This window comes from Varroa destructor, unplaced genomic scaffold (assembly GCF_002443255.2).
Source record: "Varroa destructor unplaced genomic scaffold, Vdes_3.0 BEIS01000004.1, whole genome shotgun sequence".
NCBI classification, from domain to species: domain Eukaryota; kingdom Metazoa; phylum Arthropoda; class Arachnida; order Mesostigmata; family Varroidae; genus Varroa; species Varroa destructor.
In genome coordinates, this window is record NW_019211457.1 from 47085316 (window position 1) to 47146263 (window position 60948).

The 60948-nt window shown below is 39.4% G+C and overlaps 4 protein-coding genes across 10 annotated transcripts in view; 2 read left to right on the forward strand and 2 right to left on the reverse strand.

Moving 5' to 3' along the window:
- Positions 1–3462, forward strand: part of LOC111250427 (serine/threonine-protein kinase PAK 2-like) — a 38713-nt gene extending 35251 nt beyond the window's left edge. For 6 of the 7 annotated variants that reach the window (XM_022805675.2, XM_022805672.2, XM_086987999.1 and 3 more), the window contains one exon: positions 1–3462. This exon is cut by the window's left edge and continues 408 nt beyond it. The gene's annotated coding sequence lies outside the window, so the exon portion shown is untranslated. The other variant, XM_022805674.2, reaches the window with a different exon arrangement.
- Positions 3463–16028: 12566 nt separating this feature from the next.
- Dh31 (diuretic hormone class 2) lies at positions 16029–19943 on the reverse strand. Its single transcript, XM_022804362.2, has 2 exons — positions 19451–19943; positions 16029–18385 (listed from the first exon to the last, which is right to left on the reverse strand). Exons 1-2 carry the CDS (start codon positions 19570–19572, stop codon positions 18244–18246), a joined length of 264 nt encoding a protein of 87 aa, XP_022660097.2. The 5' UTR covers positions 19573–19943; the 3' UTR covers positions 16029–18243.
- Positions 19944–27532: 7589 nt separating this feature from the next.
- On the reverse strand, positions 27533–55552 carry LOC111249374 (heat shock 70 kDa protein 14-like). Its single transcript, XM_022803165.2, has 10 exons — positions 55409–55552; positions 54252–54332; positions 53473–53716; positions 51996–52191; positions 43949–44110; positions 40252–40513; positions 38416–38550; positions 36612–36710; positions 31278–31466; positions 27533–27818 (listed from the first exon to the last, which is right to left on the reverse strand). Exons 1-10 carry the CDS (start codon positions 55478–55480, stop codon positions 27741–27743), a joined length of 1518 nt encoding a protein of 505 aa, XP_022658900.1. The 5' UTR covers positions 55481–55552; the 3' UTR covers positions 27533–27740.
- Positions 55553–55733: 181 nt separating this feature from the next.
- CycA (cyclin A) lies at positions 55734–60164 on the forward strand. Its single transcript, XM_022804681.2, has 2 exons — positions 55734–56626; positions 58159–60164. The coding sequence occupies exons 1-2, from the start codon at positions 55902–55904 to the stop codon at positions 58736–58738; spliced, it is 1305 nt and encodes a 434-aa protein (XP_022660416.1). The 5' UTR covers positions 55734–55901; the 3' UTR covers positions 58739–60164.
- The last annotated feature ends 784 nt before the right edge of the window (positions 60165–60948 follow it).

The window sequence follows — 60948 nt, forward strand, 5'->3', positions numbered from 1 at the left end:
AGGATGAAGTTTAGGGAGGTTAACATGTGACGTCGAAAAGATATGTACATAGTTAGAATGAACACAAAATAGAAGGAACAAAACAAGAGGTGACCTTGTAAGAAGGAGTTACTAGGACAAGATGGTGCACGCCTCAGTTTGCAGGAAAAGATTCATTTATCTTCCGGAATCTTTCCCTTCCGTGATAGCAGAAGAAAAACGAAAACAATGACGGCGAGGAGGAGAAGGAGAGAGGAGAGAGAGCGTAGCACGGGGAACAAACATTCGGATTAGCTGGTGTGCATTACGTGATTGCGACATTCACGGTCTGGACGTTTTGGGACGATAGACACTAAATTTCGGGAAACCTGATTGAGGCTTATAGGAGTTGCTCAGATGTGAGACAACTACGCTCTGACAACCGGCTGAAATTTCCAACTCACGCATTCGGTACACATACTTGATCGACCTCGGCCGATTCGGGATGTTAGGCTGGATAACGGTGGGAAGCTAATCAGGGGTAAGGAGAATTTAGCTATTATTTAAATTACTAATCCATGAACTCACCCATTATAATAGAACGACAACAATAGTAGTTAAGAAGTAGTAATGCTATGAATAATACTAATAAGAATAATATAAATATGCATAATACCATGTACACTTAGTGTCATGTTGACGTTGAAATACATATACTCTCTCATAATACTGCGCTGTTATAATGGCACGAGTATTACCACGCACACACACACAAATCGTAGGCGAATAAGCAAACACAAAATAGACTACGACCCATTTGACATGTTGAAGGCCATTAGGCCGCTGTAATAAACATAATTTTATTCTAGTAGTATTTAGTCTGAACAGTAATGCTAAAAGAGCGTAAACCGTTGACGAATTTTAATCAGTTAAAAAGTAAGCTTGTGATGCTGGTATAAATGGTGATTAATAACAATAACAGTAGTAGCAGACGACTATAAACAGATTCAAGGGATGTCCCCGAGATGGCGTTGTGGGTAGCATGTTTACCTGCTAAAGATATTGGATGGCCTGGGTTCGAATTCGAGCGTAGGTCACCTCGTTTCCTGCTGGCAGTACTTGAAACATTTAGTTTTCTAGTGAGACTAGATTTCTGAAAACCACAGAGGCCCAGAAATAAATGGAAACTTGCATATCTAGAGAAAATCTAAAGAAAAGCATAGAAAAACATGATATACGCAGGCAAAACGACATACAGTTTAATATATTCAAGCACATTGATATATATCGAATTGAATCGCAAAAAAAAACGGTCGTAGTGTTGATTGATTCGTAGTTAGTCAAACGCATCCAATGGTTCGCAGTGAAACTGGAGCAGCGAAATGATCTAGCGCTGCGATGGATGACTGAAATTATCAATTTCACCATGCTGTTAGCATGTTGCTTATTCTGCCAGGGCAGGTGGTCAGTGGACCTGTATAATACAATTCTCCTCAGTTTTACCTCTTAATCAATAATCGACGAATATACCTTGCATTTTTATTCGAAGGGAATGAATCATACTTTGTTTTTATTCTCTAGCCATACCATTTACGGTATCGAATTTTAGCGGACAAGCTTTTTTGGGGACCACCTCTTTTAAGTGCAACTGCCAATTTAATAGCTTTGTGATGCAATAGCTTCAAATTGTTTGCACTAAATTGCAATAAGCTTGTCTAGTTCGGTATCGATTCTGCGCCCCAAAGGCGCCATACTAAAAAAAAAAATAATAGACAAAGCTCCGCACTGACTTTGGTAGCAATAGGTTTAGTTGTTTCAGAGTTCAGTAACAGAACAGACCTGGAGACAGGGAGACACACGGAAACACAAGTACAGCAATAGATTTGTACATACGCATTTAAACACGTCTATAGACAGGCAGATTGGATACTAAAGAGATAAAAAATAAGAAAGCCTGCTCCGAATCTAACATAGAAGGAGAAGTTTGTTACAAAATTTACGAATGATGGCTGAATCGATTAAAACTATACGAACGATATAAACAAAAGTTAATAATAATAAACAAAAACCAATCAAACGATAAGCTCGAAAAACGAATTCATCTACCCAAACACAAGAGTTATGAAGCATGATATAATACGAATTGACTTATTGTTGCAGCTTTGCTACAGTAGAAATGACGAATGTATGATCTATCTTATATGAAAATTACGACGGGATAATCTGAGATCGATATTCCACTGTGGCCAGTTTCCTTTGTCGCTCTGGACGCTTGACACGTTGCAATCGACGTGCGATCCAATCGTGGCGGTGGAGGCTATTATAGTGGAAAACGTGTGATTCAAATTAGGATGGATTCCAGTTGAAATAGTAATCTATTAGATAGAGATTGCTGTGTTTGTTTTATCTTGAAGAGAAATCATTTTTGTAAAAAGAACGGCCTAAAAACTCCATACGGAATACTACATTATTAAGGGGGTGTTGAAAGCCGCTGATGGTAACGGAACGTGATGTAGCTAGGGTGAAAGACGGGCTTGGTCGATGAAAACGAGGACAGCTAATAAGGATAAACAGGAGAAAGGACTGACGTCGGTTCTATAGGGAAGGGCTGTATGTGTACCTGTATGACGTGTGATGAGAACGATGATTACGATCCTGATGGCGAACTTAGAAGATACGGAATGAGCATGGTAAGCTGGCCGATGAACTAGTCCGGTTTAAATGCTGGGACAGAGAAAGAATTAACAAGTAAATATGACAGAACAAGCTAGATAAAGGGTGGAAATAATTAACGACGGGAGAAGAAATGGTATTGATTGCGAACGATACATAAAATGAATAATAGAACGCAGTACGGACGCGTAAAAAATTGATGACTGATGATCTGGTCGATAGACCGATGACGACTGCTGGTACACAGTCTCCAGTGTAATGTAATAATGAAGTAATGATAAAATATATATATATATATATATATATATATTAATGAAAGATAACAATAATAATTATTATTTTAAGATGCTAAACACTAAGAGCGAACGAATGGGTTTATGAAGGTGACACCTCAAAACTCACAAAAACAGAACACACAAAAATATAGAAAAACGGGAGGAAGTTGATTATGATGAAACGTATTTGCCGAACTTAGTGACGAAGCGGCAAAGAATTAACGATGTGGTCCTCTTTCTCGAGAAATGGCTCACAGATGGAACAACCGTCGAGAGATTGAGGAGAATTGAATTGCTGGAAAAGAGTAACAGAAAATAAATGTAAATGATTCAATGCTCCTTATGATTGTAAAGGTTTATTATGTTTTTATCTATTCACTGTGCCTTGCCTCATTTTGCTTGTACCTTGCGTGACAGACTTCTTATATCTATGCATAGAAAATGGCACGAAACCGTAGGAGCCACGGAAAACTTTTGTAGGTTTCCTTCAAATGCTTCCAGTTATAAAGTGATTAAATAATAAATAATACTTAAAAGACGCGGCGTTAAGCTTTGATTTTTTTACGCGTAATGTTTTACATAGTATTTTATTTTTGTTATCTGTTTATCATGTCCGTATTTTAAATTTTCGATTCAGTTCGATCGTTTTCCTAAGATCAATTCTTACCCCTTTTTTTCTCGCAATAATTTAATAGGTTTCGATTTGTCGTCTTATGTTCGTGCGCTTTTTTTTTGCTTCACATATGCTTTAATTTATAAAAGATGAACATACATAGTTGTTTTTGATATAAAAAAATATAGGTAAAAAGATAGACTTTAAGATTCGACGTGGAAGCTTCAAGTTTAACATACGTCTAGCTTTTGTTTAATAAAGTGGCGATCGGTTCTAGGGATGACGACGTCCAACTTAATAGTCCTGTTTTATCAATAAGTATCTCGAACCTCTTTTCCATCGGTCGAGAGAGGCTGATGATCATGGGCCCATTGAACGCAGCCAGCTTCTCGAAGAGCTTCATAAGACGTCAGCACCATGTAATTACCTCCGGTCTTTCTAAAATCACTTGCTCAGTGCGATCCAGCATGAATGAACTTTATGATTTCCTGTACATGTATATCTTATATTTGAGGCAAAATCTAGGCGTATTTTTTTCATAGTAGTTTATTGTAGATAATAGATTATAAATTAAACCGGAAACGCCGCGATGAGTCCAATTAGGACCAGTAAACAGTGTAACCAATGAATAACGAGAATTTCTAATGCTTCGTGGTCTTTTTTTACAGAACCAATTTTGTCGTTTTCAACACTTTTGTTGTTAACACCAGTCTCTATACAAGATACATTATTTCAGATCCATACTGATAAATATGACTTGTATCTAAACCGTACTTTATACGCAAAAAGCATATTTTAAGCAGCGGATAGATTGCTTAAATCTATAATCCAGGGTAAGTTTAAGTGTCATTTAAAGTTGCCGTCAAATGTAACTTCATCTTGGCGCCAGAGATATTTATTTCTAGCAGTAGTCAATACCAATACAAAAGCTGTTTCAGCAACACAATGCTCAATGCAGTATTTATGTTCGCACCTTCATAGATTTCTCCGTCACTGTCTGTACTATAATTGAAATTGTTGATAAACAGTGACACTCTTCGGGAATCACCGATGTTTCATATCCTGTCTTCACTGTATTTACTATTAACATTCATTGAAGCCCCATAACAATCTGTATGATTCCTTTACTTAATGGCACCTGTCGACACGACTTAACCCAGCATCTGTGTTTGACTACAATATACAAAGGTTTTTTCCTTGAAAAAAAAAATAGATCTTACTACATTTTACAGGCGGATACGCATATCGAACTTAATTGTTGCGTCGTAACGTTTCTTGTGACTAGAAGTTCCAAAAGAACCAAATCTGTTGTATATAAGTATTTAGATGTCTAATATCATTCTAAAGTTAGGTGGGATTACTGAATGATAGTTCGCAAATTTGTGATGCTTTCAGGTCAGTTACGCTGCATCAACTTTATTTAGATATGTTACATATGTACCCATTCTGGGTAAGTTGCGATACTGTACCCATGAACTGTTTCGTTCAACGTGCGCCGACCTCAAAATATAGCATTCGTATCTACAAGAGCAAATCTATTATCGGCTTTAAGCGGCTATATACAATCAACTACTAAAGTCATTTTGTTTATATCTTAAGATTAGCTCGAAGTTCTCTATATTACCGCGGAGTTGCAGCTTTCCCTAAAAAAATGAGGAGACCTTTATCGTTCTTACAGGGTCACATATACGGATACTGCGCAACTCAATTGACGCATGAAAAATTGCTTAACAACATAACAGGGGAAAATTAAAGGGGAAATATGACAAAGCCTACAACAAGAGCTCGAGACGAAGGCCCATTGTGGTTGGTAAGATTGTAGTGAGCAGGAGAAACAAACAGCTTTAGCTCGATACCGAGACCTTGTTAACACATGTGTCACCTATACAATCAATGAAGGTCGATTGCATCGTCTCGCTGTCGAAGTTTTAGACCGACTGAATGAGAATCCTGAGGAAACCCACCATAAGGTGGGCTGGTATGATTTACCGTGTGCACTTCCTTATCAAAGAGATCGATGCCCTAGACAATTTCCTATAACAAGGTGTGAATAAGTTTCAAGTCCCTATCTTCAATCGTTTTTTATTGGGACAAATGACAATGCTATAAATATGTAAGTAGTCGTGTATTTTTCAACTAGGTATTAGATTGTTACACTTCTGTTTGCGTGAACCCCCCATATATGAAATATAACGGCAAGAAGACAGGCGTTTTTTGCGATGCTGGAACTATCGAACATGAACACTTGCTCTAACGCAGTATCTTGTAATAAACAGAGTTTTAGATACTTACGTATAGTACAGATAGCGCCGGTATTATATTATTTCTCATTATTAATATATTTTAAAACAACAATTAATGATAATATGTCCAGGACGTTTCGAAGTATAATTTAAGGCTGCTTGATATTTCAAGATAGGTCTCGAGGTGTTTGACTGTACCAATGGCATCGCGAAGAAGATCATTGTGGCTGTCTATGTAGGCTGCATTGGGTAGAGCTTATTCTTCCGGAATAAAAAATTACTATTTGTAAAAATCGATGCATAAGCGAATGCACAAGTATTGGTTAGGTTCGATTAGCCCAGGCAAGACTTGCAACGAAACTTTGAAGTTGTTAACAATTTGCGTTCAGATATAAGGCCTGTTGACGCCGTGTCCTACTGTGGCTTTCATTAGAGATAGATTCCGCCACTCAGTTCGAATCCGCTTCTTTCTAGAAATTGTCGCCCACCGATCTTCATGAGCTACGCTGACGTACCGGCTGTGCAGTCGATATTTGAAAAATATCATAAAAATATTAAGAAATATAAAATGGCAAATGAATAAACAAACAACGTAATACATTTTAAGCCGTATTAATTGTAACAATATTAATAATGGGGGGCAGTGGATTAAATTGCTTGGCAGGACGGCCTAGTCTTATTAGCAAGCTCTACGAGAGAATCAAGCTATAGAAACGTCTAAACCGGTATTAGATAGCCACAATGGCAAACGCCGTTAAGGTATCGTGATAACAAACCCAAGAACGATGACGACAGCGTACGTTAACTGCTAGCATTGGTAGACGTTACGCTATACTTTGAATTCGTTATGTGAGCATATAGTGTTCTATAAAGTGTTAGATGGAGCTAGCGGAAACAGGACATGTTGGTAGTCAGGATCTAACTTGACACTTAGATGAGTGCACACTCGCTGCTTAAAGCCGAAAACCTTTCGGCGGGCCCGGAAGCCTGACATCCGAAACATCTGATGAGGTAAGCGCCCCGAAATAAAGCAGCCGTGCGACATCGTTTCTGCACGACAAAATTTCACTCCGGGAGCTGTCTACGTATAAGGAAATACTGCAAATCATAATACTTACACAAGTACTAGGAAATAAAATTTAACTTTCTTAATCAGGGTCGCGTGTAATCCCTAATCCCTATCTTGAGCTAAAAATTGGCTTTCAGTATTTCGTGCTTTTCAGTAGGACATCATTTTGGATCAATGAATTGATGGTGACGTTTGCTGGAACGTCGTCGGGTGAAATAAAGTTTTTATCCGTACAACTAGCCCTTTTTGTGTGTCGGCGTAAACATTTGCACGGTCGACCACAATGTGTGGGATCGGCATGCATGTGCGTAATTTCATATAAACAGATAGTAGTGCTCTGTAATAGACACTGTGGGACTTCCGCCAACTTGCAGGGATAGTGTATTATCATCGTAACGACCAATTGTGTGTCTAACATTAACGTAACATTTATGAGGTAATAACCGGCTTAGCTTTTACCAGGCCTTCCTTAACCGATAGTGTCATTAGTGTGCGCGCACCGAAACACATCTATATAGAAGGCAAACTGAATTAAGTTGAACAATGAGCGCTACACTGCTATGACAACATGGCTAATTCCAATCTTTCCTATCTCGCCTGTACAAGATTAGCTTACGTCAGCTTACCAAATCAACCTAATGTCAGGTTTCCAGAGCTGCCAAAGCCAACGATTGAATGTGCTCGCCTTGAGCCTTCACTAACTTACTGTTCACAATAAATCTAGATATCAACTATGGCTAAGTTTGCCGAAAGCCAGTGATCCAGATATTACGCTTCGTGACATAACATTGCAATAGGAGAAAAGACCTGAATCTGACAAACTTTTCGACGGCCTTTTTACGCGTGGGTCTTCTATTATTATATGAGAATTGTGAAGAGCATCGACTGTACCTTCAGCAGAAGCTTCGCTGCGACGATCGTCAACGGCAACGCGAACTCGATCATCGGCCAGCTGAAGTGCGCACGCCAACCGCGGGAACTGCCAAGTAATAACTACTCCAAAATGCTCAACGCTTTTCCACGAATAGGGACTCTACTACTGCGTAGCTTCTCTAGGTAAAAGCACATCGGGTCGACCTGGACAACTGTGATTTAGTCTACTTTGCAGCTGGTACATTAATATCCTATAAACTATAACATAATCGAAAACGATAATTAAGATGATTTGCAAAGCGTTGAGGTGCATCGTAAAGCCTACTACTGCCTTCATTCCCAATAACGGCAATTTCCGTACGATTTTTGCCACTGGTTACTTATGCCACACAAAAATTAGAATACACGATTGAAGTTTGGTGAAGCGCTTTATTTGCGCACAATCGATGAAAATACCCTATCCATAAAAATCACTTTTCTTATTATCAGAGGCCAAAACGGCTTTCATATCGTCCCGAAGTCCTCAGCAAACCAAATGTCCGAGAACGAACAGCAACATAAAAAGCAATCACTCCGACCGGGATATCCTTTTAATTAAATCCCCTGGTAACTCTTCTCATTTTTTCAAACATTAGTCTGTAGCCAAGCAAAAAAAGCACTATCTACCACATAGCCAAAAAAATGCCTGCTTCTGAGGCTTTATAGGATAAAAATAAGTACCAAGCTATTGTCTGCCAAAAAAATACGCCTAAAAGTAGGACGTTCATAACATACGAAGTTATACAAATTAAACAACAGTCAACTTGAGGCGAATGATGATCTCTTTGTTTGTTATAGAACCATAGTTGTCCTTAACTGCAACAAGCTTAGGTTCATCAACTACAACCAGACAAGCATGGAATCGCTGCCTTACATCGAAGGTCCAACAAGACGCTCACACTAAGATCTGCTATCTGGATTCTCTAACCAAGGTATTTGTCTGAGACTGCGATTAGCAATGCATGAGAGAACTATCTTAGGACAGAAAGACAAGTCTGGCTGGCATACATTTTTGCCGCACAGGTAGGCTCAAACATATTTAACTTGGCTGTCTAGATAGGGCTTGCCCTTCAGGAGTTAACCAGCTTTGCCTGACAGATAACACTTTCGTCTACGCAGCTATAAAGGCTGGCATCTTGGCGCGAGCACTTGTTGGATATGAGGGCAGCGATGTTAGTGAGTTCTCTCTTAAGGATCTAACAAAAATTGTTATAATTGTTTTTTGTCAAATGTTTTACATATTATATGATGGTATTAACATACATTTAAAATTATGTACGTTACGATAGATCCTAATAGCACTTCTGTAAAAAAAAAAGCGCTTGGAATTAGTGAAGGTGAACTTTCAGATTACATTACTTAAAACCATTTTTTGCTTAAAATTGATGTCATTACCTTATAGAGTAATTCGCACTACCACAATAAAAGTTCTTATGCTATTTTTCTGCCTGCTTTTCGTTCTGCTTCCCTTCAGCTTCGATTTTTACGTCCGACATTGCCGCTACACGTTTCATTAGACAGCTGGCCCCCAGCACGAAACGAATTGTGTGATAGTGCTCGGATTCGAACACTTTGGTCAGCCTATGAGTATTGAGTTTTACGATTGACTCTTATCCTTATGCGGGAAGATGTTTATTTAGGGACAATCATCGTATAAGTTCGAAGAAGGCCGGAAGAATTGTTGGATTTTTTCCTAGAATTGGAACTTAATCTTGCGAATGCTGAAGGCTAGCTACAAGGTGTGTACGAAATTCGCAAACGTGAAAGAATCCGAGTATCATTACGAATTAATAACTCCCTAGTGAGTCCTGAGAATTGTATATTTTCGCAAAGTCGGAAAGTTCAGCAACAAAGATAAATATATGTGTATACAACACTTGCCTTTCCATGCCGGGCAGATTAACGGACAGAACCGCAGACATATTTTGTTGGAGACTCAGCCGCTAATATGCAATGATCAATAAAAAAACAAAAGTTGAGCACCGAGCTGAAAGTCTACCCATGATCTGCAAACCACATCTGCGCTTTAATTATTTCGCTTCTCCTTGGCAAGTTTAAGGGGCGCCTCGCGGGACGACGTCAAATCTCTGAAGGATGAGCTCTGCAGTTGGCTCGTACGTTGTATATCAGCTCCAGCAAGTAGAGCTCGTGTGCCTCTGTACACAACTACCACGTGAAGCAACGGATTCTATCTCCTTCCTAGTAAAATTATATCGATATTATAAATCTGCAATGATAATAACACCCGTGCATCGTAACCACAGCAGTGAAATAGTATCTAGGAACTATTACATTGACCACAGATCACCATCGCTTTAAACGTCTTCTTTTCCTCCACTCAAACGTAAACATTTTCTTTGTCTACTAAGATAGCAAAATATCAACCCCAAGATGATATATTAGGATGAATACAGTACCATTACTTTTAACAATGATAAGTTTTGTCCTAATAAACAAACAGTAAAATAACCATTGCCTATAGGAATGATAGATATAAAAATTACTATAGCGTATTATACTATCATTAGCGTATCTTCACCGTGGGTTGATTAAGTCAAATGCCAAATATTACTTCTTCATATACCGCTAATTCATAGTGAGTTAACTGAGCAGCTTGAAATTTGTAAAATTGGCCTACAGCTTTATCAAAACTAGTTTGGCAGGAGTTAGCAGGTTATGTTTTAACCCACTAGGAAGTGATTTAGAAAAAATGATGGGTTCCATTTTTACACATTTACAGCTTATTTTTATACGCTTACGGCTTACTGAGGCTAATGAATAATCATGTAAAACCGCATTTTCGCATAAATTACATTTACATGTGCATAATAAATTACTGGAACATATGCCCGAAGTCTCCGATGTTGTCCTTCCATAAGGTACATGGTCCGCAGGACCGGTGCCAATCAGCGACGAATCACTTCTTTAATAATCCTTCCGATGCGAAATGCGCCACGACCTTTTGGTATCTGTTGACCCGCCCCCACCCCCAACGTGCCTTGGAGCTGGGGTTAGGTGGATCACGCCAGCACTGAACTGCAAGCATAATATTCCCAACTATTTAGATAGCAAGCACTTTTTGTAACTGTTGCTTTTCTTCGGCAAACTTGTTTGACGGCGGCGAGTCAGCGAGCCCAATGTCTAAACAACACAAGTATTTCCGTGTCTATCGCAGATAGGTGTTCTGGGCCTAATGAAAAGTCCGATTTAATTGCCTGTTGAAATTATACAGTGATGCAAAACATCTACGAAACATGCTTTAAAAAAACCCATAGACTATTTAGATTGACTGTAACCATGTAGGCGTCACCGTTATTATTAGTTGGCGGACGTCATGCGCGTGATGGAAAGATTTACGCTTTAAGTTTCCTTTGGGCGAAAATCCAATTAAAAAATAATAAAAATCAAAGTAACTAGTGATAACTGTTGCTATGATTATTCCTATTATAGACAGCGTATATAGCAATAGATACGTTCGCTTCGCCTTTGTATATACATGAGTATAGTACAGTTATGGTTGTATTAGAATACTTGGCGATCTCGGTACCCCCAGCTCGCAGTCCAAGATTAACTTATAGATAATCAAACAATAAATTCGTATTGATTTACTCATAACATACAAACAAGCATGTTTTTCTTTGTATTTCTGTTAACATTATTTTACACTCCTAGCTCGTTAGAAGTTTACGCCCTATAGCAGTGCGACGTAGTTGCCATTTGGTTAACTTTTAGCTGTGCTTTGTACGACTGGAAAGAGAAGTTAAACTTGAGTTCCTTCACAGGGGTAACATACAGCCTGCCTTTGAAGTTAGCTCGTTTCATTAACTTCATCATTTCCAACCTTTTCTCATAAACCGTAAAAATCAGTTTGTGTCTACTAAAAACTAGTTGTGGTCCCCCGCTGACAGGCGTCTCTCAAAAAAGCTATAATTTTGGCGTTCTCATAAACGACAAAATAATAGCTTCCCTTATAATATCTCAAGGTCTACTCAAATAGAAGATTCATTTTCTCGCACAGTTCTGTTATTGAGTTAAGAATGGCTACTGTTCTTTTTATATATTTTGACGTAACGTTTCAGTATTTACGGCGTGCACAACTATTGATCAGTAACTTTCATTTACTACCACATAAATAACAATCGCTGGCATCAATGTGCAATTCTCTGACCGTGGCTTCAGAAGTGTTTCTGGTGTCATCTACGTCAGTGGCTTTTGTCAACAATAATTGCTTCCAGGGTTAAGCTGTCGATGGAGTCTCAGAACTATGCAAGGTTCTATTTGGAAACGGTATGCAGAGTATGACGCTACAGAGGCTAGATACTAGATAAAATAATAATAATATCATGTACAATAATAGAAGATACAATGTTAACGAAGCCACTTTGGGAAGTTCTCTACCTGGGAAGGTACTACAATCCATTGGATCATTGATGTATCGTCTTGGTTACTTACGAACCAGGTAATCAAGTAAAAGTTACGAACTAACTTTCACTGTTATTATGGGTCAATTCAAAATCTGCTTGCCAAACTTTCCTCCGTTATTTTGCAAGCAATTATATAACAATATAATTCGCTTGATTCTTTGGTTATCATGTATATTTCTCAACTTTATCTCTAAAAGCTATGCTTGCCCTATGTTTGCAGTCTACTAGAATTCCGCTTCGAAGCTTATCCTTAATTATTGGACAAAACTAGTTTATATCACTATACCAGGGACGCGTTCTTCAGTATGAGCGTATTTTTTTGAATTCAGATTTTGCTATTTCCAATTTCGGCTGGAGTTGTACTATGATGTTTCAAAAATACATATGTACCTTCCCACCACCTTTTTTTTAGTTGGTACAAAAGCTATTGCTAATCTGTAAACGCTCACACATAGACAACTAGTAACGGAATGATGTTCTCCAATCGCTGCGGTACAGGATTTAGTCCCGGTAACGTGCGTACCTACTTAAGTAAATGATGGTTTAGGTTCGAAACCGGGCTTATACACACTTCATTTTGTACTGGCAGCCAACCGTCTAAACTAATGCTTAACAGCAGCACGAAACTTAAAACTTGGAACATTTATTTATATACAGAAACTCAGAGAAGTACCGATGTCTTATAAACAATGAGACGTCCTTGAATCGGGTGCTCCCCGTAAAGGTGGTCTTAGTTTAGATAGTCACTGTATGTATGCTGTACAAATAGACATCTGAGACTATGAGAACGCTCGATTGCATCCTAAGACGATCGTTGAACCTGATCGCCTTCTAGTTAAGCAATACGTCAATCACATTAAGCGTAACGCGAATTTTCCCATCGAACAAGCAGCAATGCTGGACTTCACCGGTATCGTTTATTATAAGTAATCATTATATTGGCATTATAAGGGCATAGGCTTGTTAATTGCATCGGTTCAGTTTTCAGAATTTTGACATGTTAGTTGCTGTATAAACGAAAAAAATCTGCCATGCGAAAAAAAGACATATCACGCCGCTGAGCAATCCGTCGTCATTTTTCTTGGGAGCGGGACCAGGAAAGTATGGCGTCGTCCTTTCTAAAAAAACAGGCACGAAGTTGGCAAAAGACGGTTATTTGATGGACGAATACAAATCTCGTATTCCCTTACGCATATTTATTCGGTGTTTTATTACCTAAAAGTAAACTGAAAATGTGCAGCTATTGAATCTGCAGATCTATTCACGTGTTGTTTCCAACCGCTGATGCAGCCTTCTACACTCAATAATAAAAAAATAGACTGTTACTCCAAGCAAGTTAGTCCTATTCACCTATTCTATTCATGAAACCGGTACTGTAAGCTTACTTAATATTAAATAGTCCTCGATAACCTAGGCTTAAAACAATTCATATCCTGTTGAGATCAATCGCTTGGAAAAAATATGTTAAGGCGTCGCTGCGCTGTGAGTTCGATACAACCTCAAATACTGAGGGCAGTGTTTTAACGCAATCTATGCTTTTATATAATAATAAAATCATACAATAAATAATAAAATAGCTAATAATAATGACAAAAGGGTCGCCCTGACATGAATGCGCATTATAAGGTCCTGCGGACGTTTATAGATAGGTGGAAGCAGGACGATCAAATTGCTACCTTTTTACACAATCGAGTCATAGAAGTCGTAATCATAGACGGATCTCAGCATTGTGATTATGTGCCCCAGTTCCGCTCGGTGATTGCAAATGTATCTACGAAACATGGTACAATGATTAATACGGGTCGACTGCGAAGAATTCAAGTTAAGTGTATGACACGAGCAACTTTTAGTGGTAGCGATAGTAAACACACCCAATACGAAATGCATTAAGGTGTTAACACTTCTGCAAAATTCTCAAATAACACGAAAATTTTTTCATGCCTTTTGGAAAATGCTGATAACTAGGGTTCGTATGTCGTAGCATAAAATCGAAAATTTCGAGACAATTTCGAAAAATTTAGTGTTGCGGTTGCAGCCAAATTGTCAAACGAGCAATAGATAAGTTAGTCATATCTGCTAAATATAGTAGAATAATGGCGTCTCATTCTTAGCAAACGATTTGAATAATATAGAGTTTCTTGTTATAATAAACTTGCTACTACCAAATACAGACTAACATCAAAGCTAACAGACAGATACAACATTTACTCTGCGCTTAATACTGTACATGCGTAACACTACTAGGTAAATAATAAGCTCACGAACGCACCATTACTGATGTGCCTAAAACTCTAGACATTCTATCTTTAAAGTTAAATTACTGCCCGTTTATATCACGTTACTATCAATCATATTGTAACGGTTGAAGCCGTCAAGTTGCCGCAAGTTCTAAACCGCTACTGGCTATCAAATGAAAGTTCAATGAAGCGAATCGTGTTGACAGCTAAATAACAACTGTAAACCATAGAATAATTACGAGCCTTCCATCACAGTCTGTCCGGCTGTTAATAGTCAACGCAATGTCGCGAACTTCAGAGCACGGTTCGTTTCTCCCTTCAATTACACTTCCCGTCTCATTGACGGGACTCGAACCGGCCACTCTCACAGTTTAGTCATTGCATTTTAGAATATTGAAAATATCCTTGCAATAGCTAACAGCGCACAATTTTTTCCTCTAAATAACTGAAAATTAATTTTTCCTAAGGGTAAGGCGACCTTTTACGGCCTACTTCATAATTTACTCCACCCAAAAACCATAAGGCTACACTTGTTCCATCCCCATACATACAAGTATGTGGCCTAACGTTGTTTACTTCAACTTTTATGGATCAGCGACTTGATATTCACAGAAAACCTCTTCATTTCACGCTAAGCTAGAGGGTGCGTGCGTGTCTCTTTATATGGAAGAAGAAGGCTAGATGCAAGAACCGTTAAGCTGATAATACGTGCTAACTATGTTAAAGCCCAAAGCTGCCTTATCGATTTGCTCTGTCATTTTAGTGCTTCAAGCGTTCGTGTACGGGCGTGTACGCACGTGGAACCAGAATTGTTCGTGAAGAATGCTGTGATTTGACGTATCGATGCTGTGATTTTCATTGTTTGGAAAACGGCTTTGATTCGCTTGATCGGCCCGTACAAAGGCGTGTTGTCGACCTTAGAGGCTGTATTCCGTAGGGGCGGGCGGGGGGGAGGGAATACGTCGTCCTTAGTAATGCCTCGTCATAGCCGAAGACACCGCAGAGTCAACAGGCTCTAATTGGACATCGATAATGAACCTTAAAGATCCAATTTCAACGGCGATTTATACGATTCGTTTACCTACTGGACCGTAGTTACCTGAGCGAACGTTGTTTACGCTGCGGTTAGAATGCTAGTATACCATTCTGCCGCAATGCGGCGCTGCCGGTTAGCCGAAGTCTCAGACGAAGCGATCTACGTCACTTACGCAGCCTCGACGTTTATTAAATCTAATGTACTTATTAAGTGTATCTGTTTACGGTCGAAAGGCCTATTTTTGTGCAGTTGTTTTTAGAAGTAGGTTTTCCATGATCCTGTACTTGTGTTATTATTGGTTTGCTTGCTGTTGTGTAAAACGAAGCACCTACATGTTGTGCCTTTATAACAATGGTAAATCGTTGATTCGGGAGAATGGAGCGGCAATCATCGTGCCTATAAAAGCATAGCCTCGTCTTCGGCCCAGTGCGAGAAATGTCAGTGGTCAATCTGAAACAAGTCACGAAGCATCTGTCCAGTAAATATGTGTGTGTAGTATTCTGCTACTTAGCCTTCGTATTTGTAACTATCCTATACCATTATGTCGAACTAATTGTCTATAACAAAGTTAAAGGACTTGCCCATATCTGCAAACAAGTATCGTCTTTTATTTTTGCCGAATTTGGGTTTGATTCACCGTATATTTTTGTAAATATTTGTCTTCATGCTGAAACGTATTCGCTTGTTCGACGTTATGCGACCGACCGCATTTTCGCTTGAGTTGTCCGTTGCAAGTCGTTCCTCTTCGTGAAAACTATTGATGTTCCTCTAGGAGTCCCCAGCTACGAAGTGATATCGCGTTCTTTTGCTCTCCGATACCATTGCTTGATTCGCTCGTTCAGCTCTTTTTACTAGTTGGCCTGTAGTTTTAATGTCAGTTAGTCTCCCTAGATTTAGTTCTGTCATTGCTGATGATACCATAACAGATTGATTGCTACCTCATGACAAGTTGAAACACGTGAGTGAACTCGAGTTCATTCATTCAATTCAGCTGATGTCGTACAGTTTATAATGGTGCTTGCAGTAATAACAATAGGTTTTTTTGTTTTTTGCTCGGATTTTTTCATCTGCTATTTTTTTTTGTTTCGCTTGTATCGTTCTATAGTAAATGTTGGTTGCTATTTATATAAATTACACAATCTCTTTGTTATCTTTCTATCTTTTCCCGTCGTTGCAGTTTTGGTTATGTCAACTGTTTCTGATTTTCCATCGTGTAGTGTTCTGAAGCAAATCCTTAGCTTCCTGTCTTTTTGCTGCTTTTATAGCCTTTGTGGAGCGTGTATTGTTTGACATCCCTACCATGCTCCGTCTAACGAAACGCAGCAAATGACATCCCTTCCATTTTCCCACATCATTTCGTTTGTTCTTCGTTTTTGCGTGTATCGTCATAAACAGCCGCTGATGACATCATTTTCGTTTGGTTTCTTTCTGTACTTATCTGTTAACTATCTGCACCGAACATGTTGCGTTGTAGATATTTGTTGTCTATCTATTGGTCGGCTGGTTGTGTTTGGCTCGCTTATGACGGCTACACATTCAGCAATTCTTCAGCTAATTCCAACACATCAGCTATGTTCGTCAGCGACAAAAAAGTTTTCACAGGGATATGCCTCTTGGACTCGCGATTTTCGACAGTCTGTATACCTATTATCTGGAGATATCAATAGTATTACTGCTGGTGAGCAAGGTCTCTCACTGCGCAAGTGTCCACCTATCCCCTAGAAACTGCATTCGATCTGCGGTCTCTTACTTCTAGTGAATGCTAGAGAATCTTGTTTATAAATACCAATCATTAGCAAATTGGTCGGTAGCATTTTGCCTGATGCGCCGGTAGCTATCTGATAAAATAGTATCGTAATACAGTAGATTGTAACCAGATCCTGTGCGGGACAAGTACAATAGATCGATATATGACTTCAGGGGTTACATTCTGGTATGGGCAGGTCACTAAAGGTCTATCTGAGGTTTCGGGTGCTGTCAGCGCATCTTGAAATTATATTGCTGTTACCTAACGTAGATGAGCATATGTTATCGGGTCGCTATGACAACATGCCGTAAAGTCTCGCTGATCGATATGTAATCCTTTCTTGTGGATGTTGTTCATTAACATTATCGGAGGTCCTTGGATCTTTGCTCCTCAGTCTATATATGTTTCTTGTAGTGTTCTTCAACAGCCAGTATTTGTCCTTTAATCTGCATGTCTCTTCTCCAACAGTTGATGTCTTCATAACCGCGCCTGTACCCGTGTCTGTACACGATTCTGCCTGTGTATCAGCCAGCCTCTTTACTATTGTTTAGCTTAACTGATTACCACCCCACCTACCCATTTCAAGTTCCAACGACGTGCTAACAATCGTTATCGTAAAAGTTCTCTACTTGTGGGGTGAGTATTGATTTGTTTCGACTTTGTGTCTCTTGTTTGTCGACAGTTTAATCTACTTGGGCGTTGACCAAATCCTCCGCAACCGTCGCCCGATTTCGTTTGTTCCTTTAACAATTTCTACGTGCATTCTTTCTCGGGACCAAAATGTAGGACGATGGCCAAACGCCTGACTCACGTCAGCTTTCGGTGCACTAGCGTCTTTCATAACGATCGTGTGCTTTTCTTGGAAGCGTGCACCAGATGGCGTCAGGCTATAGCCCGTTAACAAGGAGGTTTTTACTAGTTAACAGAGGTGATACTAATAATCGTAATGGGTACAGGATAATTAATAAACGTGTAGTACATTATTCAGGTCCGTGGGAAGTAAATTTTCCTGGTGGGGTGTTGCCTGCTGCAAGCAATTGGCTTCTAATCAAAGATCTACCTCCGACCGGGGCCATAGGGATCGTTGGCGTACTTGAGACCGAGACGCGCCTTGGCAGCGTCCACGCCCGACATGCCGCGCGCCAGCCCGAAGTCCAACATTCCGTTCGACCGCTTATCGCCAAGCATCAACTCCACGCTATGGCAGAGAAGTATCGGCGAAGCGAGACGTGAGTGAGAAAACAAATCTACTATCTAATCTACTATCTACTAATCTATGGAAATTTTTTTTGCTTTTCCTTAACAATTGAAGAATCTGTTCTTCGTCTGCGTACATCTTGTTAGTTATAAGAAGAAAATATACGTAAGAAGTTCCCAACCGTCGTTTCGCACTGTTAAGAGACGTATGTGTGCGTCTAAAGAAATCCTCTACCTGCGAAGATCAATTTTCTTTAATTTCCTTGGGTAAGTTGAGTATGTACCTCAAAGATCATGAGTATCTATCTCAAAGGTTTGCCTCCTTTAAGGATAGATGTCAAAAACCATTGAGATAAATAGCAACAGCTAACTGCTTAATCTTAACATGGCTGTTTATTTATGTCATGTTATCCCTTTTTGCTTTACTATTCTCCATCTGAGCCATCATTTCGAAAACGGATACATTCTTTAAAGTGGTAACAGGCAACCGAAAATTCTAAACCATGGTCTGAGGAAAATGATCCTAATGTGCAGCCGTATAACAACTTCATAGCGTGTTTTACTTATGTGTCTAATTTCATGCACCCCTGATGCACTAAATAGATCCACGCCCTGAGATAATGCCGAATTTGCAAACAGTTGAATCTCGATATAATACTGATATACCAGAAGAGTGAGTTGCTAACTGTTACCAATGATACTTAACTGGTTGATTACATCAACGACAAAACCAGTACAAAAGATAATGGCCCCCATGATCCGACTAGTACACTCGCATTCCCTTTGTTGAATGGCCTACCCCGACTCTATTAGCCTTCTGATGTCCAACTTACCGAAACCTATAATATACTAAATGTCAAGTGAAGTCTTTTCTTCACAACTGGATCATGACAATTTGAAAGGTAATGCACCATCAGTAGCTGGACGTTTAACTATTGAAATATATCTGAGCATAATTAATAATCTGCATTATTTTTCAATTGTCACAACTATAAGCGAATGCAAGCTATCGATTGATATTCATACTAAAATATGGTAGGTTACAGACATTAGGAATTTCTCTTACCTGGGAGGATGCTGCATGAAGTAATAGTACTGAAGAGCCTCGTCGCTACGCGGTGCTGGTGAAGTGAAACATCCGGCAAAAGCCAAAAGAAATACAACGACAACTACTTGAATCTGAGTCATCTCGACGAAGTCCACAACGGCTGGAAAGAAGACTGTCAGACCCTGCTTGGTACAGTTAATCAGTACCAAACTTTCTCGTTCAACTTCTGAATTTACACCAGCCAACCACTTGCGTTCGTATACTGACACCAAGCTGTGTTATGTACCTTCTAAGGCTGGGTCTATTCTTTCCGATCTACCTGTCTGCCTGCCTTCTCTCTAGTTGAAAATTGCTGGTATTGGTTCCCACGTAGTCGCTCAGAAATTCGATCGCAAGTTCCCGTCTCTGTGGTCTAGTCGCTGGTTTTATCTCGGACCTCTTCTCCTCGCGTAGGAGGCTCCGCCAAAGGGAGAGGGCATTCGAGGGATATTGCTGGGGCAGGACTACTCTGGGGCCGCAGCAGCTCAAGGCTTGCATTTAGCAGAACCTACTGTTTCCTTGGACCTGATGGTTAAGACTGATAATAGTCTGCCTCGAGCTAATCGAAACATGAAATACATATTTAATAGATCGAGATAGAAAATTAATAGAGATAAAAAATCAGTGATATTTAACCGAACTTGTTACTAGGTGATATATAATCAACACAATGTGCATGTTTTACGCATAATAGCTAAATTAAGCGCTTGGCTTGCTTGATGCAGGCCACGACGTTTGCGGGAGTAGTAACGTGGGCTGTTTATGTCAATTCGCTGATTTGGTGGCTATCTCAGCGTGTTAAGGGTGATATGACATGTCCCTTGTTTATCGCTGACACGGCCAGTAACTCGTAAGGACGTCGCGATTTACAAACGTATATCTATAACGGCAATGACGCCTAGTTGAGTTTAAGGAGGACCAGTCAAACATGCATTGGAGCTATTGGTATCATAGCTGAAAGAGATAGTTCGCTCAGGCAACTACCTTCGAAGCGGAGAAATCTTCCCAAAATAAACAACCTGCCATACGTTTACAGCATCTTACATGAGGTACATCAATGATAATTGCTAATGGACTGATTGCCGGACGTCAATCCATCCAGCCGGATGCAATGTCCTCCGTAATGGAGTGTCGCAAAGTCCTCAGCTTACGCCTGGCACAAAGGGTTCTGCTAAGCCTTAGCTCGGGTAAATGGAGAGCGCACGTGTTGTGTGCACGCGTCTGTCGCTCTCCGTAAAAATTAGGTGGCAGAATCGAATGACTTAGGCGTGGGTCCGGCAGAGGGAATAGTTCACGCAACACGCCATGCATCCCCGTGCGATAACTTTAACTTCAAGAATAATTAAGCATCTTATAACACAGCATTTACTTCAAAGTGGACAAATGAATGGGGAAAAGTATTGGAGTTAGTGCTGCGTTGCCAAGCAAAGTGACAATGAAAATGACTCCCTTCTTTGCCTCTAGAGGCATATTTTGTAATAAAGTAGCAAAAAAAAACTAAAAATTGGAATTTCACATGTGTAACGCCCCAGAAGCTCCAATAACTCACGCGCACTACGGCTATAGTCTGCGAATTAATTTGCGATACGTCCTCAAATAATAGGAGATTATTATTCTGAAATCAACCGGGAGATCATGAAGCAAGTAAAAACCTGCTGTTGATTTCGTTATTGGTAGAAATTAATGATTTTCCGCCAGTTTTCAATTTCCCTCGTGCGTCTTCCCTATGCCATCTTTCTTGCCGACTTATGAACCGTAAAAATCATAATAAAATAGAAATACCTATGTACTAGCGTTGACAGTACCTGGATTTACCTATGGTTGTAGCGGCTGGCCGTTCTTATCTTATTGTATCGTAAATAATAGTTTCGATTGTTTCACGCCCGGTACTTCGCTTAAACACCACCTTAAGTAGCTAATCTTTTTCATAATAAAAAGTTTAAGTAAATCTAGATCCGTTTTCGAAGGCCACCTCGCATGTACACAAGTTAAGAAAGCAAGCAACCAGCTTACCGCTGCACTACTACGAAAACGTTTTTACTGTATTTTAACGAACTACGTTGTATGTTAGTACCACGTATAGTAGGATATAATGTAACCTTTGGTTAGCGTAGTACATTTTATTATGAACTCTACTCACTTTTGCTTTCAGGATATGAGCCTTGTTTCTCGCGATCGAAATCGAGTATGCCACAGAATATATTATATATGTTATGGTATGGAGTATATATATTCTGTGTGAGCTTATACAAAACGTTGTGCAAGAGATGAAGGAATCGTTAACTGCGAGAGCGATTCAAATGAAAAAAGTTCTTCAAAGCCAAAATTGTTCTTACATGTTAGTGGATGAATTGAGCCGTAATGTAAACAACTTAGCTTCCGCCAACAATGAAAATTAAGTGAGGCTATCTTATTTAAGTTCATATTGAGATTTCGGACTGTCGAGCTACTAATTTGTTTCTTACTAAAGAATAAATTAAGCTGAACATTAACTATCTATATAACAGTCAGAAGAAAAATAGGAGGAGAAACGAACGTTTTTGCACTGTGCGATGTAATTCCTGCGCTGCTCGAATCTGTTACCGCTGAAATGACGAGGATGATTTGTACCTTAATTCAGAGATATCGGCAGTATTTTTATTTTCTAGAAGCTGGCTATAAGACCCTAGTTGACCATCTATCCACTATTTACTAAGTTTTGAGTTAACTGTTTCAGATACTTTAGTTTATAAACTTAGTTCTATTCTAGGTGTTTAGCCCCCTGCGTGCTATCATTGTATTTAGGGGCTTTTCGTATGTATAACAAGTCAAAGTTCTGCAGCGTCAGACATGCAAGTGTTTATCCGAATTGAAGCTAGACATTTTAAAGCTTTGGCTTATAGAGCAATCACATTATCAAATTTCTAAATGGCTCATCTTGATGGCGTGAACCTGCTTTAAATAATAAGTATAAAAGCTATTGGCGCTGATCAGACTCCACTGCGTAGAAATCTAACGTAAAAAGTCCCTAGGTTTGCACTGAGGATCGAACCTGATATTACGGTTTAGAATCAGACGCCTCTCAGTAACCCAATTTTTCCGTTAACTTTGCCTTTTGCTCAACGTCCAACCCCAAAGTAATTCGTCTAAATATTTTACAGACTCCATTCATCCACCCATTCATCATGTCAAACGACTGATTTTTTTTAGCTAATCTGTGTATTTATCTCAACGAATTTCCCTATAGCAGCTCAACACGGATTTCGTAAAAAAAGTTGGCATGCTTACATTTAACATCTATTTAGGAAAATTCAAATAATAAGGTTGATTTTACTTGTTTGTTAGTGAATGTAGCTCATTAGTCGTAAAAAAAATTTCTTTAGCTTTCAACACTTTTGGAAAAAAGCACAGAGGCGATCAAAGTAAAGGAGTCCCAGTAGGCGTGAAGTTCCGCGACTTCAATACCTTTTAAGTGAATACCACTTTCGGTTTTGTGACAAAACGCATGACATGATCAACTTTTTGACATTTCTATAAACATAATTTTTTAGGTTCTATTTTTCTAGTCCCTGTTCTGTGGACGATGATCATAAAATGTTCACAAAAGCTCCGTTCAATATCAAGCCCTGGTTGACAAAGTTGACTGGCAGGCCGTAACAGTGTCTGCTCACCTAGCTAGAGTTAAAAGAACGTCGAAATAGATTCATTCTTATATATTCTCATAAGGACCTGTAACTTAACAAAGGCGACCTTAAGGCCGGTGATGCACTTATGTGAGCTGATGCCGCGAAACTGAGCGGCAAAGTATATACGTTTCAAAAAACAATGAATGTAATGAAAAAAATCTTTGATAATGCGCTACTTGTGCGCTAATTGGATTAATTATAATAAGGTTTTTTTGCCAGATACCGAAATTTTCCTTATGTAGCCATTAGGTTAAACGCACTTACTGATAAACGCATCTAAAGGTCTCATTAAACGTTCGGCTGTCGGAGAAAACACGTCCTGCTACAAGTATCTCTGTGAACTAGGAACGCGTTATACGGAACCAATATAGTCGGAAGATTAGAACTTGACTCATATAATACCAGCATGAATATCAGTAGGGTATCAAAACAACCGAATTCAGGAACAGGACCCTGAAATAATTGGCGAAAGACTTTGATGTATGCTAACCAAAATTAAGTTAAGAATAAAAACATATATATGTATAGAAAACATTCAATACAATCTTATAAAATGAGACTTGTACGTAGCGGTGATTCTCTAAGTATGTGCGATAGTCACCACGAAAAGAAATAGCTCTCGTATCGTTTTCTTGCTATGAGTATTGCTTAAATATTCAGTCTAGCTTTGGCGTTTTCTAGAAACTCCCTGCCTTTAATTGGGCCTGGATTCGGCACGAACGTTGGATAGATTATGCCTGGTTTAACATACATATGAAGCATGTTTTACATAGAAAGGGCTTTCATCAAAAAAAGTCGATAGAATGCACATAGAACATCGTGAAGCACAATGTATGCTGTATACTGTGGGTAATTTAAGCACGTAGACGTAATGACATCAAAATCTTTAATTGCATTCTGGAATTTATAATTTATGCCATCTTTATAAGACACGATAATTAAGTAACTCGAACCTTGTCGCTATTACTTCCATCCCTAAGCTTCCTCCTTTCGACATTCGCTGCGTGAATAATTTAGAATTAGTATTTCATGCCGCATGCACCAAGTTGCATAGCCCTACAAGGAATGGTATAGCAAAATGATGATCTTCTTTCTGAGCTAGGCACCAAACGAAAATTGATGTTTGGTAGTCTTGATTTTTTGTAAATAGAGAATAATCCTTTATCTGAATACTGTTATATCAGCAGATCTGTAAATTTAATTTTTTCTTCATGATACAGAAGCATATGCAGGACGCTGGCGTGTGATTTCAACAAATCACCTATTATTAAGCATTCGGTGTACTCAGGCTACTCCGGAGCGCGAATGTTTACCTATTGTACTGCCTACTCACCTCAGCCAACCGTAATTTTATAAACGATATTATAGCCTTTCAAATATTTGCGCGTATATTAACTATCGTGTTTTAACTGTATTAGCAGTCATTGGTATGTTTGTATTTCAACTTGTTGGAAATTATTAAAAACAGTTGCCTCACTTATTTATGATAGTGAATAAAATGTTAGCGACATTTTCTAACAAACTCAAAAGTATATTGAAAGGCCCGCGCAAATTTGGAACATTCAGCCTTATGTAGCACCCAAAACGATTCGACATCTCATAACATCTGCGTAAGAGCCTATGCAGCGAACTAGAGGGAGGCACAGTAATAATGGGTCATGTAAACCTCAATAGCGGCATACAGCATACGAGACAACAACGGCATTACGTCTAAACGTCCTTAAGCTACTGAAGCGACAGGAGATCATACACCAAAGCGATGAAAAGCGTCGTACGCCCAATCAAATCCCTCGTCCGGTTCGGAGTTCTACGAACGTAAGTTCTCCTGGGCGGATGATTACGGCAACATATAAGCTAATACAGTTCACAGACATACCCAATAGAAAACAAAAAAGGAATACCCCAATAAAAATATAGCGCGAATACAGATTCAATATATAATATTTCTCTACTAATGAGCCGTGGACGTTTAAGGTTACGAGTGGGTAACATGACATCAATACACCTTAATACTGCTATAAATAAGTATAATTCAATGTATGTTATGATACCTCGCTAAGCAATCGATACTCGTTACTCCTTAGAGCTGCGGTGTGGCCTATTTAGACATTAGCACTTTTTCGTGCCAACGACGTAAAAGACAGAACTGCGTTTATACACATATATATAATAATACAATGACGGCTGTTTGGTCGTCTTGCCGGCTAGAGAGCAACTCGAACATGGCGTCTACAATATAGAATTAACAGTATTTAAATAGGTTTTTGTTTATTACAAACTTTATACATATAAGGTTATATGCAAATAGATCATTAATAAGGTAAAGACTGTCGGTTTATTTACCTTACGCATTTTTCGACATACATCTAGCCCCATATCTGAAATTGGCGCTATGGACACTTTTTTTAAGTTTGTAAGTACATCTTGCTTTGTAGGTACCTCCATGCAAAGGGCGTAGTCTACTTGCGTAATCTTGAAAGCCATTCGACATCACCGTGCCTCAAGAGCAACCGTTTATCGAAATGATCCCGTAAGAATACGATTGCGTTATTTGTTGCGTGGAGGGTAGACCACCCCGCTGAAGCCAAATGTTTTGCACACTTTTTAAAAAGGTTTGGGGTACGAAAAAGCCTAGGGCTCCTGGTAGCGAACAGTGTGCAGTTTACAGTTTCGTCCAGAAAAAGTAGCCAATCGTGCCTTCAGCCCACATGTCGTATCGGACAGTGTTTTTTTTTTGGGAATGTAAGCCTTTTTCCTGAATAGCCCGGGTATTCTCGTCCTACAACAGCCCGCTAATAGCAGGCAAACTTAATCAAAAGATCCGTGTCGTTATTTTAGAGATAGAACGAAATGTGCGCGAAAAAATGGTTGAAAATTAAGTGAAACAAATAAGTACCATGAAGAAAGCTCACTTTTTTTAGATATTTATTTAGGTAAAATCTTATCTGTATAATACTTGTAATTGAGAAAGCCTGCAATGCAAATACATCGAGTTGTTTTTTTGTGAACGCCATTTTGAAGTTCATTACCAGATCATAGCCATCTTTGTACTTCAAGTCGCATAAAGGACATTAATCGTAATCTATTCAAAACCAAAGGTTAACAAAATATTGCTCACGTAAGACGTGTCTCCAGGACAAACACACGTTTCTATAGCGCAGCAAGCAACCGCTACTATTTGATACAACAACTGTACGAAACTGGTGGCCCTTGATCCCAGTTCCATTTCAGGCCAGATTATGACGTTACCATTTTCATATTTCACGGATCAAGCAATAATTGCACTCAAGTTATTAATTAAAGTTACAGCGTTAAGTCACGTTTGCAAGTTCGAGAAACTCGCAGTCCTGATTACCAGCCGGCTCGCCTGCCATCAGAGTGTACTTCAACTCATTGGAAAGCAGAGAACAAGAAACGAAGAGCTAGAATATTATGTGCATATTAACACATATGACTCATTTAAGCATCAGACTTCCCCGGACGGCTATTTTATTTAAACGAAACTTCTATTTTCACTCCGATGTACGCTTTTTTTTGCGAGTTAAGCAAGCCCTTCTTAAGCCAGGGAAGGGTATACGCATTTGAATCGTATTATCTTTAAAAACAGTTATATCCTTTAGCGCTTTCGCTTGTTCTGATGTTTATGCTTGATAATTCATGATGTAGCATAGTGGCAGTAAATCCTGGTATCAGTTCGGTTTATTTTTTTTGTCGCTTTTTTATCTAAATTCCTCTTGAAACGCGTTGAAAATATACAATCTACAACAGTCCAGTTACGCTTGTGAAACGGGGCGTATGTGGCAGGAAATTTGTTTAAAAATCTGCATATTTGCACACGTGCACACTGTTCGACGTACAGCCAAGCTCGAGTGAGCTCCACTCTTCTCTAGGGCAGCGTGCTTTAGTTCGCGAACGCAGCCATTTTTAAATTTCCCCTCGGTACAGTTGGCGTGATCATTGCGCTCCGCCTACACAGCACCCATCGAAGCTCTGCTTCTTAATATGCTTTGTTTCACAATCTAGAGTCCCCAAAACTTCTACGCCGTGCAGCCGACTCGAAGTAGCATGCCATGGGTTGAAATGCATAAGAGGTTGCGTGTCGCTTCTTCTATATGTGCTCCATCACTTCGTCTCGAGAAATCCACAAGTAAATCAACGAGCAAACTTGGCATATCAAGAATGAAAAGAAGAGGACCTGCCATTGAGGTCGTAAGGACGATTTACGGCTTAATCTAATATACGATGTGCATCTAATTTATGGCCGATATCAACAAAAATCAAAATAGATTGTGGGACAGAAACGCAAAAGCGGGTTGACGTCTAAATGATTTACTGTGCATTCCCATCATTAGTCTAAAACCATCAAAAAAAAAACATGGATGAAAAGGCAATGCGCTTATCAAGAAGTATAAACATTTCTTTATTCATTGCTTTATAGCTCTCATGAGAAATTTGAGTCCTCGGCGCCGTTAAAATGGTTATCCTTTCTGCGGCCTTTCAGACGCGTATACTGTTAATAGACCATTACTTTCCGTAGCGTATAGGTGATCTATAAACTGCCGGTTTCAGATCGATTTTTCTTATCACGTAATGAATACTGGAACTTAGGTAACCACGACGCTCTCTACGCGGTTGCTCGTCTTGTCCAAACATTGGCAATGCAGAGTCCGTTCTTCTGACACCTATGAAAATATACAGAGAATAATATTCCAACGTTTTAATAAGAGGTAGCGCAGACAGCGTTTAGCTATTTGGGTGTCATTTCTGTCGACGACGGTCCAAACAATGAGTAGATTTACCATCTTAAAATAATTTGGTCCTATGTGTTCGAGAGGAATAAACATTTGTTTGAATTCTGGTAAGACAATTAGATGCATAACACACACAATACATTCTTGTGAGTTTTGCTAGTTGCTCTTTTAAGTTAGTCCATCTTCTCTGATAATCGTCGACTAAGCTGCCGCACTTGTGTTTCGGTCAGGCAACAATATTTCGTCTTTGTTCCGTACCTCAAATGACGCTAACGTAGCGTTGGTGGTAAACATCCGAATCTGGCCATTTAACATTAATAGTAACGTTAGGTTGATCAAATCCATATAGTCAGAAAGCAACCGGAAAAACAGGCGGCTTTGGGAATGAAAATTACTCATAACATCGTAACGTCTATTTAAGGCAAACAACAAAGGTGTATCTCAATATATGATGCTGGTTATTGCAATCTTTACATCCTTGAGACTGAATGATCCGTGACGTTAAGACCCTGTCCTACAGGTCACTTTGTTAACGGCAGACTTCTAGCTAGCCACCTAGGCGAACGATGCAACGCCATGTTTGACCTGCGCCGGTCCTACGAGACAAGAGATAAAGCACGCTAGTGAAAACGAGGCGCCATCGTAAGCTGAAGAACATTTGGGCATTCGACAAAAACGACAGCGCACAGATTATGGACAAGCACGTCTATTTCATTGTATGAAAAAAAGCTAAATCATTTCTCCCACCAACAAAACTCAAAATGGCTCTGGCAGTTTTAACGAAAATGTGTCGTCTAAGATAACTTAATAGGTTGAGGACGTATGTAGTAACCCGCCAAGTAAACATGTCTCTCGTCGCTATTATATACTCGATCTGCTTTAATTATGGCAATAGTGCGATTGCGGAGACATTTCCACTGAGTGATGTAGGAAATTGTTATGTTATTATAGGGTTTGTCTCATATTTGGTACTGTCGCCTATTAAATTACACCACGATCATTCACATGAGCCTTTTCTTCTCTACTGACCATTTATTGTCCTATTATTGTCTATCATTCCCCAATTTTTTTTTATTGAATCAACCATTACCCTATGCTTCGATATTTACTTTCGTTCAGCTTCAGATTTTGCTTTGCTCCGATGTACATCTCTTTACAGTTATTTTTACTAATTTAGTAATAATTTTGTGTCCCAATACGTACGTTAATTTTACTCGACTTTCCCGTTAGCCATTTTTGCGATTCAGTTTACGATTTGCCGATCTGAATTAATATCTTTTTCTCCTGTTCGCATCAAGCCCAGGTGGTCGATCAATAGACAGACGCCCAAAAACGAGACGTTCTTAGTGGATGGCTTTTTAGGATGGATGTAGAGAACGGCACTCCTGCCGATCGAACACATAGTGCTTTAGCTATTGGAGATTAATACTAGCTTGCTTTTTTTTTTTTGTTAAATAGGGCGTCCTGAAAATTGTAAATGACCCGTTGAACATAATAAAAGTGTACTTTTATTTAGAATTTTATGGGACGGATTGTAGTCCTGTGTAGAACCTTGAACAGCCCTCGCTGAGATACCGACGACGCCGGACCAGTTCATGTCACGTTCGGATCAGTTTCATCGCCGTCTACATGTTTTTAGTATTCAGTAGACCTTTATAGTAACGAATTTACATGTACGTATGTGTATAGTAGCTAATTCCGTGTCACTGTTTTTAGTAACAAATCAGGGGCAGGACAACAACAACTGTGCATCCTCATCTAAAAGCTGCTTTCCAGAGCAGCCGATGTTAATTTTTCAGCCTTACTCTAGAGCTCCGTGCGGTCGAATATGACTTCATTTTCTAGTAACTTGCGAACTCAGCCAACAGCACTTATATTAGACCCTGGAAAACAAGCCACTGTCTATAAGGGATCGAATTCTTGACGACGCCAGCGTCAAGGAACGAACAATGTTCGACTTTTGACAGCAGTGGATTCAATCGTGTTGAGTTCGTGACTTACGCAGACAGCTTAGCCATGACACCTTCGACAAGGAATAAATAACTGATTGGTACGAAAGGTATCTCGTGTATGTCAAGGACCCATACAAGACAGGTATAGAAAGACACTGATGATGCAGTAAAAATAATGAATATTACCCTAGCGCATTACGAGGAATAATAGCAAAGTTTCAGTATTGTGTTTTGCCTTCAAGGACCACTCTACCATAACTTTGCAACAAGAACCGTTGCGCTCATTCGTAGACTGTCATTCATTAAATGCTTTATAGTTTATCCCTCTAACTGGCCCTTAGCTGTCTTCGTTAGATAACAGACTTCTGCCACTATGATAATTCAGAGAGCAACGTAAACATAGAAATACGTTGTACTACTAGTAGCAGAAGACGTCGCTTACTGTCTGCTTTGACAGCTCAGCCACGACATAGCACCGGCTACACCGTATGCCGCTTTTCGTCTCATGTCTATAAACAAGGAGAATTGTTATATGATGCCCCGTGCGATTGGCTTTAATTAAGTATATTCATCTTCGTTCTCTCTAACCGGAGACTTTGCTGCTGCTTATGTTATTGCTATCGTAACTAGTACAGGCACTCTCAGCTCTGTAGACTCTGGCAAGTAGCAATCTACCCCGATGGAAAGAATGATGTGGGATTTACTTCGAAGTTGAGAACTTCAGGTGCTGTACACGAATATAGTAGCCGCGACCTTGGATTTGAATTGAAAATCTCACAAAAGACCATACACGTTTTGAAAAGCTTGCCAAAGTTGACTAGTACCATTGTACTGAGATAATCCGATTCGAACGTAACGAATAATAGAGAAAGGACATTTTTTTCTAATACTTGATCGATGACATGGGCACGAAAACAGAGCAATGAAACGTAAAGTATTTCGAAATATCTCAGCTACCAATATCGTTGATCGTGTACCGCAAAACACCAATAACCTCTTTCCCTCTCTACGCGTATCGCTTCAACTCGCTACGTCAATGCCCTATGAGGAGACGTTGCCCATCAGCAAAACAGTTATAGATTAGAAGTTAGGAAAAGTGCAGCGAGAAAGACAATAGAACGCGAAGGGGCATAAAAAGATAATCGGCTTCACCTGCCGCTATCCGCATGTTACACAGGAGGTTTCTGGTATCCGCCGACGTCAGACAATATACCCATTATAGGCCTGTTGTCGTGAAAAACCTATTAAGGGTCAGTTGAAAGATGAGAAAAATGTACGATCTTAGATAAATCAGATTTGCAGGTTGGCCACTCGCCGAGCAATGTTCGACTTGTGGACACTAGAGAAAAACGATGATCAGGTGTCCTGATCGAACGTCTAGGTAACTAACACGATAGGGATAAACCAAGTGGAGCAGTTTCTTACGCTCAAAACTTACCTCAACGGTGAGTGTCAGATTACTATTTTCATCGAGATCTTTCATCACGAGTTTCGCCAAGGGTTCACCGCCCTGTAAAAGGAGCACCTGTACCGAAGATTTGTCTTCCGCAAGCGTTATTGGAGCCTCGAAGCGACATGGAACAGCGCTGCCTTTCGGTAGAATAGCTTCTGTGGAGCCGTCTTTTAGCTGTAATAAACATGAAATGATTAGCTGGACTTTAAGATGACGCCAATTAACAACACATTTTTAAGCTATACTAATAGGAAAATTATGGATGCACAACGCTGAGCCGAAAATTGCAATTTAAAAGCGTTTATAATGAAAGTAAGAACATGGTGTTTTCTTCCTGAACGTAAAGCTTGAACGCGGTCTCGCACGCAGCAAACGTTTCGACCAATTCCTAAGCTTGAATCCGTAGCAGCTTGGGCAGGTTTTGTAAACCACATATAAATTGAACGCTTCACATTGAATCGATGTCGGGCCCCGTCTCCCACGATCAACATTGCGTCTATATTCGATGCCTAACACGAATCTCATAAATATATTTCCACATAACTGTCACGGGACCAATTCCCTTTTTAGTGGCAACATCGCTATGAAGTTCATTACGACTAACAATATCTGCTGAGGGCTAGAGACTTTACCGGATTTTTTAACAGATCGTCAATTTGGTACGGGTAGTATGATACATGAACATACGGAGATTGACGCCTTCTTTGCGCTCTGCAAAAGAACCGTGTGTGAGAGTGCGTAGGGGCAGTCCTACGTGGCCTCCCAAATCTCTTTGCAGTATCCTGTTATCAGATAAATACATTTTCATATACAGACTTGAAAGAACAATGCAATTCAATCGAGTTCGCTTACATATTTCAAAATGCCTCCTGCGTAATTTAGCCTAACTGCCCTAAGCAATGCAATGATTATGCCATTATATGTGTTAGCTTTAATGCTTTCGTCGTGGCGTTTCTGTGCAGACGATATTTATTCACGAATATAAACACAAATCCCTATACTCGAATCGATGACGCGGGCCCGATGACACTACAAAGGCTCTATACGGTAGAGCAAACCACAACAAAACTACACAATGTACCATATCGATATGTTCAGAACTACTTTTGAAGAAGAGTATTAATCGAAGTTTGCGCGTTTCTTTCTTTTTTTTAGTTGCAGCTTAAGGCCGTAAAGAAAACCTCACACCATTCAAAAAGCAGACAATTCATATTTCTTCATTAATTTCGCGATCGTTAGTATAGTACTTGATAAGTATTGCACACTTCCGTACATATTATCGTAGCATCAATTTCGTTTGCCGTGGGCGAGTCCAACGGATACAGATACAACTGGTGGGTAAATCTGCTTTGTTCAATCCCTATAGACGCCCCCGACAACTTCGACAGTTTGCTAAGTAAGTTGCCAAATCTCGTTATCTCTTTCACTTCCAGATTCTTTATCCCGTTTTGTTTTCCATAGCTGAGAACCTTATGACTGTGGCAGGCTTTCTCGTCTACAACCTTTCCGAGCAGGTCTTATATTACTGTTCAACATTTAACGGTTCCTAACCCCTCCTCCAGTGTACCATCCCTAGACGAAGCTCAGCTACTTCATTGACATAATTCGTTTCCCTAATGGCTTTCTTCAGCCGAAGTTTCCTTACTCTTTCCTGCCCAGCTTACAGATCATACTTAGAACTGCGTTTAATACGGCCCACGGCACCCCACAAGTCGACTGATTAGCGTCCTGCCTAACTCCTTAACGAGAAAAACCTAGCTGTTGGTCTTTTTTTTTCGTTTTGGATTAACTTCCCTCGTTAGAAAACAATGCGGTCCCCAAAATGGGCCTAGACAAGTGCCAAGGGAATTAATCAGCTGTCTGCAGAGCTGGGTACGGATATTCCCTGCTCCTTCGTCGTTTTCTCTAGGATCAGTCCTGCGAAACAGCAATGATCTGCTGCATCAGATTTCGTATAAACGACATGCGCCTAACTACAGAGAGCACCTTAAAATTCCTTTTTCTAATTAGCTTTTAGTTTCAATGCAAATAGTAGCTAATCGTGGTACTTGCGTGTCCGTTGTCAAGGACACTAGCTTTGACCTGTGTCCCGTTTCGGAACTTTACAGACATGAATTTAGATTTTCGCAATTAGAAATAGTACGAATACACCAAGGGAAAGGTTTAAATTCTAGCTTTCGTTTGAGAAGATGGTAGTTCAGTTTGCCAATGCAGCAGCTAGCGATATGGGTTCAGAGTAAAGGGCATTTTTTGATTAAGGACGCGTTTCGTGCTTGCTTCCTCAAGGTGTTCAATGCAAAATCGAATTTTGCGATAGCGCCTGGGCGCGTTCTGGACTATCTCGAAGGTCAAGCTACACTGTCGTTTATCCGCAGTACGACAGTAAAATGGGTCAAACATGCCTTTTACGTGGAATTCAACTTACAGGAATTTAAAAGCCCTCGTTGAGGCCAGTTACAATGCCCATTAGAGCTCATTAGAAGGATTCGTATTGCTAATTGATATAAATCTCTATGGACTCCCTGAATCATGGTAGCAATGGTTCCGATTTGAATACGCGTAATTGTTGATAAATATGTTTGATTGAATCCAAATCGTAAGTCGGTATCTTTCATGATAATACTTAACATTGGAACATTGTTGTTTAGATTTGCATCTGGAACATAACATGTAAGAATACGCTGGACAAATCTCGTGTTATCAGGTCATTACTTGACCGCATGCCCATTTCTATTGCGGAAGTGAGCTCGTACTCGAGTTACAAAAGGACAAGCTTTATTTTCAACAAATCCTGTAAAATAGAATATACTCAAGAAGCAAAATGTACGTAAAAACACAAATAGAGCCTACGCCAAAACCTCATGAGTGGTATTAATTTGATAAATTGAACGCGATTTTAACGTAGGATCTGTAACATGTACACTTAAAAATTCGATTCAAGAAGGTACCACAGTTGGCAAAAAGACCACGCCCATGCTTTAGTAGGTTATACTTCTTTCCTTCGTGTGCTCATTGTCTTCCGTTACGGGCACAAAAGTGTTTCGCGCAACGAGTATATTTCACTGAGGAAGAGAATTTTCTAGATTAATTTTTCAAAGAACAATTTTTTGAAAAACAACATACTTGATATACAAGACAATCGAGGAACCGTTAAAAAGAGGTCTGCACAGATGCACGCCAGCCAAACCAGGCTTGCGGTCGCAGCTAAATTTGAGCTTTCTTCCTCGAAACATTAAACGCTGAAAAAATGACCTCACATGCGATGGCGGCCCGCCGCTGCTGGGAATGGAACTAACTCGTGTCTACGGGGTATTTTTGAAGCGATTTATATTTGCTGTGAGAATACGTGGGTGAACCTACACGAAAGGTTGACAATTCAAGGTGATATGCCATTGCGGCATCAGTATATTGCAATTCCAGACGAGAAAAGTTATCTCGTGGCAAGAACTATTACCCAGCTATTCTCATATATCTATGTTTTGAAGCTTAATACTTCGTTTGCCCAAGCCAGCTTTAGAGACTAAATGTTTCTACCAAAAATAACAATTGAAAAAAATTTGAGCTTTAAATCACTCGTCATCGATCTACAAAAAAAAAACGAAAATGTATTAGACAAAGCTCGGAAGCGACAATGGTTACGAATATCACTGGCAAGGCCGTTGTAGACGAAAGCTGCATATATAACAGCGGCTATATATCTTATTGATCCACTCGATGAAAGGTTTTATCTTTATTCAAGTACCGTCATGCAAACAGAGGGTCTAAGTATCGAAGGCAATGCGGCCCTCTTAAATGTATTGTACACGGCTATCCATTTACACAGGATTTACATTTGCACCATCTACACTTAAAGCTATATACAATAGCTAATACTGTGAACAGCGTTCCAGAAAGGCCAAATTCATACCGACCACATCATGCTTAGACTTTTACTACAGAAGAATGTCATATATTGCTCGCAAGAATATTCATAGTTATTTTTAAGCCAGAACTTGTTGTCTCCGAAATATACGCCAACAAGTTTGAATTTATCGCACTATTCAAAACTGTCTAAAGCAAACATGGAATTCGCTTTTATCTATGAATATTCATCAAACTAGCACAAAAATCTGCATTTTTTCGTTGCGTGATTTTCTATGCCAGATTGGGAATTGTTCTGAAGGACTCTCGCCATGTCTAGTGAAAACAACAAAAAAAGCCACCAATAAAATCCAGCTTGGTTTCGAACTAAATTATCTAAAGACTCTTCTAATTCCCGTTGGGTGTGCGAAAGCTTCAAGCTTAATCCTACAAGGATTACACCAGGACAACTGTAAGGAGTGCGTGACTCAGCTGGGAACAATCGTTGTATGCGGATTATTCTAAACAATTCTCTTGCACTCATTCGTCTTTTTCCCTGACGATAAATGGAACGATTGCCGCTAATGCTATTTTCTTCCGGCTATAAGCTGTGACGATTACGCCTGCCGATGCTGTGCACGCATGTACAGTCTGAACGTATGTCCGTACAGGACGTCGCGTTTGATCGTGACCATTGGACAAGAATCAGAGAACCCATGCGTAATACTTTTATGCTATATGCTTAATCCACTGACGAATAGATAAGCAACACTTTATTTGGTTCCAACTCAGACCATTGTTTTTTGTTCATAAAGTAAACGGCAATAATTGTGACGGCCGTTGCATCTAATCTTAAGCTCAACACCTAAGACTCAGGTCATTATCAATATCATGGCCAATGTAATTCTACAAGGTCCACAATTTGGTCCTTATGACGCTTTTACGTAGCGATTTCACAATTACTTGTTTCTCATGAATTTGCAGCAAGAGGACACCATTATATGAAATATAATGCATTAATGTAATAAAATGACAACAAGGAAGATTGAAGAAAAAATATGAGACTTTTCCTGACCGTGGATTTACTAGCCGCAACTCGTTGGCGAGCGGTGCAAAAGCGGAAAGTCCTACAACAAAAAGCCGACTGGCAGTAATTGACGGTAGTGCGCTAATTTAGCATTTTAATTAATAATAATTTTAATAACAATTTTCACTCCCTTAAGCCTTTTAACCAATTGATAGCTTGCACTAAAGTATTGCAGTTTACTATCGGACCTCGTTCTGACAAGGTCAGATCAACAACGGTTACAACGACAACGTAAATGGCCTTGATGCAAACAGGGACGCAAGCTTAATGAGATCAAGAAGGAAGAGCGCTCTACGTAAATAGAAATTCAAATAGAGTTTGGTTATCTGATATTTGATCGAACTATCCTATAGTAACACTACCTTAAATTTTGAGGGAACTATTTTACCAACCTTGAGAGCGATCTCTTTCGAAAGCGCAGGTAATTCGACAGTAGGTTGGAGATGTTTAGAGTCTTCCTCGGCACCTGCCGCGCCTCTAGACAGCAAAACCTAAACAATAGAAAAACATAGTAGAAAAAATAAGGCTACCATTAGGATAACAATACTCTCCGTGTTCACTTGACTCAACTAATCGTAACGTGGTGAATGTACAGCGCTTAGATGGCGCTGCTATCGTGCGATTAGAACATTAAAGTGAAGCGGCGGATGGAAAAAATGCGCTAGCGCTAGTTTATGAAATCACACAGCAAAGACGTAGACCCTTTAAGATAAGCGCAAATTTTGAACTGAATTACAGTGGCCATAGTTTTCTTTGCGCGAAAAATAAAAATGACAACTGTATTGTTAAAACGATTAGGTTTTATTAAATATGTCCAAATTCGCAGGATATTGGTGCCTTATACGATATGGGTATGCTTTTGCTGCCGTTCATTTTCTGTTGTGAGTAGGCACATTAAACGTATAATCTTTGCTGTCTGCCAATTTTCGTTTATTGACTCAACATTATTAAAGAACTTTTACTTATATTACTTACATTAATTAGCAATATCGTTAATAAAGAATATTATTATTAGAGAACTACACTCTATTTAGACTGTAGGGCCACGTGGCAAACTACCAGTTCCGACAAATAAAATCATGTTATGTAAATGTTTCTAAAAATATTGTTTTTACTGTGACAAATCGGTTCGTACGTTCCGTATATACATATGTACATATTGCAGGCATGTTAAAGGTTACATGTCGCTGAATACTAGCTAAAATATCATTAAGGGACTAGACTTCAACCTGTGCAAACCTAATATGTAAGAGATGCGAAGACGGTAATTATTTTGTCTTGCGTAGAAATATTGCAATTGCTTTTAAACCTGAGACAGTTGGCTGTATTAAGACAGAGCTAAAGGAGAAGTAAAATTATCTATCTGCAATACTTTTATAAGGGTGCCTGCTCACAGTGAGAAGACTGTCAGAGGTGTGGCTGTTATGAAACGATCTCAAATCTTCAAATTAATTATTTAAATTCTTTCAAGGCAAGTGTTTAGTAAACTCCTGTTCAGTTTCCTTGAGCACGTCAACAACAAGACCGAACGAGACGGAAGACTATTATTGCAACAATAACATGGAACTGTACCACGTTCTACCCCGCTGCTGAATATGTTCTTTCCAAGCCCTCTAATATACAAAAAATATCTATTTTGAATGATATATTTTATAAGATGAAAACTACGTACTTAAAAACAACATCGATTATGATTATGAAAGCAAAGAGCTCCAGTGAAATTTCTTACAAAACCATTGTTTCGCTTGATATTAAGATATTAACAAAATGAAACAGAAACCATCGGATGAATCCTATTCGTAGAAGCATTTATCATACTTTTAAGCATAGAAGCGATTAGCCGTTTAGGGGGCGTACATACATGTATTAGAATTAATTTATAGATTACTCTTTATTTTGAAGGCTCCTTTCTAAAGTAAAAAAATATGTGAGTGTCCGTCAAGCTATTCAGCACTAGCTGTTTCTGTCACAGGAGTTTCTACAAGGATTTGAACAACTAAGATGCTCTATTATAAAATATATTGATTGATAAACACATAGGAGGACATTTAGATCTCTTTCCGCGTAACAATGCAAAGTGCTGATTGTCAAATGATCCGGTGTATAATTAATAAGAAAAAATTCAGATATAAAGAACTACGAAGTAAAATCACTTAAAGCGCCGTTCTCATTTCCTTCCATTGTTTGAAAACTCACCTCAGCTTGCCAGGCTGCTCCAACGGCAATAACCTCGTCTGGCGGAATCCCGTTGCAGAGCTCGGCTTTCGAAAATTCGGCGGAGATCATCTTCTGAATAGAGACCATCCTGCATCCACCACCACTCAAGACGATCTAAGATAAGCAAAAAAAAGCCCACTACATTGCAGATTTTTATATAGATGACTACGAATGCGATTTAATTTTTCAGCGACAAATAGCTCTGCCATTTTCACTAGGGTTTCTGTTCGTAACGTTCATTTAGAGCATTACCTACCTTAGCTTAACCAGTTTTGCAGTGAGCATGTTTGATGTGAGTATGGCGACGTAATGAAGAAGTTCTGGAATAACTAGTGTCTCAATATTGCACGTCTATATGAAAAAAAGAATGATGAGCATTGGCTTAATTTCGCGAATGAGATAGGCTCATTGGAAAAGAGAATGCAGAAATATGGATGCCCATACCGTATAACGAATGAAAAGTGAACTGAAGAGTGAAACCTAATGAACAAAAACTTCCCATATATACCACTTTTACTATGACTGTTCTGTAGGTTTCTTGACACAGATGTGAACGAATAATGAGACAAAAACACATCTCATTCGAAAACTGCTTTTGTTTAGATCCTTTGCCCTTTGCATTGCACCCGATTTGTTTTCATTTGTCAGACATTTTTCGAACGTCTATTGTTGGCCATAAGCAGGCTTGTTCAACGAGAAAGCAGGACAGTCCTATCCGTGTTGGTCACTGCTAGGAACGCGTACCAATTTAGATCGAAGCATTCTCGAAACGCGAATTTCTTTTGACTATCCTTAACGTCTAAATGTTAGTTTTTTGCTTTAAAATAATACTGTGTTAACCTTATGCAACCACTAAAGCAAAAAAACAACATACGACATTGTTTTAGGAAGTTCTACAAAATTTCAAATATAATTACAAAGCCCTTTAAAGAGCACGGGTAGTGACCGTACAATGTCATCCTAGAGCAATCACGTACTTAGGTGTGCGCCCGCGCAATTTACATCCAAATAATATAATAATAATTTGAATCCTATACGCAAGATATATCAAGTAAGTCTTCAGGCGGCGGATAGTTTTGTACCGTATGCAGACGGAGTCGAAGGCTCGCTGTCAAACAGTCATAACAAATGAAATGCTCGGTTAATGGTGCGAAAGAATGGGATAAATACTGCTGCGTTTCAACCTGGACGTTTAAGTCGATGCCCCTTGCTGCACTATTGAATCGAGCAATGATAAAATTAGAGTCTAGGCGGACAGCGACTAGTATGGTTTACAGTCTCTCTGAGCAGATTTTCACGATTGCGAAGTCTGAAATCAATAATTTATCGCTATCAGTTTTTAACTAGGGTACGTATAACAAACCTAGCACGATTACTGGGCTATAACAGCTGACAACACATACGTAATAACTGCAATACTGCGAGGGCTGTCAGACTGAAAAATCCGCAATGAAAAAAATCAATTTTTTACCGAAGACAATGTAATGAAATAATATACCTTAGTAGGTAAATCTTTACTGGGTTACACAACATAATAAGCTAATTATTACAATATCGTCATTAAATGTCATAATATTATCTTGCTTCATTAACGCACATATTAAGTAGATATCATACACACACATGATTATATAATATGATGAATACATTATAGTTCACGCTGGAAATCGCCGGTTCCAGCAAGGCTATTTACGTACAGAAGCTTCGTCTCATAAAGTCTGATTTAAAATGACGGATGATAACGGAGCCACGACGGCTGCGGCGAATGCCAATGATTTCTCTGGGATCGCCAACAAATAGGTGAACAAAACCTACCATGTGTATTTGATCTTTGTGAACTCCGACCTTCTCGAGCAGGTCGAAGATGTCCTCTTTGACACGTAAAAGATGGCCCTGAGTAGCCATCTCAAATCGTGCTCGAGTCAACGCTACATTAAGGTCAAGGCCTTCGTGCACTGATTCGACACTGCAGTTGCAACTCTCCATTGTGCTAAGTACGTGCTTGGCCCTCTCGGCTGCCGCCAACACTTTTCCCCTTGAGCGTTTCGATAGATCATCCCACGAGATCCGTGTCTTCCTAGGTACATCAGAACAGCCCAGAGTGCAAATTAGTTCGTAGAACTGTACAACATCTGTTACGACAACGTAACGTACCTGACAACACCGTTAGTAACTGATGGTTCAGAAAAAAAGCTACCATGCGATGTTCAGAACGTTCAACAAACCTTTAATTTAGCCCTTCAAAAAAGCATATAGTTACCTATAAAAAGAACAAAACATCATAGTCCTGTGTGAAATATACACATAGTCCAGCCAAACAAAATAGCCACCCACGTCATTCTTTAGAACTACTTTGAACGCATATTCTACAATAGAAATGCACGTAGGCCCTGTTATGGACGACACGGGCATTCTCTTTTCGCAATTTTACATCCACAGCTGTTCCTCAGTGCTGTCATTGGTCTTTATGTATCTACTTCCATCGGTAGTCTCTAGGTTCTCTAGGGATTACGAACGTGGAAATAAATGCCAATTTGCTGGGACAAGCAGTTAGGCAGGCTTCAATGACTAAGTACACTTTCACTACAAAAGCATAGGCACATTTTGATCACTATAAAGGCTACGCATCAATAAGTAGAACCGAACATCTACACACTGCTGAGCTCACTCGTCTGCCGTTGAACCATTTTTGTATTATATTTTCTGCGCGACTGCTAAGAGCTTCATTTATGTTTTATCGCCCCGTATTCTAGAACTTCCTGACTTACAACACACTGAAGTTCCAAAGACAAGGAAGTACGCAGCATCTTTTTATACAAAATCTCGGTCGCGTAGACTAACAGTGCAAAAAGATCTCGTATTATCAGGACACGCTGTTATACGTGTCTAAATAAATAAATGATTGGAGCTCTACGTCTGGCGTCGCCGTTACGCGTTGCTTAAAACGGTTGGTATTTTCCAATGAAGTGTGTGCACGTCCACCCCATACCTCTACGAAGCAACCTAACATTAGTTCATCGTTAGACCATTCAAGTTTTCGTGCGTTAAATTTGTGATGGAATACAATAATAACTTCGCTAGAAATACAAATACATGCATAGGATGTACAGCAAACCTGAGTGAGCGATCTCTCTTGCAGCGATAGGCGCAATAACAAGTAAACAGGTATACATACAAACTACTGTTAGTGTTTTATATGACTCGCCATGTAATTCATCACATCTATAAAAGAATCTATCTTCTGTAATAATTGGTTGTTTCTACAAAACTTTTAATTGTGACCCGCTATGTTCAGTTTATACGTTTCCATGTTACTCCGTTTCACGGTACTGCTTACACCATACCCTCAAGTCCTTTTTCTCTTCTTTGGCTAACGATATGATATTGGACACCATCAGCGTTCATTAACAATGATTTAAGTGGTATTTCTAATTAAAACAAACGATTTTTGCGGTTTCGAAGCATGCATTTTTGATGTTTTCTATAATTATTTTAAGATTACAATCAAGGCCTTCCACAGAGTTCCAACACACCAGCTTCAATGGATGGTCATCGCGGACTCATGTCGTGGTTCCTAGTAACGACCGACACGCAGTATTCATTACTTTTTCGTGTGACTGGCGTTGACGGAGACTTCTACCTACTTCAAATTGAAATTTCGTATAACCATGATGTAAGACTAACAAGAGCGAACGTATGTATTAATACTTCTTCCGAATTCGAAGAAATTCGATTTGGTTTATGAGCCGATAACTTACACTTAACCTAGGCCGCCCTAACTGTGAAAACGAACTCATAACCTTCTGTCTCACAAAGCAATAGCAGGAACTGAACGTGTTATAGACGCTGTAAGCAGAGTAAGGCGAAAAAAGCGTAACTTCACCTAGAGGGCAACATCCAGATAGTCTGTAATTCACTCCTTGTAAAACCATCTCGGCGACCTGTTTTGCGAGTCCTGCAGGCTGCAGGCCAGCTGCTGTCGGTCGTATATATATAGCGGTTAAGTTTGTATCCTCTACTCTGTCTGGTAGGGTGAATGTGCCAGGCGAGGCGAAATGGACAAGCAACAATAATGAGCAGCTTATAAAGTCTCTCATTTAAATCAACAATATTAGCTGCTGTAACATGTCCCTTCTTTAACTTTTAATGCGACCTCCGCCCTTGTTTATAGCGATGCTGGTTTTTATTAGGCAAGAAAACAGAAAATTTATTGATAACGCACATCGTTTGCTAGCCGACAAATATCTAAAAAAAACTGTACCCAAAATTTAAATGTATCCACCAGATAGCTCGGATCTTATACCATTCATGATCTGTTTTGGCCTCTGTAGAACCTCCTTGCTACTGTTAATTCGGTTCCAATGGAAGGATGCAAGAATGGCCTGTCACAATTTTTCGCCCAGAAACCATAACAGTTCCGCAGTGATGGGATCACCGTGTTACCGGAAAAATAGCAGAAGGTTGTCGATCAAAGTGGCGCATAGTCAGTTTAGCAATATTATTTTAAAATACGAACAAAATTTTGGCTTTAGAACGGTCAATACTTTCTCGACAACCCAATATTACTTTTATCAGTGTGTTTTTTTACCATAAATTCTTCGAGCATAACGTTTCACCCAACTTCCAAACTCCCTGGAAATTCTATGGTAAATTCAATACTGACTTTTTCACAAGCATAGTCTAAGCTGACGACTGTCTACACGAATCCTGGAACACATCTCCTGTACTACTCTACCTTAAAAAAATAGTAGAATTGACCCTACTACTTGGACACACACGCGAATGGTTGCACGGTTGTAAGTTATGCGTGCAATAATTATCATATCGTGCTGTAACCTAATGGCCAAAATGTGAGCAGACACCGAGTGCAATGGGACGGTGCTCGTGATCGCACGATGGGGGTAAAAAACGGCGCCAACATTCAAAAATAATAGTACAATAGTTAGCTAGCCGTTTAGAACGAAATCTGCTCTTATCATAATTTTATTATGGTATTTTAGGGTTGAGCATATGGTAAACTTGTACATTTGTTATTTGTTAAGAATATTCTAGATTTATAGTTTTTACATTGACTACTACTATCGTTCAGGTTGTGTTTTTTTCGACTTAACTGTATATGAGATAACTCAGTATCGATAATAGGTGTCGACCGGTTTAGATAAACGGAAATTGCAGATAAAACGTAAACAGCAGATAGAAAAAAAAGCATGTCAAACAAGTTTTTTCACTATGCCTACATAAGAAAAAAAAATACGAATAAGAACGAAATGATGTTTTTTCGTATGTCAGGCTTACAAGATGGTGAATTATGTACCTTTGATTTTTTTCTATTTTCCCGACAAAGACATTTGGTTTGATTTACCATCTATTAACCCAACAAAATATCGATGCACAAATTAAGAGAAAAATAGAATTTGTCTCGGAGTATAGGTGGCACAATTACTCCGTCATTAAACTTTCAGTGATTTAATATGTGCGTATCCTAGCGAGCAAGTCTTGTGCATATACTAACCGTTTAAATTCTTGGGCAGCATATTTTGCACAACCAGTCGTCCAGAGATTTCCGCCCAAGGAAGAATTGTGATCTGAAGCTATAACGGACATCTGACCACGAAGCAGTTGAAGCACAGTGACATCGCTAGATTCGCCACCAAGCCGATAGACGAGAATTGTCCTGCAAGTAAGTAAAAGGAACCAGCAAAGATTACGAAGATTGGTCAGAGATTATTAATCATCGTTTAATAATAAACTGCCCTCGAAACATGGCCATACGATAATGACCTGAAAAGGTTAAAAATTAGAGTCGATTAAAAAACGATTCTGTGCCACAGGATCGATATTCAAGCCAGGTATATTTTGACGTACTGCTACTTTTAAGTCCATGTTGAAAGAGTTCCATATTAAAACTAGTGAATTTCTTTTGTCAACCAAAATACATTTGGAGAAAGAGATAACCTGAGCACTTTTCAGTTAGATAACACGCTGTTCCTACGGTCAATTCTCTTCTATTTTACGAATGTAATTGTGAAAACTTATAGGCTAGCGTCACTTCCAAACTTTCAATTGGACTCCTCGGGTTTAAATTTAAATGGCGCTTTGTTTCGGGCTGCAGCTCAGCGGTGGTTCAGCTCTCAATCGGTGATCTAATGAAATCGGTTAGTAAAAAAATGACCAGACACTTCTTTAAACTGTTCATTATTATTTTTACTACTGTTTGTTCGTTTCTAAACGCGCGCGCCTGTCCAACAAGAATAGCCACCATGACCACAGTGGTCAAAAGAATAATTTTAGCTGTTGTCATCTTTCATCAGCAAGATGCAATTGGTTTTCAGGTACATTGGCAGTCACTTGTTCGCCTTTCTCTTTCCCTTTTCCTTGGTTGTTGAACCAAAAAAACTAACTGGAAAAGATAGGATCTCACGGAAGCCACCGCCGCTGCCAGCAATAGTCATGGAACTCAACGACCACTTATCCGTTTATAATAGCTATATACACGTACCTGAACGAACGAAAAGACAGACAGGCAAACGGGAACGTCACCATCCAGCCCACCATTGAATGCAGGCCTTACAGTCCCTCTTGGTAATAATGCTACTACCAGTACTACCTAAATCATGGTTGCTGCTTAGCTTTTCTACGGGTAGGAAGACCGCTTGTGCTTCTAAGCCTCCCTGAATTCTGCTCGACTGACCTACTCTGTTGTGAGCGCAAGAAGCTAACCCGGGAAAAACGAAAATTCTTCATTGCATGCACACAAGCGAACATAAATGTTTGACAGTCTTAGAGATGAAAGTATTAGGTCGACTGACGGAACTTTAGCTACCCCTAAACGCGTATAACAGACACGTCTGCATCGGGCACCTGAAGGTGCAAAATTTTTCAATCAGCCGACAACAGTTGTTTGTCTTCTAGCTACCTCTTGTTTCGAACAATTTCCCTTCCTTCGTTCCAGTGGAGAAAGCACCCGCATGAGTTAGGTCCAGAGGTCTCGGCTCGGGAAGAGTAAAGCTGGAAACGTCCCATCGTTGTCGTCTGTCATGCAAATGACTTTCGAAGCCTGACCAAGATAGAACTATAATGGAACACAAAGTAAAGCAGAAAAAATTCTGACTAGTTCAGCTTTCGTGTATTTATAGCATGCAGATAGAGAAGTCAACAGTGGTGGTTAACTCGTGAGTGGCTGGCTTGCCAAGGCACCGTTGTTCCGACATCTGAATTTCTTAAAATAGACGGCGAGAAACCATTGGTTTGAACCTCGAAATGCAATATATTATTTCGAAATACGTCTTTTTTGCAATAAACCGTTGATAAAACCTAGGATATCGGCAGGGGCTCAGAGGTTGGCTTTATGCTAGCTTTACATCGCACAAAATCCGTCCAGTATAATAAAACATGTGGATACCAAAGGAAGTTGTTACCACCTATGTAATCACCACCGTCAATTAAACGCAAGTGCTGGCGGGGAGATCTACACGCGTTTTTTTCGAGCAGTGCAATCAACCTCTTTTCTATCCTAACTGAAGTGAGCATTTAGAATGTATCCGACATGAGAATTGCTATCGGAGCTTCTCATTGGATCCCTTGACGACAAGCATTTGTTTTCTACATTTTAGTAACGCATCGGTTCTCGAGCTCATGATTGTCAGGAGCATTTTTTTGCTTTTCCCAGTATCGATCATTGTTTTTATAATCGCAATTGCGGAAGTTCAGTGCGAAGCCAGGTTCCATTCGATGGCCTGTTCTACAACAGTTAGTCTTCTACACACTAATTCTCTTAGGGCTACAGTAAAGGCGCAAGAATCGTTTAAGACGTTTCGGCGCGAAACCAACGATCGAATATCAAGATATCGTCAAGATATTCAAACTTATCCAATTTTTCCTACCCATATAGCCCTTGTTTGTTGTAGTAGCAAAAAAGGAGCGCTTTGATTTTTGAAATATATGAACTATTTTGTCCCATGAGAAGTAGTAACAGTTACTTACAAATAGCAATGGCTGAACGCATTCGTGCAAATTCTTTAAAGAATTGATTCTCTAAAAGAGTACTAGAATATCTCAGCTATGTCATGGTTATTTAATTATCCAAAATTAAGTTAATTCCTGACAACTGTTTTCTAAGGCCCCACTTTAGTGCTAGTATTTGCGCAATCTACAACTGAAAAAAAATTGTGTTCTCTGATTTTGATCTCACCGAATAGTTTCAACGTTAAAGCCCTGTGGCGATCTAGCCATTTCCGTCACAGTTTCTATTTGTATGCGTCCCAAACCTGATGTTCATAACTGTATTTCAAATTCTATTAATTAAAAATAATGGAAGAGCAGACATTACGTCAATAGAGCTTTACTAATAATAGAGCTCAAAGTATATTTGTTTTACTTTAGATTGAACCGTGCAGCGTACTGTATCTTTAACAGAGAAAACTTAGCTTCCTCTAAGTAGCTGTACAGCGCATAACATATTAAACATCACAGAGTCAGTGTCCATGGAGTCAGGTTATTATCGTTGTGTAAATCCGCCTTACAAATTCGATGTGCTAATGATCTGTCCAGGGAAACAATCGATACTAATTACAATAATTAAGCTTTTTTTATTTAATCATACACATAATATATGTTAATAGTTCGGCTTTCACCAGCAACTCCCGCCTTCTTGAATAGGGTGCCAATTCGAATCAATTTAAATAGCGCTCTGGTCAAACCTGACGATGAAACAAGATAAACAGATCTGATAGGGAAAATAACTCGGGAGCGAATCCACGCGCGATATACTAGTGTTACAGCCACAAATTGACGCTTAAGTTTATCCGCCAGTACGTTTCGAAAATATTATAAGTCATGTACATATATGCTTGTATCTTGCCTTAAAGCCGGATCCGTTAGTTTAAACGTTATCAGACTGCCACTCCGCCCACTCCTGTTGCAGCACCTTTACACGCTCCGTCATGCAACGCCCCCGAGCATATAAAGATAGAAAGAGGATGCGACCCCTTGCTGTATCAAGAATAAAGGATCACTTTTGCGCAACTTCAGCTAGCTGTGGCTGGCCAGCTATGAGATTCCAGTTAAAGCCAGCGAAAATTGCTAACTTAGCTATCTAGTCATCATACCCCCCTCTGTTGTTGGAACACTCATGACTAAATATTGCAAGGGTTTCTTCGCATACGATCTAGCCCTTACGTACATGGACAAAGCGCATTTAGTTAACATCAAGTACAACATTGACATATCGATTTAAAATGTGTGTTAACTAACATAAAAACAGTGCAGTTGGGGCTAAATATACAGGCAAACCCACAGTATAGCGTTGTAACTTTAGGCAAGTTTTTTGAATGAATGAATAAAAAATTATGGTAACGCATCAGCTTTTGGGTTCGCTGAAATCGCTAGCAAGTCGATACAAAGTGGTCACTCTGAGACCACCCGAGGTCTTAATCACCCTAAACTACACTAAATAATACATCCTAAACTCACTAGTAACACAGTCTTATAATTTAATTTCATAAATTTTACAGGCTGCTTAAATTAGTTATTAGTCAGCCTAAAAAGAGCGTATTGTTCCAGTACTTCGATATCAATGAAATAAATATGTCTAGCTCGTTACCACGATACCGTCGCGCAGCGTGTATATTCGAATGTTCTATAGATACTTTGTACCGGATAGAAAAAGTCGCGCTCATGCTTGCTTTTATGTTTTGTTAATTATTTACAAGTTTACTGTGCATCAAAGGAGCGCCTTAATTCACATTATACAACAGGCCAATCAATATCGAAAGAATAATGATCTCGCCTATGAGTAGAGAGACACAATACAAGGCACAGCGCATATGATAGATGCTGCTGTGACATGCAATTGTATGATAACCATAATTTTACACTGGTCTATGTGTTTTCAATTGCAAACCAAGAATATGTGGCATCTACATCGCTATCTAATCAGTACAAGGTATCACATGGGTCTAATACATAGGTACATTACATGTAAATTAGTTCAATACTAAATAGCCTAAAATAAAATATTCTCTCGAAAGTGTAGTTAATTCGGCTTAGTATAGTTTCCCTAAATGAAGCACAGCTGTTTTACTTGTAATATTCCTAATTAGCAGTTAGACGGTAATGAGCGCATCGCGGACTCTCTGCCTCATTTGGTGCTGGACTAGCGAGTAGGGTCTATACGGGTCGGATATGTCTCAGGGGAGTCTCAAGGCTCACTGAATAGATGGCAACAAATTGGACGAGCGACTACGTGTAACCACAGCCGAAAAAGTGGATAAGGAACTGGTCTTAGAAAGTTTGTCAAGTCAGTCACAAACTACTTTTTGGTTTAGGCACGAAGACTCGTTAATAAACGAAACTCGTCGAAAAAACGTCAATAAACGAACATCCATGCACTATGCGCAAATAGCATCGATGGAAAACCGCTTCTTGGCACAAAGTCGAGTGAGTTAAGCAGTATCGTTGCGCAAGCAACACGCCGTCTCTCGTAACTTTCGGATCGGACAAGATTTTTTTCTTATAATCCCAAAACATGGAGTCATATCAGAGCTCCGTGAAAAGATCGGTTGGGTCTATCAATCTGATTCAGTCAAGTGAATAGCTAGGCAATTAGTAAGGTTTTCATTTATTTCGAAAATTGCTTGAGGCAGACTCACCTACAGACATTAGGACCCACATCGTTTTTATACAGAAGCTTTTAATTTACGGATTGAGAAAAATGTGACATCAATACTTGACATTGCCTGACGTGTTGTTTCGAGCTCATGATCATGAAGTTCCGAGTTCGACACCAGCTGCAAATCATTTCAGTCTGACCGGCGTGAATATCACTACAATCATTATTTTTCAACCTACGCGAAATATTCTATAAGCCTGTCAGTAGTCCGCCCGTTGCCAAGGATTTCGGCTGCTGGAGGTAACAACCCTTGTCAAAAATCCTATTTTACTGTTGGAAGGACCGACTGCCATTAATTGGCACGATGCTCACATACGATAGCAATAGGGTATGCGGAAAAAATGCGAAAATAAAGGTTATTGAACTTTTATGCAATATATGAATAACAGGGTGTATGAGAGCATAGGTACATGCCAATTTATAAGCATGGTTTACAAACCAATCTAACGAACAGACGGGCTGCAATGTATATACCTTAATAAATCATCTGGTTAAAGGCGAGTATCTTTGGAAGATAACACAATAAACATGGTCCAAACTCATTTGCTTGATTTATCTAGTTTCTGGTATTCGTCGGATTTTGCAAAAAAATATATGGCCACTCAATTATGGCTACCCAATAACCAGTTTATACAATAGGAGCACTAAAGCTATTGATTTATAGCTGTTAATGAGAAATGCTTTTTTCATATTATAGCGAAAATGAGGCCATGATGCTTGAGCTGATTAAGCTCTTTTGTAATACAAAAGTTAACCCGTATGTAATGTCAAAAAAGTATTAACGATTTTTAAGCCAAAATTGAAACGATTAGTTTTTTTATACTGTAAATCAATATTAATAAGCTAAATATATCTTATTTTAATCGATAACTTTTTGCCATTTGTTGGTAACACCACGAGTTCATTCCTGTAGAACTCTGTGGCTTCTAGGCGAAAAATTGTGACGAAAAGTATTTGAATCTTTTCATTGAAACTAATTTAACACGATTAAGGGAGTCTTGCGTAGAACAAAGGAGTTAGTAGTTTAGTGACACGGAATCCGGGCTGTACGGCGGATGCATTGAAATTTTTTACTTAATTTTGCGGATACTTAAAGTTGTATGTGGTATGGCATTGTTATGGTAGGAGATTACGCCTCTTCTGTTTACGAGTTCCGGTCGATTTTTTCCAGTAGCCTGTTGTAATGTCCTTAGTTGTCGACAGTAGAGATCCGTCCAAATCATTTTGTCAGGCGACAGCAACCCATAATGCACGACTCCTTTCCGATGCTACGGAACATATAGCGTCAACTCTTTTGACGTTAGTCCGGGCTTTCTCACAGATTGTGGAACACATTTTTTCACCATATATTGCTCTAAGTGATCTAGATTTCACTACCAATAATCGATCGGTTTAGAAACAGCTCAATTTGTTGCATTTCTGTAGAGTTTTTCCGATGAAAATATGATTAATTACTTTGCATCAATTCGTGTGGCACCCAAATATCGAGTTTTTTTTTGTAGCCAGCTCTCTTCAAATTGTTTGAAACCGCTTGGTAATGGTTTAGTTCCCTGGCGATATCATGGCTACTTACGTGTCCTTGTTGGTGCTGCTCAAGTTTCGCTCTAACTTAATCAGTTTTCTCGGTAGTTGGTCAATTACTGCGAGAAGCATCTTTGACATTTTCAAAATTAAAACTGCAGAACTATCGTTAAGTCATTTTTTCCGGCAACGTATGTTGACTTTATAAAACACATCTTTTAATGGGCTTGGGCATTATTTATGCCTTTATCGTGATAAAATCGTAAAATAATGTGAAATTTTGAAGAAGACACTTATTTTCAAAGTGCTCCGTCTAAAGTCTGATCAAAGGCTGTTTTCGGCAACTCTACTGTCGAATCTCAGCCTTCAAACGATAACAACTCCGACACGATGAGGCCCTTATTACCTAAGATATGTGACATTGAAACCATCTGGTTAGAAAAAGCATCAATACTTTTCAACGGCTTAATATTAATTTTAAATTGCTACAGAGATTCTGTTCAAGCTGAATCTTCACCATCCTTATTACGACAGGTCTCAGGACCGCTTTAAGTAATTCTTCAAAGACCTGTAAGGACAGACGGCTCAGTACGAGCAATTTCAATCCAAGCACGAAAATAGAACATTTCTATTGTACTAATTACTCTTTTTGCTGCTTTGATTTTCATTAGAGACACTATGCGCACCCGGATTTGAACCTAAAGGCCTCTATGTGACCCTTCCGTTGGAAGCCAAAGATATTACCTATGCATTGCGATTATAACGAACCAGTATTTTTTGGAATATATTTTACTTGATTTGGTTACTTCTCATTTGATTGCATAGATGTTTAGAATTTGCCAAAGGTGAAAACGAAATCACTTGATTTGAACCAACTAATCAATATAGGTTATACATAGGTATTGTATGTTTCTTTAAAATCAGTGTCTAATGTAAAATCAACTTTTAAGCACGAAAAAAACGTATTCGTTAGGTCACTGTAAGCTCGAACATGCTATCACACACTTTATTTTTATATGGAATAATGGATATATGAAAACAAATAGCACACAATCATGTCTATATAGTCAATAAAGTGAAAATAAGTTAACACATTCATTGCTCATTAAAAGCAAAGGTGCTGTTGTCTACACAATATGTTACTAAAACCGTATCCAAAGAGCCAATGTCTTGAGCTGGTCATTCAAGCTGCACACTCTGCAGTATAAAGAATACGGCAAAAGCTAAACTTGCAGAACGATGTTTATATAAGGCATCTACGAGCAACGTATTTTCATGCATATTTAAGACTATATTACCATATTACTATGATGCATGGACAAAACTCAAGTTTTCGTAGAAGCCTTATCTTGAAACTTTGAGGACTTACTTTGACGTGGTCGATGCTTCGGCCTTATGAACATAAGCCAGTGCAGCGGCGGTCGGCTCGTTAATCACCCTTAGAACATGAAAGCCTGCTTCCTTTGCGCACCCTAAAACTAACTCTCTTTGCTTTACGGTAAAGTAGAATGGTACAGTAATGACACATGGATAGATTTCATCCTGTCGTTGGTTGAGGGCAGTTTCTGAAAACATGACAAAAGTTATCATTTTCATCTCGCGTTTCAATTAACCAGTCAATCATTTGTTTTCAAATGGTTCACAAAGGGTTGCAATTCTAACGATGGCAATTAAAATTAATCTCCTCAGAATGATACGTAAAGTATTTACCAAAAATTTAGAAAAAAAACTGACTTTGACGAAATATACTGTTTTTCTGAGTCCAAACATAAATTTGAGTAACGCGTGTGATATGCGATCGCTCACAATCGCTGTAAAACCTGTAAATGTAAAGCCTTCAAAATATTTCCTCAAAAACCTTCAATGTTTGCACGAGCCGTTAAGGTATAATTTTTTACGATTTTTTTTGTAAGATGTCGACTTCTCATAACCCATACACCGTTTCTGAGCCAATTCCTTACTGGCAAGATAGGTGTTCTTTTTAGATGTTTTTTTCTTCGCAGCTTATATTACTAAGAATCAATCCAATATTTTAGCTTAAAAAATGTAATGATAAAATAGATTAATTAGTTGCGCAAAGTTCAACTTCCTTGTGCCTGATTTTTTTTATAGCAGCCCTCATTTGTTAAATAAAAATTATGCTAAAATATTCATATGTATTTATGGACTACACTAAGATACGATATGATCAACAACGACTAATTCGTAACATTTCTGCATAATGTAACTCGAAGCCACCTTATTATGTATAAAATACTTATTTAATTAATTGAATCTCATGTCTCCAAAAAAAAAGATGGCGCACACAGCATTTTACTGCAAAACTTCAAACTATTCAAAGCTATTCCTATTCTTATAATTGACACCCTGTACTCTAAGCCTACCATTCACGAGTCTGAACAGGCGACTAAAGTGACCTCAGTTGTGCCTTGGGCCCACTTCAAAATCACCCTCATGGTAACACTTCACCGTTCGTGTCCAAGGCGATTCTCTAAACAAAAAAAGCTAATAAGCAGCCACCAGTTCAAAAAAAAAGAAGGCGAACTCTTCATCAACTTCAAAGGGATACAATTTATCGGATTTCTTTAATCTGCCTTTACGCCTACGTATTTCACCTCAGGTGTAAACTATGTATTCCGAAACTACCAAGTAAAAACTTCTTGTACCGTGCGTTCGTTCACTTTTTTCACATAAAACATGTTGCACTATAATGAAGTTCCACTTGACTGCATCGCCAATTGTAGGCTGTAGTCACCAACTAATACCTATGATTTAACGGCGATCTAAATGCTTCTATAGTATATATATATATATATATAAAAAAAAAAAGTTCACTCGTTACTCACCGTGTAACTTGTTCAATTGATGGGTTAACAGTTGTTCGGTGGTAACCTTCTTTTCGCAGGTCTGTCCATTATTGTTCTCATAGCTAACGGTGAATGAAAGTGTGCCCTGACCCTCGACAGAATCGCAACTGATTACCGAATTCGTCCATTTCGAAGCATCATCGCTACCCAGCAGACGCTTCACGCTTGGTACGGTAGCATTAGGCAGACTCAAAAGACGATTTTTTGCATGTAAGCCAACACACTAGTTGCATTGGCAAATCAATTATACACATGTATAATTAGGTTTGGTTTTGCACTGCACTTGAACTTTATCTTTCATTATGCAAAACAATTGAATATATGATACGCAAAATGAACGTTAAACTAGCCACGAATAATAACGATGATAATAAATCGGAAATCCTAGCTGTTGTTTGATTCTGCTGATCGTCTGAGCTAATGCTTAACGGCTATACTGGACCAAAAGACGTTTAGTTACTGGCTAATACAACTTAGTACCTAGTTCACCTTCTTTTTTAAACAAAGGCTATTTATATTATATTATCATTTATAGTCTAGCTAATTCGATAAGCCGTTAAGCATTGATTGCGTCAGACGGTTGTACCCTTCCAGCACAACAGAAGATACTGTATCTAGCACTGGTTTTGAATGCACTTTTACGTTTGCTCGGAAGCACGTTATTATTAACCACCATAAAGGCTCTGGCTATTGATCTCTTGCTTGTTACCTATGTAATGAGCAGAACGAACTGCAGCTGTGATATAATCATCACTTACGATCTCATGCTGGGAAAAATTCACAGCTGCCGGTGTTGTACGCTCTCCGGAGTCGTTTGCCACAACGTCAGCTTTCCCATCCTAAAATCGATGCGACACAACGATAGAACGAGATTCAAAGAAAATTCACTCACTAATAATATTCTTCAATTAAGATTCGTGGGTAGAGTGCTAATGCTAAAATGAACAAAATGGCCATGACATGATCATAATACTTTATGCGCAGAGATGATTCTCTCTAAAATCACTGCTGTACGTTGTTTCTTAAACTCGAAACCATATGTTTAAAATTGATACCCCATTAAAGAACCAGTTGCGAATAATATACTAACTTTTGATTTGTAAGCTAGCCGACTAAAACACTCAATGCAATGAATACTCGATTAGATATACTTCACAATAACTTGCTAACCTATCGCACTTAGTGCACGTCAGTGTATACGATCCTAGATGTTTTAAAATATACGTATAATATTATAATTCAATATTTAGACCTCTATATTTTGTAGATTGCAGGCATTAGAATACAATGCCAACATCAACCGTTGTTTGCTAATTCATTAATTAAATCAGCTTTTGAATCCTTGAAAATAACACTGCACAATTTGTGTAATACTACATAAGTATTAATTAATATTGATTGTAAAAAGATTGCACGTTTTGAAATTCGTTCGGTGTCGTGACATTGTCTTAAGCAGTCAGCAGATGATTCGTTTAAATTCTCAGATTAAAAACGTTTTCAATACATACTAATTTTAAAAGAAAGAAACAGCCGTAACAACCGCACAGGTTTTTGTTAGCTTACATTTCATCTGTGTTCTGTTCGAGTTGATAGGTAATTATATTTCCATATCGATCACACAAATAGCGTGACCTATACATAAGCTGCACTAGTTTCGACACTAAGTGATATAAATATAAATTCGACCACTACAAATTGAAATAAGTCGATCTACGCTGATTTGAAGTAACGAACGATAGTGCTCTTCTTTAGCGTTAACCGAGCTAACGCGCGCAGAAGTCAATACTGCACAATCTTAGATAATTTGTTTGAATGTTCATTGACCATATACGATGCTGTCAAATGTTTCTATATGAAATCTGGCATTGCCGTATCATTAATCTAATCAATTAGCGCTAAACAACTGTACACAAACCTTGTGTACAGCAATACAGAGGTTTGTATTGCCGAAAGAAATGCCAAAACACGTTTTGCTCTTAGCCGCCATTTTCTACATGAGCCAGTGCGCGAATTCGAACGCGGCTCCGCATCGAGCTGATATTTGCCAACATGAGAATTTTTTCTTCTTTTTTGGCACAATCGGCTGTCAGTAACTAACAGCGATTTTAGCCGATCCAAACTGCGATTTTACATCTAATGCCAGACGAAGTTTTTGGCGAGCGCAATCGTTAACGACAAATCTCGCTCAGTTTAAATGTTGGCGGCTGATCGCAGCGCCACCAAACCCCCGTTGGTGCGGAGTTCACTTCAAATTTGAATCTCGCGGACGATCGTTGAATGTCAGCATCGGTTTCTCGAGGCAATAACGACGGGATTTGCGGTGTCATCAATTACAACGTTTGTGTTCACCTTTTGGCGTGCTTGTTTGAGGCTGACCCTGTTGGCAACAAGAGTGTCAATTGTCTGCCATGGCTACACAGGGTCGTTTTACCGTGTTCAGTGATGAGAACGGAGTCGCTAAGGCAGACCAGCCTGCTAGAGTGAAAACTCGCCGGGCACCGCTCGGAGTTCTTTCGGACGTTAGCCAACATGAGAGGGTGGCTCTAGCATTGAAGCCAAACGCGGTGACGTCCCATAACATCTCGCATAAATCAGAGCGACAACAGCTCTGCGATGAGAACGCAATCAAGAATAAGACATCGACAGCAACAGCAGCTGCGGCTGACAAAGAAAATCAAGCGACGTCAATAGCCACTGCCGCCGTGTCCGAAACTGCAGCTGTACGATCAAAAGTCGCTCCTACTGCTATTAACGTAGGAAAAACTGAGCAACAACAATCCTCGAGCTCACTCCGCGAGCCATTTAAGGCGCTCGATGTGTCCATGGGCTCACCGATGCCTTTGGGCTCTCCCATGATCGTTTCCCCGCTGCCCGAAACTCCAAAGACGCAGAACAAAGACCGCCAAGAAGAACTGCTCGATGATCTTTTTTTTACGCGCGAGTATGGCGATTCACATTATGCCTATATGCGAGACCTCGAGAGCCGGCTAAATGTTCGTCCGGATTATATGACGCGCCAGCGAGACATCTCGTCGACAATGCGCGCCGTCCTTGTTGACTGGCTTGTAGAGGTGAATGAAGAGTACAAGATGTCGGATGAGACGCTGTTCTTAGCTGTGTCGCTGATCGACAGGTAAGTTTTGTTATTTGTTGATTATTGTTTGCAATTTCAGCTAGCAGTGTTAGCTGACAATTTTTTATCACTTGTACCACTTAAGAGCGTCCAAAGCGTTGAGGTTCTTCGCTTCCATATACAAACAGGCTTATGTGCCAGGTAAATGAAAACTGTCTAAAGAGATGGGTGGAGCTCATGTAGATACGGATGGTTTCCCTAACCGTCAACCTCACTCTTTGACTTGGTTCGTGTCCGTTTCTGAACGGTTGGATCGGTATGCGGAACAGTCGTAACCGTTAGCAGCATCATCGGCTTCTCCGACTGGGGATGCTTTGTTCATGATAGTTTTGGATAGATATTCCTTGTTTAGTTTTTGGCGTTTAGGGGCCGATTAACTGTGTTGGTATGCCATTACGTCTGTTCTGCTGTGACTACCAAACGCCGTCTGTTTCCTTGAATATTGGCACCAGCAGCGTTAACGCGTGGTGGCAAGAGCTAACAATTGCCGTATTTTGGCGGCAAGTTCTCCGCGCAGCCTACACGCTATCTAGTAAAGCTGAATACAGTCCAAGCATCCCTCTTGGAAGAGTATGCTGACATTAGAAGGTACCATAGTCTTATATAAGCGTGATCCTGCCATGGTGCCACAGTTTTCAGGTCCCCCATCTGTAGTCTGCTCCTTTTTCCTCCTGCAGTGTGAGGTCTGCTAAATCCTTCTGTGAAGCGTAGCAGCTGCATATGGCATGACGCACGAGTCAAATGGCCAATGAGTATAGCCTAAGGCCTTACTCGATTGTCTTCGCTCTGCTGGTCTTCCCACAGGGTTTTACTCTTCGAGGCTGTCCTTCGTAGTATCCAATGTCTGGGCACGTCCGATGGTTTTGTACGTTAAAACTACGCCTTCCCTTTAAGCCAGACTATGGTTTCCTTCGGTAGGCAGCTTGCACTGATTCGTGGTTGTCCCGCCAGAAGCTCTCCACTTTTGGACCGCGATCGGCTATTTTGTTGTAGTTCACTGTCACTATTATCGAAAAGAAGGCGATTGCTAAGTGAGCTGGTATAATGCACATAACCTACCGGTACTAGACAGGACGGTCCTGTCTATCATTCGTTGAACTGTTGCCGTTCCGATGCCGTGTTTTAGGTTTGCGTCGCAAAGAAGCTCTATTTGGGAAGACCTTGTTGTCGATTTTGTTACTGCTAGACTAGAAAGTACCAACGATTGTCTACAGAATCGTTGGTACTTATGAGAGTTGGCGCACACGTGGAATGAGACCATTCGACACCTGTTCACCAGTGTGCATCGTTAGCCTCACTGGTTCATTGTGACATAGCCAATAGCAAAAAGACAGGCCTAGTAGTTATGGATTGTAGTTGACAATTATTAGAAATACTCTTAATATTATGAATGCGGTTTATATTTGGTGTATTGAGATAAGGGCATCTAAACGTACTCCGCGTAGTGACTTTGTTTAGTCTTACGAAACCAACTGCTTTGAAAGTGATTCACTTACCGTATGCTTTCCGTTTTCTGCGTTTTTCCTTCATAGATTCCTGTCCGTGATGTCTGTCGTGCGAGGCAAACTTCAGCTTGTTGGTACAGCGGCGATGTTCATCGCAGCCAAGGTTGAAGAGATCTACCCGCCTCAGCTAACAGAGTTCGTCTATATCACCGACGACACGTACTCATCACAACAGATCATCCGTATGGAGGCGTTGCTTCTAAAGACACTTGGATTCTCGTTAGGCATAGCGCACTCACTTTCGTTTGTGCGTCGTTTTGCCATTGAAGCTAATGTCAGCCTCAAGGTGGCCCATATGGCCCAGTACATCTGTGAGCTATCACTGCTTAGCACCACATCACTAGTGTATCGACCAAGTGAAGTTGGCGCCGCAGCGCTCATTTTGGCCATGCATCATGTCGACCATAACATCAGCGGATGGAACCAAAAATTAAGCGACTTCGCTGGTCTCAACAACGAAAAGCTTCAAAAGGCCATCGATCATTTACATGAGATTGCGTCCAGTGCAACGGCCTCACCGCACAAGGCTACGCCAGAGAAGTACGCTCACCAGAGGCTCTCCTCAGTTTCGTTACTGCCACTTCAGCCAACAGCGCCAATAATTTAGTTCTATTGTTGTTACATTGTGACATATTAAGCAGAAAACAAACGAAAACGATTCAAGCAGATAACTGTGTCTACTTTACGTTATTAAATGGATGCATGATTTGACGTGACGAACCTTCAAACGGGAGAACCCATTGAAAGTCAAGCTAAAAAGAACCAAACACCTAGAGGACAGGTTAAAGGGAAAAAAGTAGAAGAAAGGTAACACGTGACAAGGTCGATTCCGCATCGGCTGAGGAACAAAGACATGGCTCGGAAAACAAGAAACGCCCGGAAAACTCGGGAATTCATTGATCGGGCCAAGCTTGTATTGTGTATATAAAAAAAGACAAAGTACAAAGAGGAAAATAATTATAATAATACTAATAATAATAACAACGGTTGCCCACAGTTAGGAGCAGCAGTTATCAACGACAGAAGAACGTGACAAGTAACACGTTACCAAACGTATTTCGATATGTCTATTGTTACCGATATATTTCGGTCTTTTAATAATAATAATAATAGGAATAATATTGTATAGGCGATAGCAGGTATTGATCATCCTGGTCATGGTACGCTTCTACGTAGGATGAAAACGTGATGCTTGTTTAAACTGGGTTGAATGGAATGATGCTTAAAGAGACAGTCGCCTCTTTAAGTTCCTAGAAGAACGTAATCAGTGAATCTTCATAGTAAGCTTATGTTCATATCTATACCCTAAATCAGCTCGGTTTAGGAGAAGTATGCTGTCATTTTCTCCACTTTATGATAACACTGTCGCCTGTATCCTATTTGACGCTCTGCATTCGTCTGTACACGACGAACAGCGGACTTAGAAACCTAATAAAAATGTCTTTGTGGTGTGCGTGAATGATGGAGAAAAGTGATATCCGCGAAATGCGTGGCGAAATTGCGGATCCGTTCTGTATATACCTCGATAACGTTTTTGAATATGCTACTAAACATCAATATACATGATTTTAGTATATATATATATATATATATATATATATATATATATATATATATATTCCGCAGCTGCTATGATTGGCAGATCTGAACTTTTATTTATGAAACAAATGAGGGTGATGAGGAACAAACATACTACGGGATGTCAGAGAGTGCCGCGTGCGATGGTAATTTGAGTCCTTCGCGCATTATCTTGCGGTTCTATCACATCGATCGAGTGAACGAAGGGTAAACGAAAGTCGAAGGATACAAGGGGCAGAATAATTGTACATAATTTGAATACAATGTATACACTTCTATATTAGCTACTCGTATGGCGTATTCTATTGCTACAAGGGGTTTATTTGAAAAATGAAAGCCCAGCCCCAGAAGGTTAACAACCACGAAAGCTATAAAGACTGAGAAAAAGGAGATACACTTTCTTCTACATGGAGAAACCAAATGGGTTGGGGAAATAAATAAATTTGTACCGTAAATATTAGGCTTTTCAATGAATGTAAATATACATGACCATTTGTTGACTGAAAATTTGTTTACGGATAAAACAGCGGCTGTGAAGCCTTGTGTATTAATTAACAAATGATGGCGTGCAATGCGATCAAATATGGGGTAGCACGCACAACATCAAAAATTAGATTGACGATAAGACAAACAAACAGGCATGCATCTTTTTTCACTAATATAGTACAGCATGCGTCATAAACTTATCGTAATAAAATTATATTAATGATTGCGTGCGCAGCAAGTTTAAAAAATACTTGCATGCTTTCTAAGGAACTTAACTTTCTAAGGAAAAGTTAAGGCTTTCATAGAAAGCACTGCTCTTGTCAGTCTATAGGTGATATTTGAAGTCCAATAGATACGAAATTATTCCGACAAGGTTTTTCGATGCCTAGCCGGAGAACTGGCATATGGGCGGTGTACAACTTACTCTCGGAAATGTTAGTGCTCAAATAAAATTTAAATGTAACATTAATTATCAATTAGAGGAACAATGCGCATTTTATAAGTATATTTTGCTATTTTTAGTGTTGAATGCTGGCAAAACAAACTGATCTATAAATTTATTTCGGCTTAAAGCAAAGTGGAAAACTGCGATGTAAATTCTCCCTTTATTATAAAGTATACCTTAAGCTCTAGTAAAGACGATTTTTCTGTGAGCTGCATTATTTATTGCACTAAACTGACAAGCCGCTAATAGGGGCGCGACGAAAAGAGGCATTCATGGTTTTTCTCCATATAGTCGATCACCTAAACATT

Coding starts and splice junctions, on each gene's coding strand:
- CycA (XM_022804681.2), top strand. CDS start 55,902: ATGGCTACACAGGGTCGTTTTACCGTGTTCAGTGATGAGAACGGAGTC. Junction 56,627..58,158: donor GCTGTGTCGCTGATCGACAG/GTAAGTTTTGTT, acceptor TTTCCTTCATAG/ATTCCTGTCCGTGATGTCTG.
- Dh31 (XM_022804362.2), bottom strand. CDS start 19,572: ATGACTCAGATTCAAGTAGTTGTCGTTGTATTTCTTTTGGCTTTTGCC. Junction 18,386..19,450: donor TTCATGCAGCATCCTCCCAG/GTAAGAGAAATT, acceptor TCTCTGCCATAG/CGTGGAGTTGATGCTTGGCG.
- LOC111249374 (XM_022803165.2), bottom strand. CDS start 55,480: ATGGCGGCTAAGAGCAAAACGTGTTTTGGCATTTCTTTCGGCAATACA. Junction 52,192..53,472: donor TCAATTGAACAAGTTACACG/GTGAGTAACGAG, acceptor TCATGTTTTCAG/AAACTGCCCTCAACCAACGA. Junction 38,551..40,251: donor ACAAAGATCAAATACACATG/GTAGGTTTTGTT, acceptor TGCTTATCTTAG/ATCGTCTTGAGTGGTGGTGG.